This window comes from Helianthus annuus, chromosome 4 (genome assembly GCF_002127325.2).
Source record: "Helianthus annuus cultivar XRQ/B chromosome 4, HanXRQr2.0-SUNRISE, whole genome shotgun sequence".
Taxonomy (NCBI): Eukaryota; Viridiplantae; Streptophyta; class Magnoliopsida; order Asterales; family Asteraceae; genus Helianthus; species Helianthus annuus.
This window is the reverse complement of record NC_035436.2, coordinates 16,058,250-16,130,338: the sequence shown is the minus strand read 5'-3', so window position 1 is coordinate 16,130,338 and position 72,089 is coordinate 16,058,250. Positions and strand designations below refer to the sequence as shown.

At 36.8% G+C, this 72,089-nt stretch overlaps 3 protein-coding genes across 3 annotated transcripts; 2 read left to right on the top strand and 1 right to left on the bottom strand.

Moving 5' to 3' along the window:
- Positions 1-38,598: 38,598 nt before the first annotated feature.
- On the top strand, positions 38,599-43,777 carry LOC110905182 (protein LOW PSII ACCUMULATION 3, chloroplastic; the record flags this gene model as incomplete). Its single annotated transcript, XM_022151077.1, has 12 exons — positions 38,599-38,843; positions 40,692-40,722; positions 40,823-40,915; positions 41,083-41,145; positions 41,316-41,427; positions 41,997-42,082; positions 42,325-42,383; positions 42,485-42,587; positions 42,684-42,744; positions 42,908-42,990; positions 43,126-43,206; positions 43,589-43,777. Coding segments are annotated over 12 exons (1,077 nt in total), but the record flags the coding sequence as incomplete, so codon positions are not given.
- Positions 43,778-44,378: 601 nt separating this feature from the next.
- Positions 44,379-46,892, bottom strand: LOC110905183 (receptor-like protein EIX2). Its single transcript, XM_022151078.1, has one exon. It carries the CDS (start codon positions 46,890-46,892, stop codon positions 44,379-44,381), a length of 2,514 nt encoding a protein of 837 aa, XP_022006770.1.
- An 11,804-nt stretch (positions 46,893-58,696) lies between these two features.
- Positions 58,697-62,318, top strand: LOC110907915 (G-type lectin S-receptor-like serine/threonine-protein kinase SD2-5). The gene has a single exon (XM_022152828.2). The coding sequence runs from the start codon at positions 59,030-59,032 to the stop codon at positions 62,204-62,206; it is 3,177 nt and encodes a 1,058-aa protein (XP_022008520.1). The 5' UTR covers positions 58,697-59,029; the 3' UTR covers positions 62,207-62,318.
- The last annotated feature ends 9,771 nt before the right edge of the window (positions 62,319-72,089 follow it).

Sequence of the window (72,089 nt, the reverse complement as noted above, 5' to 3'; positions counted from 1 at the left end):
GTGTCTTGGCTGTCGCGCCCCGCATAAGATCCTTAAGGGGTCTTCGCGGCCCGCGAGCGCCCCCTGAATTTTGTTTTTATTTAATTTTTAATTATATAAGGGTATTCGGGACCAGTTTTCGTATATGGGGTGTATTTTAAGACGTATAGGGGCATTCTAAATATATTAGGGGTGTCGGGAATATTTTAGGAAGGATGTTATACATAGGCATTCAAGGAATATTTATATATTTTATCTTCAGTTTATATAATTAAACATTTTTTCATGTCTTTTGGGATTTTGGGCATCTAGCTTTATGCGAGCCATCTTAACATACAGTTTAACATCAATGCTATCAGTAGGACTTCAAATTTAAACTAACATCAACTAATAAATTAGACGAAAATATATTCAATTCTGCTACTTATAATATAAAAAAATATATTGTATGTTATGAACTTGTAGTAATTTGAAGTCTTCCAAAAATGGAAACTTTATACTACTTTTCAACAAAACATCTAAATTATGTATTTTGTATAAAAGTCTATACTTTATACAATCTATAAAATCATTTTAAGTGTGAAGACATATTCATGATCTTTCAAAACAAAAATGAAAACATGTTCATACCTTTCCAAAAATAGAAACTTTATTGGTACTTTTTCCACAAAATTCTTAGATAATGGATTTTATTTAAAATTCATACTCTACATATTGTATAAGACTATTTCAAGTGTGAAATGATGTTAATAACATTTTTGTTAATGAATCTTGCTATATCTAAACATACATATGTTTAGATCATACTTTTAAACATGAAGATGCAAGATTCATGATTACTATACTTAAACAACTTCAAGATCATCAAAAACTATCAATGAAATCACATAATCAAACTAGTATTTTTAGTTATATTAGTGTTTTTCAAGTGGGTTTTAAATAGCTTTCACGATGATCTTGCACATTTGTGTTTAAATATAATTATGAAAAATGTAGTTGTAAGACCATGTGTAGTGGGGCGTGATTTTTAAAAAAAATTGAAAAATAACGCCCCAAAACGCCCCCCATCCACTACACTAGGCGTTATAATAAAAAAAAAATTCAAAAAATTGACCCTTGGCGTTATAATGAAAACGCTGCATGCTATAATGCCCATCCAATGGTTGCTTTTTCCATGTTTGACTAGCCAATAGCATTTAGGTTGCTTTTTTTTTTTAATAATTGGAAGGGGCATTATTTGGGCATTATCCCCACTACACCACTTTATGCTATAATGCCCCATGCTGACTGGGTTGCCACGTGTCGGATAATGCCCCATGGTGGGGGCATTATAACAAGTTACCACTACACATGGTCTAAGACATGAAGCTTACTAGCTTGAGATGAACTAGATGAAGGTGATGATAACATAAAGAAAAAAAAAATGAAGATCCAAGTGCTTCAAGTCTTGATAAAGTGCTTCAAGTGTGTCCCCAAGTCTTGCAAATGCTTTAAATCATCCATGGACCTCCATGATTATATGAATTTCTTGAGTTTGAAGTCTGAAAAAAATGAAGGTGGGAGTGTTTGGGTGAGCCGAGTTTAGAGAGAGAGAGAGAGACAGAGACAGAGAGAGATGAGGAAGATGAAAAGTTTTGAGTTTTGTTGGAAATGTGAATGAGGTGCTTGTTTGATTACACTCTTACACCTCTCCATACACTAATCATCTTTACAAATCAACCAACACATCAAACTAAGGTGAGTAATGGGAGACCCACCCCAAAACCGTGAGGGGGGGGGGGTAGTGGTTTTGTATATTATTTTTTATAAAATCTTGATATATATTTTATAAACCTTCTAAACTTTGGTAAATTTATATGATTAGTTTTTATAAAAACTAACTATCCAACATATTAAAGTGAGGTTATATTATGTCCAACTAGCTCACTAGACTTATTATTTTGTTGTTTGGTTGATAGACTCGGTTCAGGTTTTAGTTTCGTACCGGGTCCAATACCAAGATTTTAAATTAATTATGTAATTTGTTCACACAAATATTCTTATGATATGTTTATTGTCCAAATTTATTAACTAGTTTTTCTGGACTAGTAACCTTGTTATTTTGGACAGAGTTCCTGTACCGACTCTGTTGTCGGGTAATTACCGAACTAGTAGTGTAGCCTTAAATCATAAGATTTATATATGGATTTTTGTGTTGTTTTAATAACCCAAATATTATTTATAATAAATAATATTCATTTTTTGGATTTTTCAGACAATTGCTATATTGTTCTGCAAAGTGCCGTACACTTCTGCAGAATCTCGGAGTTAATCTGCGGATCGGACAATTTTAATGTTTATATAAAATCTTTAGAAGTATTAAGCATAAATTACTTCTAACTAATGTTTTCATGTAATTTGTATAAAGATATAATAATAATAATAATAATAATAATAATAATAATAATAATAATAATAATAATAATAATAATAATAATACAAACAACAAAATATTTGTTTGTAAATTTGTACAAACACATCTTATATAGGATAAATTTCGCACAAGGGTATAATATCGGGAAAGCTCTTAACCTTCCAAGAGGTGATATATCTCTAATCTCACTCGGATCCTTTGGATCTAGGAAAACATGGTGACACGAGACGTATCTGTAAATAATAAAAATCTAAAATAACTAATCAATATCATTAGTTGTGATTTTGTTTATGTTATGTTTAGTATTTCGTATTTTATTTTCATCGTACACTTATTTCAATGAATCACAAAATGTAACTTGTGAGTAGATCTTTTCCTAATTCCCCCTTTTTATCATTTAAATGTTTTGGGGTGTATAATGCGCATTGTTTCGTCAGTTCAAGTTTTCATTATCCAACTACATGCAAGTTTCAATTGTGTAATTATGTGGTAGCTGTAGTTGTTTATTGTTTGTGTTACTAACCATTGTCGCTAACCAAAATCGCAAGTAATTTTCACATGGATCTATAGGCTGACTAGGTTCCCCACGGCCATGGGTTGTAGCTTAGTATCGCCACCACAATTAGATTCGCTCGTCGGTGGGCTTGAGTCTCATATTTACACTTACACTGTTATCATCACCGCATTACCAGACTTTTACATTATCACATCATCATGATTGGTTGGTTGGTTGTGTTTGGTTTGAGTATTTGGATTATTTGTTTATCAAATAATTACCATTGAATCACATGTTAACATATGAAGATCGAACACTCATATTTTTTGATATTAGTTTAGAAGATATGATGGGAGCTTAATCTAAACTCGAATATTTGTAAGTTTCACGGTAGCTTTTACTTGGCTGTACAGATGGGCTTAAACATCTAGTAAAAACCAAGTCAAGTAAACTAATGGTGTACACACACGTCAGTCATCTATCATCAAACTATATGGACACAAATAGCATCATTTTGTGGACATAAATGAGACTGATGGATGAATAAATCAATTTAGAATAAGTCAAGGTTAAGTGTCCATCCAAAGTTAGTGGACATAGATAGAGAAGTCTATAATGAGCTTTCATTTCAAGTTACAAAACCAATCAAAATTGGGACCAATTTGTGAACAAACAAGTAGAAATCAGTCATTTATAGTCGACTCTGAACAGGTCCAAGTAAACTATGAAAGGTGTATGAATAAATCAGTCAAATTAAAATCATATATGATTTATGGATACCAAGTGAACTATAATTTTTTCTTTGAGTCTAAATTAATCATTTTTGAATCATATAATTTGATAGTTTTAAGTGATAAAATCATAGAACCACAGCCAATGGAATGGATGGCCTAATCGTAAATCGATCATCATAATGTATACACAGCCATAGGCATTCAAGGAATATTTATATATTTTATTTTTATCGTCAATATATATAAACTCTTTCAATTTTTTTTGGGATTTTGGGCATAAACTATATTTTATTTTTATCGTCAATACATATAAACTCTTTCAATTTTTTTGGAATTTTGGGCATCTAGCTTTCTACAAGCCAGCTCAAGTTTCTCGGTAGGATTTCAAATTTAAATTAACATCAATGAATAACTTAGAAAAAAAATTATATTCAATCCTGGTACTTGTAAGTTTCTTAATCATTAGAGTTATAATTATATTGTAAACAAACATGTCGTAATTCTTACGCTACTAAAATATTATGTATAATAATAAATTTGGTATCGTCGTTCAAAAAATAATAATAAATTTGGTATATGTATTATGTTATCTTATTTGTAAAGCAGCAAATTCCATGCATTTTCTACTAATTTTTAAAGAAACTAGTTAAATTTCCGCTCGCGCGTTGCGGCGGGGACCCAATAACTGCAAAACGCGTGTCAGTAACGGCAAGCAGATACCGAATATCAAAACATAAATAAAAATGTCGTGAAAAGGATAGTCAATCCGTCCTTAAAAAAAGGATTTTAAATAACCTAATATATAATAATAAGACCCACACGTCCTAAACATTGGAAATTCGGTTGTTTTCAGTTCGGTTATTACGGTGATAACACGTTAAAATATGGATGAGCTTGGTACCTGTAACGGCACCAAAAGTATCGATCCGGAAAATCATCGAAATTAGGTACCGGCACCGAAAATGCTCGGTACAATACAATATGGCATTTGAAGGTAAAAATCAATAAATATAGGTATGGTGCTAGACCGGTGTCGAACCGAAAGTAACGATTCTGAAAACGCCAAAAGGTGGGTACCAAATTGGTACCGAAAATGATTTGGTATAGTAAATTTGGTACCGTTACGATACCGGTTTAATTACAGGATTTGATACGATTTTCTCATCAATAATCTAAATATCCAACTTAATTTTACATGCTACAGTTCATTCATTACGTAAAAAGACAAAAAATAAAGCAAAATAAGTTGTTGTGTATATAAAACCATTCAAACGAAATACAGTTTACTTACTGTGTGTATGAAAAGTAATCTAAACTGTGCAATTACTTGCATTGCTACGTTGCTACAGGATTTGATGAGCTCGGTACCAACCGGTACCAAAAATACCGTTACCGAAATCCCAAAAAATGGGTACCGGTACCGAATATACCTGGTACAGTACAACTTTATACGGTCGGTACTGGTACGGCACCGGTATTTGAGGGTAAAACCCGATGAATACCGGTGCTGAACAAATACCGAAAATACACCCAGTTTAGTAAATTTGATACCGGTACCCAATACTATTCATTCATTTCTATTTTTATTACTTTTCATTAAAGACACTTTTTAATATTTATTTATTGTTATTGTTCAATCCCTTCTGTTTTTAATATATAGGTCAATTCGATACCGATTTTTGGTATTTTCTGTACCAGGCTGGTGTCGATTTTCATCTTTATGTACCGATAACCGTACTGGTATTTTCGACACCAGTACCGGTTGTCAAAAGCTTATCTAACTTAAAAAGTAAAGAAGATAATAAAACTATTAAGACCGTGGGGAATGGTGGGGCGGGGGTTTGGGGCATGGGTTGACACGTGGCTTGGGTGGGCTTCGCTAGACTGACCCACATTGAAGACTGTATGGTGGGGCGGGGGTTTGGGGCGTGGCTATTTTAAAAGTTAAACATGGCCCGCTATGCCCTAGCCAACAAGCCAATAGGAGCCGGCCACATAGGATCGCTAGCATGCCCCACGCCCGGCCTTAAACTCCTGCCCAAGTGGCCACGCCCAAACCCAAGCCCACCCGGGTGGTGACTTGGTCGTTTCTCTCCAACCCACGCCCTATACCCGATTATCTAAAAAAACCATATATATATATATATATATATATATATATATATATATATATATATATATTATTTTAACTTTTTCTAGTTTTTTACTGTTAATTTTGTACCGTTCAAAACATTCGATTTTTAATATATAGGACAATATCTAACCGTAAAGCAGCAAATTCCATGCATTTTCTACTAATTTTTAAAGAAATATCTAACCAATTAACTTTTTTCCTTAATTTACTACTTTTATAAATTAATTATTGAAAGTTGTAAGGAGAAAAAAGTATGTTTGATTGTTTATAGATAAAAATAAAATAAAATATGTGGACGTAAGTGAGGCCATTTTGTCAAGTAAAGGAGTGGAAGAGAGTTTTGGTTTAGCATCAGAAACTTAGCTGCAAGTCTCGTTACCTAATGAGCAAGTAAATATACGATCCAATATTCATATGTAAGAAGGCCCGGTGCAATAGATATCAATGTTGTCCTTCTCGGACACTTAGTTTCAAAAGTCATGCTTGAGAAGCGAGGCGATCGGAAAAACACCTCAGGGTCTTGAGGCGGCGCATGTGGGTCAAAATTAGGGTCTGGAGGAGGCTAGAATGTAACAACTGAAAGCCCGAAGAGATTATGAATCGGTTTACTTGATGAAGGTTAATATGTAAATGGGACGAGAGAGGTGAAGCTTTTGGTTGTACATAGAGCAATGTCTCGCGCATGTGAAGCTCTCGCCTTGTGCCTCGGCGTTTAGGACACAAACGCCTCGGAGGGCCTCATGTATCTTTTAAAACAAACTTGGACACACAGTTCTTGACCAGCTGCGTTGACTTCATATCTGTCATCAATACTAGTGGCTCTAGACGAGTCCAAGTCACTTTTCTCACTAAGTAATAAGAATGATGGTTTGTTTGTAACCGGAAATCAAGAAACTAATCAATCTTTATGTATTTACTTGAGTATATACATTGTCGGATTGACACCTACTCAATTGTCATAACCCGTAATTTTGATAAAACTGTTGCTTACATTTGTTATTTTCCGTTTGCTTACATGTTAAATTGAAGACATCAACAGGCCATTACCTACCAGCGTTTCCTCATATAAGGTATCTTCATAGGCTTCATGCTTCTTTTGCTGGTTCTGTAAAATGAAGCTTCTGGAAGCGTTTTTGCTAAGTAAAAAGATTCCCCTATATGACATTGTGAAGGGATCTTCAGATGAGTTTACTGAAGCCAATGTGCAACTTGCATTGGCTGTTGTAAGGAAGCTACAAGAAATTAGGGAAACCCGTGCCCGCATTGTATGACATTTTTATTTTGCATTAAATTTTCTTCATTTAAAATATCTACAAGATGTGGCAATATGGACGTTTTGATGGTGTAGAGACTGCAATATTAATATTGAAATAACACAGCTGGGTTAAGTGTTTCGGTTGTTTGGTTTAAGATCATAATGCGTCGGGTTCTCATACAAGCACAAGAGATAATGCTGGGATGCGGGTGTTTGCTGTTTAACAGGAGCACCCGGTTTCGAGTCCCGTTCCACCTGGTTCTTCGCTTTCTGTTCTTTTCTTTATTTTAGAGCATTCACAATTTCAATAATAGACACATTCAGCCCTTGAACTTATAAATTCACTTTCAACTTTGACAGTTTCAGCCCCTTTGTCTTATAACTTATAAATCTTAATTTAACATGTAAGTTTACTATTGTACCTCAACTAGTAATAAAGCCCGTGAGCGCGCGTTGCGGCGGGGGTTCATCGCAAACATTGAATGAATTAATCAAAGTGTTATGTGATGTGTGAACCATATGAAAACGCGCATTTTGACGTGTTAGACTGAACTCAATGCAACATATATAAGCATTGTGATTGGATCAAACTGTAAAGTAAGTTAAATTTATACCATATAGTCATAATGTATTATATACGACCCGGCTTATACATAGAAAACGTAACGGGTATAAAGGAAAAACTGACACGTATAATCAAAAAGGATAATTACAGGTTTTTTTGAAGAAAAAAACTTTCAATAAAATTACATAGACTGACTCCGCTTTAAATAAAATTTATAACGAAACGTTGTACTTGATAAACAACTTGCAATGGTATATTAAGAGTGTAGAAAACACAATATTGTGATATTAAAAAAAAAATAAAACGACTAAAAAGCTGAGGGTGAAATCATAATTTTTTAAACGGGGCAAAATCATATTCTTTTAACTAAGGGCAAAATCGTAATTTCTAGCATGGGGCAAAATCAAAAAAAAAATTTGAATTCGGGGCAAAGTTATATAGTAATTTTTAGCTGGGGGTAAGTGTAAAAAAAAATTGAAGTTGGGGCAAAGATGTAATTTGGAACTGATGGCAAAATAGTAATTTGTGGCTGGGGGCAAAAGCGTATTTTTATTTTTAGCTGGGGGCAAAAGCGTAACTTCGAGCTGATGGCAAAGTCGTAATTTTAAAGCGGGGATAAAATCGTAATTAAGTGGGCCAATAGGGGAGTGTCAGACAGCTGCCGCCCATGCCGGCCAATAAAGAGCCGGAACTATTCCCGGCTTACGTAAGCATCTTGAAATTGTATGTATAGGGAATGTGTATGCGAAACTTGAGAAAAATTGTCCGTAAATATTGTAGAGGGTGACAGAAAGAAAGAAAACGAATTAGGGATGGTTTAATTTTGGAAAGGCAACGTATGGTTTTATAAGGGGTTTTCTTGGCCTCTAAGTTTTGAGAAAAATATCAAAATTTGAAGATAGGGTGTGTTTCAAATGGTTACAAGTGTTATGTTACTAAAGAAAGTGACCATATTAAGTAAATGATAAGGATGATTTCAATGCTTCTAAAAAGAGTTTATATACTTATTATTATATTTTTATCATGTACGTTTATCAATTTTTTATTATATATTTCTTTTTGTGAAAATATATATTAAAATTAAAACCTATATAAAGAAAACAAGTTTGTGCATCTCTTGGTTGTACATATGGCTTTGGGTGTTTTTCAAAAATAATTGGGTTATATGATTGTGCTTCATACACGTGTGTGGTGATCTGTATTTCCACCCTTTCATCTGCTACAAAACTACATGCCCTCTGCTCCTCCTGAGTTCTTCCTTCTTCACGTTCGTAGAAAGAAAATTAGTGAGAGATATGGGGTCTGGAGAGAAGAGTGGCGGTGACGCTCGATTCGGGAAAGAGAGACGTGTCTCCGGCGACCAGTTCTTCCGGCAACTGGCCGAGCTCCGTTGCGTGGTAGGCCTCAACCCACTAATCTGAGAGTAAGGAATCTCATGATGGTGACGGATCTCCGGCGGTGTAGATTGTCGGAGCTGTCAAACGCCATTCATACTTAGGGCATCGACACCGCTCTTCCCACAGATTTGGATTTTGAGAGTTTGGCTCCCACTGAGTTTTCGTTCAAGCTCCGCAATTGTATACACACTCTATCTCCTTTATCCTACTCTCTTCTCCACCTCCACCTCCATCTCTATCGCCACCACCATTGTCGCTACCACAACCACCCCCTTCTATCTCGGTACTCGTACGTCATCTCTTTCCGTCTACCCGTCGTACCAAACATCAGTACCACACGTCTCTCCCGTCGTGCCAAACATCATTAATTTATTAATTAAAGGTAAAAACGAATGTTAAAAAAATATATTGTATAAAGTTATAAATGTGTATATGGGCTAATGCTAGACAAAAAAACCCTAAAAATTTTAAGAAACCCTAGAAAACCCAACCTTCCGATATTTTTTTTTTCGAAAAAAATAACACATGTAATATACATGTTTTTAAGAGTTTTGGGCCAAAAAAACAAGAAAGCGTCGAAGGATTTATTTTTAAAAAAATAAACAAATTTCGGCAACTTTTGTGACTAACATGTGTTAGACAAAAAATGCTGAAACTTGTTTATTTTTTTTAAAAACATTCCTTCGGCGCTTTTTTGTTTTTGTTTTTTTTTTTTTTGCCCAAAACTCTTAAAAACATGTATATTACATGTGTTATTTTTTTCAAAAAAAATTGTCGGGAGGTTGGGTTTTCTAGGGTTTCTTAAAATTTTTAGGGTTTTGTATATAGCCCAACCCTGTGTATATGTACATATATATTTTATTTATAACTATTTTTTAAAGACAAAAACAATAATTTATAAAATTAGAAAACAAAACAATAAATGGGAAAGTGCCAAATCATCCCTGAGGTTTGAAATTGCCAAAATCATTCATGAGAGTTAACGATATATTTTAACTCAGTTTGCCTTTCGGATAGAAATATCAAAAAAAAAAAAAAAAAAAAAAAACCTCGGGACCCAGATACAAAAAAGTTTCATTTTATTTTTGAACTGAAGATGCAAAAGTGACTTAAACTCAAGGGCTATTTTGACATTTTACTCTTTGACACGAGAACCACACTACAACTATGCACAACTTGATCATAAATTGACCATTCAAGTCGGATTTTGTTTTTCAATGCCAGCATAATCATTATTGTTGTCATTTGAGGTGCACAAAATAACCGGTTAATTAACCGTAACAGGTTATTAACTGAAACCGTAACTGGTGGTTTTTTAACCGTAGGTTAGTAACTGGTTATAAGTATTTAGTATAAAATCATTTTAAGTGTGAAGACATATTCATGATCTTTCAAAACAAAAATGAAAACAGTTTCATACCTTTCCAAAAATGAAAACTTTATTGGTACTTTTTCCACAAAATTCTTAGATCATGGATTTTATTTAAAATTCATACTCTACATATTGTATAAGACCATTTCAAGTGTGAAATGATGTTCATAACATTTTTGTTAATGAATCTTGCTATATTCAAACATGCATGTGTTTAGATCATACTTTTAAACATGAAGATGCAAGATTCATGTTTACTAAACAACTTCAAGATCATCAAGAATTATCAATTAAATCACATAATCAAACTAGTATTTTTAGTTATATTAGTGTTTTTCAAGTGGGTTTTAAATAGCTTTCAAGATGATCTTGCACATTTGTTGTTGGTGCACTTGTGTCTGTACTTTGTCTGTATTCGGTTTGTATGTAAACGATGTCCTAAGTTAGTCTGTAAGTTGACCAAGTCAACTATCCTCCTAGTTTGACTTGGCCAATAAGTTGTAATATGTTTGTCTGCATCGAAGGATAGCCTCGAAGGATACTGTTGATCCTTCGAGGTGATCGAAAGATAGGCTTCGAACGATAGACCTCGAAAGGTGATCTTTCGAGGTCCTTGCTGATCCTTCGAAAGCACTATATCCGAAAGATGATCCTTCGGACCATCTATCGGATCCTTCGACCAGACATCATGGGCTGGGTATATATATACCCATGCAGTGTAGTGTGAAAGAGAGATGCACACTGAGAGATGCACACAGACAGAAAGTTAGAGAGTTGAGAGCATTCTGTCCGAAACTCACACACACACGCTTTGAGAGTTTGCAAACTGTTTGTAAACATTGTGCTTGTAACCGGAACCTTCATACGTATTAATACAGTGGTGTTAATCGGTGAACTCTTGTGTGTTTGTTTCTCTACTTGCTTCATCCCGGTTTGCTCGCTAGCTTGGATTCCGCACTCGCTAGTGGGTTTGTATAACAAGGTTTAGGTTTGTTCTCGATCCTCCGCGAAAAGGGACCTACAAGTGGTATCAGAGCTTTGGCTCTTTACCTTGTTTAAAACCGGGTTTTGTTCAAGTTCTTGGTGTGTTTGGACACTAGGTTTAGCACCCGTTTTGGTGGTTTTTCTCACATCTTAAAACTGAAAAACGAGCTCTAAACCATCGAGAGTGTTCAAGGTTGGGTTGGGTAACTTGAAAACTTGTTTTTAAGTGACTTTGATTTTTCCGGTCATATTCCGATTATCATTCCGGTGAACTGGTTGAGGATAAGGTTGCCTATTTTTAGTAAACTTTTTGAAAGTCAAAAAGTTTGGTGAAAAGTTGTTGGCAGACCATATCCTTTCTGCCGAAAGTTGGTACACCAACCTGTCACTTTTCTCACCAACCCATCAGTACTTTTGTCAGTGTGTCAGACCGTCGAAAGATAACTTTCGAGCTCGAAGGATCATCCTTCGATCAAGGAGATTCGAAAGATAACCATCTTTCGAACATCTTTCGAAGTCAGTGTGTTATTCTTCGAGTCAAGGAATCTTTTCGATAGATACATCCTTCGAGTTACTGTTCATTACGAAAGATAAGGATCCTTCGTGTTGGGTGAATCTTTCAAGGTTATCTTTCGAAGTTATTGTTCGAGCCATCAACAGTGATCCTTCGAACACTGTTGATTCTTCGAACAAGTGTCATCTTTCGAGACCTGTGTTCGAAACATAAGGAGAATCTTTCGAAATCATCTTTCGAAAGATAAGGATCCTTCGTATAGTCAATCTTTCGAAGTCTTTGTTCGAAACTCAACAAGGATCTTTCGAACCTTGTTGATCATTCGAACAAATATTGATCTTTCGAACAGTTTGCATCTTTCGATTCATATCTGTTTTTGCACTTAACAGTTTGTGGTGTGTAGGTTTGGTATTTATATTTGATCAAAATGAGTTGTACTAGTCCGTGGGATTGGAGTTTGGACTCACGATCCAATCAAGAGCTAGTCACTGCTGCAGATTGGGCAAAGAGTATGTTACCGCCTACAACAATCAGTCCAAGTCAATGGGCTTTGGTATCCAATCAAAGTCAAAGTCTTCAGAACCTTCTGATTAGTGAAAGTGAAACTGGCAGCAACAATCGTCCACCTAAGTTGAACCATATGAACGATTTTCCATCATGGAAAAACCGTTTTCACACATATGTTCAAGGGCAAAGCACTGATCTTTGGACGTGTTTCATCAATGCGTTCAATACTAATCTTGAAACTGCTGCGTCAACTTCAGAGGGTTATGCCAATATGCTTGAAAATGACAAGAAGGCTTATGAATTGGAGAAAAAGGCCTTTGCCACACTTACTCAAGCACTCAACAAAGACATCTACCATCAGTTCTCATATTGCAAGACCACGAAAGCATTGTGGGATGCCTTAGTTGCTAGAGGAGAAGGCAATGCAGCTGCTCGAAAATCTCGGCATGATTTGTTGAAGAAAGAGTTTGAATCCTTTCAGTTTTTGGAAAACGAGACTCTGAATGATATGATCACACGTTTCTATCATTTGATTGGTGAGATGTGTGCGTATGGAGTTGTCTCTACTCAACAAGACATGGTGAGTAGATTTGCTGACGCCTTACCTCCAAAGTGGAGTTCTTTCATTGAACTGTTGAAGCATACTGGAACTCTAGATCAAGTCAACATCTATGAGTTCATTCAAAAGCTGGAACATAAAAATGATGAAGAAATTAGGAAAGCAAGGCGTGCTCCAGCTCCTCAGAATACAGAAATGTATCTTCCAGGATTCGATGCTTTGGCAAGATCCGCTGCAGCTCAGCAACAGCAACCTAAGCTGCAGACTGCATTTGTGTCCAATACAAGTTCAAGTTCCTTTCCATTTCCTCAATCAACAGCTGCTCCACCACAACCTCAATTCGATCCGAGGTCTTACATTCCTGTTCCAACACAGCCACAACCACAACCTCAACAACAACAACAGCAAGCTCACTATACAAGCAATCCTCAACCTCAACCCCAAAGTCATCACACAATCCGAGTCGACAACTCAAATCTTTCACACCTTAGCATTGAAGTTGCTAAGGAACATATGGAGATTATCAACACCATGGTCAGTGCATACTGTGGTTTGGTAGCAGGTCAGCTTGGAAACATCAACATGACCAATGAAGATTATGATCATATCGACAAGGAAGAAATGGAGTTGATGGATATTAAATGGGCTTTTGCTAGTGCGGTTAGAAGGGCAAAAGATTTCATGGCACGAACTGGAAGAACTTCGTTGGAAGGAAAGAAAAACACGAAGTATGGGTTTGATATTAATGCCGTCACGTGCTTTAACTGTGGCGAGAAAGGGCACTTTAAACGTGAGTGCACTCGACCAACAAAACACGGCAATCACAACCCTTTCAGAAACCAGACGAATGTGAATGCCCAACAAGAAAACCGTGAACGGAGAATGGTGGCAGTGAACAACAATCAGGGACAGCCTGGAACTGCAAATCACAATCGGGCTTTGGCTGTTCAAGCTGATGAAGGATGTGACTGGTCAGTTCAGTTTGGTGAAGGTGATCAAGGAAGTGGAACTGCTCTGTATGCTAAGGTCATCGAGCATGTTCATAAAGAAGAATCTTCTGGAAGCGATGACAGTTCTGGTTATTCTGGAAGTTCGGATGAAGAAGGCTCTGTTTCTGGGGATAATCACTCAGAGCCTGATGAGAAGGAGGAAGAAGGTGAAGATATTCAGGATCTTCTGAATGAAGCTGATGAGCTTAAATGTCAGAAATCAATTCTGATTAGAAAGGCGGATACTGCATCAAAGGAAATGGAAAAGCAATTCTCTGAAGATGGAGCTTTTTCTTTTCAAACTGCCTTTATGGCAAACGGCTCAGCCTCTACTAGTCAGGTAACTTCTGAACCTCCTGCTCCTAGTATTTGTAAATCATGTGCAGAGATGAAGCTTGAATCAGAAAAGCTTCATAGTCATAACCAGAATTTGGTTATTGAACTGTCGAAATGCAAAGAGGCAAACATGGCTTTAACCCGGAATGAAAAAGAATTTAAATCTGTAATAGAAACTTTAAAGAAAAATGTGTCCGAGGTTAACAAAGTAGTTTACCACAAGCAAGTGAGTATAAATGAATATATTAACATTGTGGAAGAAACTAAAAAGCAATTAGCCATTGCCCAATGCGAACATGATGCGATCAAACAGAAATTGGATAGTTATTCTAACTCCCAATTTGTGCTTGATCACATCATCGATGTTCAACAACTAAAGGGAAATCAGAAAGGCATAGGGTATAATAAATGTCCGCCCCCCTTGATGAACAACTATACCAAGATGCCTGATGAGGAAGAAATGCCTCGGTATGAACCCAGTGTGCCTCTTGATGTTGAGGAGTTTGCTACTGGCCTTGGGTTCAAACCGGACAATTCTTCAAACACAGCCTCTAAGGAACAAGAAACTTCACCATCCATGAAGCAAAGTCCTCCAATTATCGAGGACTATGAGACATCGGATGATGAATCAGAAGTGGCTGTAAGTGATCAGGATAAATCACTTAGCAAGATGAAAGGAGTAGATATTCCACGAGAGAATCACATCCTTTGTGATCCTGATACTCCTGAGGTTCCATCTATTAAGAAGCAAGTGATTGATCCTGTCAAAGTTGATAAGACTGGTGTGTCTACTATTCAAAGCAGTAATGTGTTGTACACTTTGGTTGGAGATAATAAAATCTACTCAGATCATGTTTTTCCAATTAAAAATGTAAATAAATCTTTGATTGACAAAGTCTTTGAAGACAATACAAACAAATTTTTGGGAAAAACACTTCCGGGAATTGTTGTAACACAATGTGATCCAATTCCTAAGGCTGAGATTAGAAAACAGTTTGGTAATCAAAAATCTCCAACTACTCAACAACCGACTGCTTCTAAGGGTAAACAACAACAACGAGCTCCAAAGCCAAAGGCTAAGGTTGAATCAAAAGGAGCTCGTTACATGAAGAAAGGAAAAGATGTTAAATTTGTAGCATCAAAAGGTACAGATAAAATTGAGACTTTTGAAAACAAATCAAACACTGATTTTGTACAACAAGTCAAGATTTTGAAACGTAACAGTGATAACAATTACACCCAACACACAAACGGGTGTGATGAAAGAGCAAGTACCTCAGGTTCTACAGGTTCAACATCTGGAAGTCGATCAAGTTCTCCTAAGTCTGTTGAAAGGAGAACTTGTTTCAAATGTGGAGAAATTGGGCACATTATCAGAAACTGCCCAAATGTTCCAAAGAAGAAATTGGTTGAAAAAGCTCCACCTGAAACAGTTCACCCTCAACGTCGGTCAGTTTCACCTAAACATGATAAAAGAACAATGAAAGAACAAGAAACTAAACAACGACGTAAGAACATAAAAACTGTTGAAAAGGCTTTAAAACCTGAAGTTCAAACAGTTAAAAGGAAACCAAGTGTATCACAACCTGTAAAACCAGAAACTTCAAAAATTGTTTATAAAAATAAATCTGGCAGGCCGAATCAAACTTGGTTACCTAAGTCGGGTGACAATTCAGGGGGAGCAGTTGTTCTTGAAAATCATCAAGAGATCGAGCTCACGTTTCGTGATGCTAAGGGACGACCCAAGACCACTAAGGCTTGGGTCCCCATTCTCAACTGATGTTTTTATGACATGTGCAGGATGTTCTAGGAGGAACTATTAATAGTCATTGGATTGTTGATAGTGGGGCATCCAGGCACATGACTGGCGACTTACGGCTCCTGTATGACGTGAGAAATATTAGAGGAGGGTATGTTGCTTTTGCGGGTGATAAAGGTGGGTACATCACTGGAGAAGGAAGTATCTTCAATGGTATCGTGTGCTTTGATAAGATCAATTATGTGAAGCAAATTGATCACAATCTTCTGAGTGTGTCGCAAATCTGCGATAAAAAGTTCTCAGTGATTTTTGATGACGCTGGCTGCTATGTGCTGAAACCTGGATTCAAAATTCCACAAGAATGGATTCTCTTATCGGCTCCGAGAGTTAATGATCTTTATATTCTCGACATGAGCCAAGCGATTACTACATCTGCACAAGTCACTTGCTTTGTCTCAAAAGCCACAGAAAAGGAGTCTATATCTTGGCACAGAAGAATGGGACACATTCACTTGAGAAAAATGAACCATTTGGTGAAAAATAATCTTGTAAATGGTGTGCCTGTGAGAAGTTTTCATCTACAAGATATCTGTGTCTCGTGCCAAAAGGGGAAGCAAACAAAGAAGTCTCATCCTTTGAAGAAAATCAACACTGTCAGCATGCCTCTCGAACGTCTTCATATGGACCTTTTTGGACCTATGAAGCACAAGACAACGTTTGGTGATGCTTATTGTTTAGTAGTTACTGATGACTACTCTAGATTTTCTTGGGTATCTTTTATGGCACACAAGAGTGAAACTCCTGGCATCCTCAAGGATCTTCTTACAATGTTGGAGAATCTCTATACGTTGAAAGTAAAAAGGATCCGAAGCGACAATGGAACCAAATTCAAGAATCAAGTTATGGATGAGTTTTGTACTTCTAAAGGCATTCTTCATGAGTACAGTTCTCGTTATACTCCACAACAAAATGGTGTCGCTGAGAGGAAGAATCGTACGATCATAGAAACTGCAAGAACAATGTTAGTAGAGTCGGAACTCCCTATTCAATTCTGGGGAGAGGCTGTATCGGCTGCTTGCTACACGTTGAACAGAGTTCTTACAGTTAAGAGACATGGCAAGACTTGCTTCGAACTCCTTCAGAAAAGGAAACCGGATCTTTCTTACCTTGAACCGTTTGGTGCTCCTTGTACTATGATTGAGCCGGATGGAAAGTTTGGTGCAAGAGCTATCGAGGGTTTCTTCCTTGGATATGCTACTCCGAATTTTCGTGTTTGGAATCTAGCTACCAAGAAGATTGAGCTATGGAGCGAAGTTAGGGTTCAAAGGTACACGAGTCCTGTTAGGGCTCCGGGTGATCCGTGGATGTTCGATTATGATGGGCTATTTGACTCCTTCAATCTGCCAACCTTTGACGAAGAATCAGCAGCGGCTCGGATGTTGTTGGAAAGTGACAACGCTGCTGTCTCGCCTTTGGTTAGACCTATTGTTGTTGACCCTCAAGCTTCTTCGTCAGTCAACAATATGGTTCAAAATGAGGTTTATGAAGATGCTGCTGATTATAATGACTCTTCTGAAGATGATGAATATCATGATGCAGCCGAAGGATCTTCAGCTCCAGCTGCTCCTGTTCAAGGTGCTTCTGTAGATACACCTCATACGCAGAATATTGATACTGCTGAAGGGAATGCATCCACCTCTACCCACATTCCAGGTGTGGAGCTGGTTGTTGATCTTAATCTGAATAATTTGGGTATCAATGCTCGTGTACCGGATAATCCTGAAATGAGGATTCATGATACCCATCCCCAGCAGAATATCATAGGAGATGTCCATCGCGGTGTGCAGACGCGTAATCAGCTGAGAAACAACCGGAATGCTGGTTTGTATTCAGCTATAAGAGAATCTGGTCAACAAAATGACTGGTCCTTCGCGTGTTACGTGTCACAAGAAGAACCAAAGTCGTGGAAAGAAGCATTGAAAGATAGTGCTTGGGTTGAAGCCATGCAGGAAGAATTACAGCAATTTCACAAGCTGGGTGTTTGGAAGCTTGTTGAAAAACCTGAGAACTACAAGAAGATTGGCACTCGATGGGTCTTCAAATGCAAGAAAGACGACCGTGGAGTGGTTATTCGAAACAAAGCTCGTTTAGTCGTTCAAGGTTTTCGTCAGATAGAGGGGATTGACTACAACGAAGTCTATGCACCAGTTGCACGTCTGGAAGCTATTCGGATCTTTCTGGCTTATGCCTCATTCAAAGGATTCAAGGTTTACCAGATGGACGTCAAAAGTGCATTTCTACATGGTGTGGTTGAAGAAGAGGTATATGTCGAACAGCCTCCAGGTTTTGAAGATCCTGTTCATCCCGATCGGGTTTGGTTGCTCAACAAAGCTCTCTATGGTCTTCATCAAGCGCCACGAGCTTGGTATGCAACCTTATCTACATATCTGCTGGAGAACGGTTTTCGAAGAGGTCTTATCGATTGTACTCTCTTCATCAAAGAACAAGATGGAGATCTTCTTCTGGTACAGGTATATGTTGATGATATTATTTTTGGTTCTACTAATGATGTTTTGTGTAGGAATTTCGAGCGCATCATGCAGGATAAGTTCGAGATGAGTGCTATGGGGGAAATGAATTTCTTCTTGGGCCTACAAGTGCAACAAACGGAGTCTGGGATATTCATCCATCAGACTAAATATGTTGGAGACATCTTGAGCCGGTTCCAGATGTCCGATGCAACGCCCATTGGTACCCCATTGCCAACTAATCACGGAATTACTCCTGACTTGAAGGGTGAACCTGTTAGCCCTTCATACTATCGCGCGATGATCGGATCCCTTATGTACCTCACAGCATCAAGGCCAGATATAATGTACCCAACGTGCCTACTTGCCAGATATCAAGTTAATCCGAAGGCCTCACATCTTGCAGCTGTCAAAAGGATTTTTCGTTATTTGAAGGCTTACCCCGACACCGGTCTGTGGTATCCTAGGGATAATAACTTTGACTTGGTCGCATTCAGTGATTCTGATTTTGGCGGATGTAAAATCGACGGCAAATCCACAACGGCTGGATGTCAGTTTTTAGGAAATCGCCTAGTCACATGGCAGTGCAAGAAGCAGACGTGTGTCGCTACATCAACATGCGAAGCTGAATACATTGCTGCCTCAAGTTGTTGCTCACAAGTTCTTTGGATCCAACAACAATTGCGGGACTATGGTTTTGAATTCCTAACTACTCCTATTTACGTTGATAATTCTGCTGCTTTAGATATCACTAAAAATCCTGTGCAGCATTCAAAGACCAAACACATCGAAATCAAATATCACTTCATACGTGATTGCTTTGAGAAAAGGCTAATCGATGTTGTTAAGGTCCACACCGATGACCAACGTGCCGACTTAATTACCAAAGCTTTTGACAAATCTAGATTTGACTTCTTATTATTGGTAAACGGCATTAAGGTCAAGCAAGAGTAAACCAACATCGGAAAATCATTTTTGTAAATATCTTTGTGTGTTTTTAAATTTATCTTAGTTTATTGAATTTAGGGGGAGTAAATCCAAAAATCTGAAAATCCAAAAACATCGAAAAATTTCAAAAACACAAAAACAATAGAAAAACAAAAATGAGTTTCCTGGAGAGCAAAAGAGAAAATGATAGTACATCAGTGGTCTATCCAAACCTCTTTAAACCTTAAATGAAAAACGATAAGCAGCTCTATATAAGATGTATCGGTAGGCTCACAATCATTTTAAAGTGTGCAGGGTGATATAAATCTTAATCGACTGAAGACCAGGTGGGAACCATTCATTGGCATATGGTCTTAGTACCGAAATTTCGTTTGATAGATTGCCGAGGTTCTGAGATATTCGGTCTTTATGCTGCTTATCATCTGGGTATCATGGTTGTATCTTTTACCGAAAAATAACGGGGACGCAAGTCTAGATCTTCCATGATACTATACATACGTGTACATAATACATACTGCATTCGACCTCAATAAGTGATAAACAATCACATGTCCAAAACAAATAAGTGATAAAAATATCACATCTATCCGGGTGTCAAGTTCGTCTCTCTGCTGTACGGAAGTACTGACCTGTTCACGGACTTGCACCTGTGCCCTCATGCATATGAAAATCAAGTTCCTCATCAATAAGTGATTATATTACATAGGGCTTGTTTTCAAATCAAAATAAGTGAGTATCTCACAATTTATACGGTCAAACAGATGATAATCGGTATACTCACCGGTAAGATGAACTCTCGTGCATACCTTGATACGGGAATGTGTCGTGATGTGGATGAACACCGGTCGGTAAGTATAAATCATACCTTAACGTATCCCCTCGCCATGATTACATCTGATAAGTTGAGCTTAAGTGGACAACAATACCGATAATTGTTATAGGATGCTTATCTTAATGTTAACTAACTGAACAACAAGAGTGTTTTGGCATGACCGTACACTGATATGATTCTCTTACCCTCGAAACTCGCAAAAAGAATGTTTGTATATATTTATTTACTGATTAACTTTTATTGTTTTCTTTTAAACAGTTTCGTCGTTTGGTGCATATCAGCACGACATTAGCGGTGATGTCGTTTGATAACACTCAAAGGATTTTAAATTGTTGTCTTTCTTAATATTAAAACACACCTAAAATCTGTTTTAATATAAACTTTATAAAAGCCAAAAAGATTTTCTTTCTACTTTATTTTCGATCGTACGATGTTGGAACTCGAGTCTTCGTTGCCTGAAACCTGAACGAAAACCGAATTGACTAAATCTTCATAAACGGTCGAAATTTGCAAGTTTTGAAAGTTAAGTCTAAAGTTGAGAAATTTATTAAACTTTCAAACTGTCGGACGGTGTTTGATTATGACATGGTCATTCGTGTGTCATTTGTTTATACTATATTCCAAGCAGTTGTTCTCATTATGCGTTTAGATTTCTTGCATGTGCAGATTCTAAAGGCAAGGAGAACATGGTCGATGACAAGATTTGGAATGAAGACACGACGAGAAGGCGCTCAAAAGATGAAGATGATCGAGTAGCCGCTGACCATCATCAACACCACCAGGATCTCACTTCATAAAGATCAAGTATTCACGAGCATAACTCAAGGGGGAGCTTATGCCAAGGGGGAGTTTGTCAACACACTTCCTACATGATACGGGTAGTTTGTTGATACACTCTCTGCTTTCAAGACGTGAAGACTTTGAAGATCCTCCGACAATGAAGACTTGAAAGGACATCAGAGTTTTGAAAACACGAAGACCAAAGACCATCGAAGTTCGAGACGAGTCTACAACTATAGAAGATAAAGACAAAGCTACAGCCAAGGGGGAGTTTGTTGGTGCACTTGTGTCTGTACTTTGTCTGTATTCGGTCTGTATGTAAACGATGTCCTAAGTTAGTCTGTAAGTTGACCAAGTCAACTATCCTCCTAGTTTGACTTGGCCAATAAGTTGTAATATGTTTGTCTGCATCGAAGGATAGCCTCGAAGGATACTGTTGATCCTTCGAGGTGATCGAAAGATAGGCTTCGAACGATAGACCTCGAAAGGTGATCTTTCGAGGTCCTTGCTGATCCTTCGAAAGCACTATATCCGAAAGATGATCCTTCGGACCATCTATCGGATCCTTCGACCAGACATCATGGGCTGGGTATATATATACCCATGCAGTGTAGTGTGAAAGAGAGATGCACACTGAGAGATGCACACAGACAGAAAGTTAGAGAGTTGAGAGCATTCTGTCCGAAACTCACACACACACGCTTTGAGAGTTTGCAAACTGTTTGTAAACATTGTGCTTGTAACCGGAACCTTCATACGTATTAATACAGTGGTGTTAATCGGTGAACTCTTGTGTGTTTGTTTCTCTACTTGCTTCATCCCGGTTTGCTCGCTAGCTTGGATTCCGCACTCGCTAGTGGGTTTGTATAACAAGGTTTAGGTTTGTTCTCGATCCTCCGCGAAAAGGGACCTACATTTGTGTTTAAACATAATGTAGTTATAAGACATGAAGCTTACTAGCTTGAGATGAACAAGATGAAGGTGATGATAATGTAAAGAAAAAAAAAGAAGATCCAAGTGCTTCAAGTCTTGATAAAGCGCTTCAAGTGTGTCCCCAAGTCTTGCAAATACTTTAAATCATCCATGGACCTCCATAATTATATGAATTTCTTGAGTTTGAAGCCTGAAAAAAATGAAGGTGAGAGTGTTTGGGTGAGCCGATTTTAGAGAGAGAGAGAGATAAGGGAGATGAAAAACTGTGAGTTTTGTTGGAAATGTGAATGAGGTGCTTGTTTGACTACACTCTTACACCTCTCCATACACTAATCATCTTTACAAATCAACCAACACATCAAACTAAGGTGAGTAATGGGAGACCCACCCCAAAACCGTGAGAGGGGGTTGGGGGGGGGGGGGGTAGTGATTTTGTATGTTTTTTTTTTATAAAATCTTGATATATTTTATAAACCTTCTAACTTTGGTAAATTTATATGATTAGTTTTTATAAAACTAACTATCCAACATATTAAAGTGAGGTTATATTATGTCCAACTAGCTCAGTAGACTTATTATTTTGTTGTTCGGTTGATAGACTCGATTCTGGTTTCGGTTTCGTACCGGGTCCAATAACAAAATTTTAAATTAATTATGTAATTTGCTCACACAAATATTCTTATGATATTTTTATTTTCCAAATTTATTAGCTAGTTTTTCTGGACTAGTAAACTTGTTATTTTGGACACAGTTCCTATACCGACTCTGTTGCCGTGTAAATACCTAACTAGTTGTGTAGCCTTAAATCATAAGATTTATATATGGATTTTTGTGTTTTTTTTAATATCCCAAATATTATTTATAATAAATAATACTCATTTTTTGGATTTTTCAGGCAATTGCTATATTGTTCTGCAAAGTGCCGTACACTTCTGCAAAATCACGGAGTTAATCTGCGGATCGGACAATTTTAATGTTTATATAATATTTTTAGAAGTATTAATCATAAATTACTTCTAACTAATGTTTTCATGTAATTTTTATAAAGATGTATTAGATATAAAAAAGAATAATAATAATAATAATAATAATAATAATAATAATAATAATAATAATAATAATAATAATAATGCAAACAACACAATATTTGTTTGTAAATTTGTACAAACACATCTTATATAGGATAAATTTTGCATAAGGGTATAATGTCAGGAAAGCTCCTAATCTTTCAAGTGATATATCTCTGATCTCACCCGGATCCTTTGGATCTAGGAAAACATGGTAACACGAGGCGTATCTGTAAATAATAAAAATCTAAAATAACTAATCAATACCATTAGTTGTGATTTTGTTTATGTTATGTTTAGTATTTCGTATTTTATTTTCATCGTACACTCATTTTAATGAATCAGAAAATGTAACTTGTGAGTAGATCTTTTCCTAATTCCCTTTTTTTATCATTTAAATGTTTTGGGGTGTATCATGCGCATTGTTTCGTCAGTTCAAGTTTTCATTATCCAACTACATGCAAGTTTCAATTGTGTAATTATGTGGTAGCTGTAGTTGTTTATTGTTTGTGTTACTAACCATTGTCGCTAACCAAAATCGCAAGTAATTTTCACATGGATCTATAGGCTGACTAGGTTCCCCACGGCCATGGGTTGTAGCTTAGTATCGCCACCACAATTAGATTCGCTCGTCGGTGGGCTTGAGTCTCATATTTACACTTACACTGTTATCATCACCGCATTACCAGACTTTTACATTATCACATCATCATGATTGGTTGGTTGGTTGTGTTTGGTTTGAGTATTTGGATTATTTGTTTATCAAATAATTACCATTGAATCACATGTTAACATATGAAGATCGAACACTCATATTTTTTGATATTAGTTTAGAAGATATGATGGGAGCTTAATCTAAACTCGAATATTTGTAAGTTTCACGGTAGCTTTTACTTGGCTGTACAGATGGGCTTAAACATCTAGTAAAAACCAAGTCAAGTAAACTAATGGTGTACACACACGTCAGTCATCTATCATCAAACTATATGGACACAAATAGCATCATTTTGTGGACATAAATGAGACTGATGGATGAATAAATCAATTTAGAATAAGTCAAGGTTAAGTGTCCATCCAAAGTTAGTGGACATAGATAGAGAAGTCTATAATGAGCTTTCATTTCAAGTTACAAAACCAATCAAAATTGGGACCAATTTGTGAACAAACAAGTAGAAATCAGTCACTTATAGTCGACTCTGAACGGGTCCAAGTAAACTATGAAAGGTGTATGATTAAATTAGTCAAATTAAAATCATATATGATTTATGGATACCAAGTGAACTATAATTTTTTCTTTAAGTCCAAATTAATCATCTTTGAATCATATAATTTGATAGTTTTAAGTGATAAAATCACTAAACCACAGCCAATGGATGGCCTGATCGTAAATCGACCATCATAATGTATACACAGCCATAGGCATTCAAGGAATATTTATATATTTTGTTTTTATCGTCAATATATATAAACTATATTTTATTTTAGTAGTCAATATATATAAACTCTTTCAATTTTTTTTTTTTTTTTTGGATTTTGGGCATAAACTATATTTTATTTTTATCGTCAATATATATAAACTCTTTCAATTTTTTTTTTTTTTTGGGATTTTGGGCATCTAACTTTCTGCAAGCCAACTCAAGTTTATCGGTAGGATTTCAAATTTAAATTAACATCAATGAATAACTTAGAAATAAAATTATATCCAATCCTGGTACTTGTAAGTTTCTTAATCATTAGAGTTATAATTATATTGTAAACAAACATGTTGTAATTTTTTTTACTGGAATTTGGTGATTTGAATAGATGTTTTTTCTTTAATTTACTACTTTTATAAATTAATTATTGAAAGTTGTTAGGAGAAAAAAAGTATGTTAGATAAAAATAACATAAAATATATGGACGTAAGTGAGGCCATTTTGTCAAGTAAAGAAGTGGAAGAGAGTTTTGGTTTAGGATAATAAGACCAAGTTGCAGAACAATTTATAAAAAGTCGAGATAATAAAATGAGACCGTTTTAGAATAAATAAATCAAGTTATCATCCCCACACCCTTCTACATGATGATGTGTAGTTCAATTAGTTTGAAATTAATTTTTTTCTTGGAATACATTATAAATAATTTCTCGCATTCTATTGTGAGTCTGAAACGTGATACAACTTTAACATCGAAAGGTAGATAACTAGCAGGTGTTAAAATCTGTAACGCCCGATTTCAACCACTTTTACATCATTATCAAACTAGCGAAAAAATCTATGTCCAAACATTAACAAAAATAAGCACGTAATGTTAGGTCGATTTTGAATAGAGTTTACATGTATAGATAGATAAAAATAAGATCAAAAGTATTTACTATAAAAAGTAAAAATAATTTTTAAAACTATTTATTTATTATAAGGCCGAAGGGTGTGGGGGTCGTGTTTATCAATTAAGATGATGTTTATACGTGTTTATCAATTAACATGGTATTAGAGCTCTACTCGATCCATGTTTTTTGTTTTCAATTATGTATGAGTATGTAGTAATCACTAATTGGTGTAAACTTTTAATTATTAAGCACTAATTGAGGATGAGTAATTTTGTGAAAATGCGATTGTAAATAATTGAATAATGTATATAAAAATAGGTAAAGAGGTAAATATTGGATTGGTATAGAAGTATGAGATGTTTGATATTAGTATGTCTGCCTGTTGATGAAGTTGAGGGAGAATTTGAAGTCACCAAACACTATCAACATTTAGGATATATGGACCAATTAGCATAAATGGAATAACCAACTCTATTAACAGGCTAAGAAAAACCAGCTCTATGGAGTTGGGTGTTATGAACACTATGGGTCTGGGCCCAACAAACATTTACAACCAAGCAGCCCATTTCAAGGACCATCTGAGATTATCATCTTGTTGATTAGTGAATATCATTTCGCTTCATTAGGATATAACGCACTCCAGTAAGTTCCTAGCATCAGAAACTTAGCTGCAAGTCTCGTTACCTAATGAGCAAGTAAATATTTGATCCAATATTCATATGTAAGAAGGCCCGATGCAATAGATATCAATGCTGTCCTTCTAGGACACTTAGTTTCAAAAGTCATGCTTGAGAAGCGGGGCAATCGGGAAAACGCCTCAGGGTCTAGAGGCGGCGCATGTGGGTCAAAATTAGGGTCTGGAGGAGGCTAGAATGTAACAACTGAAAGCCCGAAGAGATTATGAATCGGTTTACTTGATGAAGGTTAATATGTAAATGGGACGAGAGAGGTGAAGCTTTTGGTTGTACATAGAGCAATGTCTCGCGCATGCGAAGCTCTCGCCTTGTGCTGACTTTAAAACAAACTTGGACACACAGTTCTTGACCAGCTGTGCTGACTTCATATCTGTCATCAATACTAGTGGCTCTAGACGAGTCCAAGTCACTTTTCTCACTAAGTAATAAGAATGATGGTTTGTTTGTAACCGGAAATCAAGAAACTAATCAATCTTTATGTATTTACTTGAGTATATACATTGTCGGATTTGTTAGAATTGGATACTAAAGAACGTATTGAATCAAAACTCCTTTATTGATAATTGGTTACAACTGGTTACATAAATTCCATTATATATAACCTAAACAAGAAACCTATTTTGACTCAAATTAGGATTAAAAAACTAACTCAAAAAAAACCCCTAAGTTTATGACTCGGTCACTTTTTACCCGAGCTTTGTAAGTCGGTCACTTTTTACCCGAACTTACACAAGATTAGACTAACAATCACCCCCCTAATCTTGTGACACCAATGAGTCCTCTCATCTCGATGAACTTCAACCGTGCCAAGACTTTAGTAAGGATGTCGGCCCGTTGTAAATCTCCGCTCACGTGTTCCACTTTAATTTTGTCCCGCAATAAGTTCTCGACTTTCAAACTTGTCTCTTCATTTGATAAACCGAGCATCCATTTACCTATTGAATTGCTGAAAAACTGATCTGTCGCAGACCCGTCGCTAAAAGCTGTCACTGGCTGATCAGATTCTGTCGCTGACTGGTCAGATTCTGTCGCTAACTGGTCAGTCTGGTCGCTATATGTTTGCTGTGTCGCTGACTGCCCAGATTGGTCGCTGATTCCTGTTGCTGATTGATCTGTTTGGTCGCTAACTTCTGTCACAATAGAGACTGGTTGGTCGCTATTTTCAGCATTGTCATCTTTAGTCTGTATGCAAACTGGAGATACAACCTCAAGATTAATCTTGTAAATGCGATTAGGTGAACGAGGTACCTTCATTAGCAAAGTGCCGTCTTGCTCAAACATCCAAAGTATACCGTCTTGGATTGCGATCTTGTACCCTCTCTCGTCCAACTGACCAATGCTTATTATATTACTTTCAAGTGCTGGAATATAGTAAACATCTCGCAACACCCTTTGTTCCCCAGATTTTCCTTCTAAGACGACGATCCCTTGTCCTTTAATCTCTACGCATGACCCGTCTCCAAACTTCACTTTTCCCTTGATGTTGTGATCGAGATTCGTGAACCACTCTTTTTTACCCGTCATGTGGTTACTCGCCCCGTTGTCAAGAAACCATGTATTGAGTTCACTTGGGCTCGAAGCATACATCCTTGGAATAATCCTTTCCTCGTCTAGAAACACATCATTAGTCTCTTGAAAGTGTGTTTGCAAGTAAAGAACCGGTTCAACCCTTTGAATAAGATTGTTTTCCTCTTCCTCGTCCTCGTCCTTTTTACGTGTAGAACAATCCGAAGAAAAATGCCCTAATTCATCACATCGAAAACACCTTATCTTAGAACGGTCCTTCTTTGGTTTTTGATTCGGTTCCTTGTCTTTGTCTTGACCCCCGATTTTTCCTCGACCGCGACCCCGACCTCTTTGACTAGACTCGGTCGTTCCTTTGCCTCGATCGCACCCTTCCTTTTTTCTAGCTTCCCACTCCTCATAAGTCAACAGTAACTGATCACTTCTAACCTGTTGCTCATTATCTTCAAGGTTGACGCGTTCCTCATAGGCTATAAGACGACCTACGACATCATCAAATCCAACTGTCTTAAGGTTAAGAGATTGCTCGAGAGAAGCAACCATATGAATAAACCTTTTCGGCAAACCATGTAGAAACCTTTTAACCAGTTTCTCTTCTTTAATCACTGTTCCAAGAGAAGCAGATCTAGAAGCAATCCCTGAAATCTTTCCTGCGAACTCAGCGATCGTACTTGGTTCCTTCATCTTCAAACCCTCAAATTCTGACATTAAGGTTTGAAGTCTTGCTTCTTTCACACGTTCAGCACCTTGATTGCGAGATTTCACCGCTTCCCACATCTCTTTTGCTGAATCATTGTTCCCAATCTGCAACACTAGCTCTTCGGGTAACCCTTGGAATAGCAAAGCGATTGCGATAGAATCTTTGTGAATATCGATGGTCGTTCCTGGGTCAATCACATCCCATACCTTGTAAACCTTGAAGATTACCTTCATCTTCATAGCCCAAACGGTGTAGTTTGTATCCGTAAGCATTGGGCATGGAAGACTAGGCATCGGTTCCTTCGCTGGAGGTACCCGGTTCGCGTTATCACCCATCCTTCGGTTTCTTCTACTGTACGTTAACGGAGTGCTAGGACTTGAATCAATTTTCTAACCTCAAATTGATTCCTTCGAACAAAACAACCTCTTGCTCTATCCTTTTTTTAATCACAAGTTAAAAGAAAACAGATGCTTTTGTATTTTTCTTTTAATTTTGCAACTAAAAAACAAATTTGTTATTTTGCCTTTATCCTTTTTCTTTCACAAAATAACCCTTTGTTGAATTTTGTGTTTCTTGTTATCTGTACCTCTCAAAGAAGAGAAATAAAATTATTTAGTCAATCCTTTTGACCAAAGAAAGAAAATACTCCACCTCTTCGAAGCCTTCTTTTAATTAACAACCTGCTCCAATTAATTCCACTCCTTTGAATTAATTCCACAGTTTTGTTTCAATCGTGAAACCTGCCGCAACTGTTTTCTTGATAAAAACACAAACACACCTGCTCCTCCTTTGAAAGCAACCCGGAAAACGTACCAATCTAAAGAAACCGATTCTGACCTTTTCGATTTCTTCACAGACTTGCGCGCCAAGTCTCGTCTGCCGCCGCCTTCTATGATCGTCGGAACCGTCGCAAGATACTTCAATCGCTCACCTTCGCTGATTGATCTCTTCTTGCCGGACTGGTCTCCCTCTCGATCGTTCTTCCAAGAAGCTCTGATACCAATTTGTTAGAATTGGATACTAAAGAACGTATTGAATCAAAACTCCTTTATTGATAATTGGTTACAACTGGTTACATAAATTCCATTATATATAACCTAAACAAGAAACCTATTTTGACTCAAATTAGGATTAAAAAACTAACTCAAAAAAAACCCCTAAGTTTATGACTCGGTCACTTTTTACCCGAGCTTTGTAAGTCGGTCACTTTTTACCCGAACTTACACAAGATTAGACTAACAGGATTGACACCTACTCAATTGTCATAACTCGTAATTTTGATAAAACTGTTGCTTACATTTGTTATTTTCCGTTTGCTTACATGTTAAATTGAAGACATCAACAGGCCATTACCTACCAGCATTTCCTCATATAAGGTATCTTCATAGGCTTCATGCTTCTTTTGCTGGTTCTGTAAAAGGAAGCTTCTGGAAGCGTTTTTGCTAAGTAAAAAGCTTCCCCTATATGACATTGTGAAGGGATCTTCAGATGAGTTTACTGAAGCCAATGTTGCATTGGCTGTTGTAAGGAAGCTACAAGAAATTAGGGAAACCCGTGCCCGCATTGTATGACATTTTTATTTTTCATTAAATTTACTTCATTTAAAATATCTACAAGATGTGGCAATATGGACGTTTTGATGGTGTAGAGACTGCAATATTAATATTGAAATAACACAGCTGGGTTAAGTGCTTCGGTTGTTTGGTTTAAGATCATAATGCGTCGGGTTCTCATACAAGCACAAGAGATAATGCTGGGATGCGGGTGTTTGCTGTTTAACCGGAGCACCCGGGTTGAAGTCCCGTTCCACCTGGTTCTTCGCCTTTCTGTTCTTTTCTTTATTTTAGAGCATTCACAATTTCAATAAAAGACACATTCAGCCCTTGAACTTATAAATTCACTTTCAACTTTGACAATTTCAGCCCCACTTATAACTTATAAATCTTAATTTAACATGTAAGTTTAATATTGTACCTTAATGTGTATGCGAAACTTGAGAAAAATTGTCCGTAAATATTGTAGAGGGTGACAGAAAGAAAGAAAACGAATTAAGGATGGTTTGATTTTGGAAAGGCAACTTATGGTTTTATTAGGGGTTTTCTTGGCCTCTAAGTTTTAAGAAAAATATCAAAATTTGAAGATAGGGTGTGTGTCAAATGGTTACAAGTGTTATGTTACTAAAGAAAGTGACCATATTATATATATATGGAACCCATTAAGTCTAACCACCTCCCAAATCCATCTCCACCGTTAGATCTTGCTGAAATTAAATCTCAGCCGTGTAAACTCAAAAAAATAACCGAAAATACAGCAGTTAGCAGCAGTTCCACAATATCTCTCCCACTTAGATGCAGTTACCGAAATAATTTGTGCAGTAAGCGCAAGAATCGCAGATTAACTGCCCCGTCAGTGCTGATAAATTGCAGTTTACAAAAACATGTAGCTAAAAACATGTCAGTTACTTGCAGTTTACAAAAAACGTGTAGCTAAAAACATGTTGTCAGTTATTTGCAGTTTATTTGTTTCTCTATATAACGAGGATCATGGGTGAAGTTCATTTTAGATTTCCTTTATGATCGTATGGAGCAAGAGCATCCGATCCACTGACAAGGTGCATACAAATTATCACATCAATTATGTGTTGTTTTACAGCCTACATCTCTAATTAGTATCTTCTTTCTGTAGTTACCAGTTATGATTGAACAAAAAACTGATGGAAAAAATACTTGCAAGTGAAGGTTGAACTTTATATCAGAGTTTCCTTAGTATTGGCATTTAGTTACAATGAATTATGAATTGTATGTACAGATACCTGCTGACAGTGTTAAGATCGTCGACCACAGTCAATTCGAATCCGACAAGGTGCATTCTAACAATATGAATCTGCAATGAACATTCTCTAATCAATTTTTTATCTTCATGTACTCAACAATTGTGATGAAATAGCAACAAACCTGATGAAACAAATGGACTACAAGTGAAGATTTAACTGTTTATTGTACTTTTCTTTAGTAGTGGTAGTGTTTTGTTACCATTAACTACGATTTGGAATTTGTAGGTACAAATACCTGATGATTAAGAGCATTGATCACAGTCCACACAAATCCACCAAGGTACACACTAATCAATAAAATATGTATCTTACAAATATCAGTAATGTGTTGTTTTGATTTGTTATTTTTTGAAACAATGGAATGCTGCTGATAGTGTCAAAATCATTGGATGGAGTGGAGTTCCAAGGTAAGTTTTGTAATACAACTTTCTCATGGGCTTAATAATTGTTTCATTTTAAACTCTAAATCGGTGTTAGATTTTTTTTTTCTATTTAAAATAGAACCAACTTACTTATTTGCAAATTTGTCTAACATATTTTTTTTGTTGTAATAATTTGCTATTTAAATTATCAAGTATTTAATGGAAAGTACAATTGTTAAACCTATAACTTGAACTGTATTATGTGTTGTTTTAGTAATGATAAAAAACAATAAAAGTAACATCAAATAACATATAATAATGAGTATATAATGTAAAGACAAGTATAAGTTTGTATACTACCTTGAAAAAAACATCATCATGTAATAAAAACAAATGTCTAAAGCATAACAGATTGTTTATAATGTTTAAGTTGTAATACCAACAATTTTATTGGAAAGCTTTAATATAAAAAAGATATGGGTCAGCTACAAAATTTGTTTGAAGTTAACAGCTAGATTATAAACATGTTTTACTTTCTTGCATCAATATTACTTAAGCTCTACATGTTAAAAGCAGTGTCCTATTGTTAATCAAAGTAAGTCCTATTTGCAAGTATTTAAGTTTCCATGTTTTGTTTATAAAGTTTATAAGCTTAGATTTCATTAATCATAGATTTAGTTTAGACACCCAAGACATGTCATTTAAATGCTATAATCTATCAAATATTATTTAAAGTAGAACAACCATAATAAAAATACACAAAACATGCAATGCATTATAATATAATGCTATTTAAAGTAGAACAAACATAAAAAAATATCCAACATGCAATGCATTATGCAAGAACAGTAAATTATAAACAACTCAAGGATAAATCTTGGCCCATAAATGCCTATCAAAGATATAACTGTGGAGTATGGAAAGCAAAGCATAGAGATAAAAAAAGGGTATTGTTAAATGCACCCCCTTTTTACTAAACGCACCTCCTCCCTAAACTTTAACATCAATACTATTCAACCCTTTTTGTTTTTATAATATCTTTTTCGGGCTTTTTATTATCTTATTTTTGTTATTACTATTAATTGTATTCTGAAACGTTTTTTAACTTAAAACGAAAAGTGGTTTCTTATTAAAAAAACAAATGTTTTAAATTGAAGTAAGTTAATATAATTTTATTTGTTTTGCTTGATGTGTCCGTTTTAGTTTCAATTCTAAGACACTAACTGAACTCTTAGTTTAAAAAATTATTATACTATCTATTTATTCATTTATTCATTAACACACATGGTTTAATAAATAGATATAAGCTAGTGATGTAAATGTTTTGAATTGAAGAAAGAAAAAATATTTTCTATTTTTAATATATAGAACTGTTATTTATTTTCTAAGAATATTTTAAATATAATAATAGTATTATTAAAATAAAAGAGGTAAGACAACTAAACTATGAAATAAAAGAATAAAAGTGAGGTTTTGAGGTTAAACACATAAAATTAACGGGTTTTTTTTTTTCAAAAAAATATGTTTATCTTTGTTTTCATAAAAGACGTTAATTTTCAATTCGTAAAGCCTGTTTATGAATGAAAATATAATAAAATACTAGTCAGAAAGTGTCTTTAAAACCAAGATTCGTTTTATTTAGAGAAAAAAGTTATAATTTTAATATTTAAAAATAATTGTTATGAAAAAAAAAGTTTAATAAAAAAACCTTATTATTTTTTTAGTACAAAAAATGTTTTTTTTAACCTTTTGGGAAAAAAAAAACTTTCTAAATATAATGGTTTGTATAAGGGTGAAACATGACAAGTTTTTAAAATGATATTTTTAGAAAGGGGGTATGAAAAGTAAAAATGGGGGTGCATTTAGTCAACCCCATAAAAAAACCTTAAATAGTACTCCAGCGGCCATTCAGGTGTAAAAGGACTTACAGTGCTACTAGAGTTTATAAATCAAGGCTGCATTAACAATGTTACAACACTATTCTTTAGAGCAGAAAATGCATTAACTTCCCAAGGCTCCAACTTCCAATTTAACTAGCTAGGGATTTCAAATACAAAAAAAGAATAAATTAAACTAAATTTACACGTAGAAGGTGTGTTTTCAAAATATTTTTTGGAAAGTAAAAAGATAATTTAGTTAAAGTTTTGAAATTGTTAGTGTTAAACTATAACTCTTTATTTTTCATTCCATTCCATTATGGAATGATCGTATGCCTATAGAAAGCCAGTCATGTGAAGAAGAGATTAATTTATACCTTATTTACTTGCAATAAGATTTTCAGTTGAATTAACTTTGTTATCCCAAATTAGACTGAAGAAGATCTAAGCCTGCTTCTCTACAAGGCATGCTTAGAATGGCTCCCTTCACTTGGACACAAAGAGAACTGTTGCAGCTGCAAATCATTAAAATAAGTCACATTAACCACAACATTAATATATTAAAAAAAGCAAAAACAAAAAAAAAGAAACTCACATATACTCACCTGCAAATCTCAAGCTTTCCTCCAACAAAAGCAACAGGAAAAGCAGAAATAAATGTATCCCCTGCACCAGTTGTATCAACCACTTTTTCAGCCTCCATGATACTTTGTTTAAATATCATTGCTAAAAAACCGAGCTATTACTGATTATGCAGTAAAATAACTTTAATTTACAAATTGAGCCTTAATTCTACAAAACTAATATAATACGTCAGCCGAATCGCATATAATCAATCAAACAGCAGAATATCAATCAAACTGTAAACTACGACAACAATAACACATAAAAAAAGTAACAATACTCGTAAGAGAGAAACTTACAGCGTTAACGGAGAAATGCGCAGGGTGAGAGGATAAGAGAACGGAGGCATTAGCGATGAAAAGAAGAGTAAAATTAACTGAAACGAAGATCCGGTAGGAAAAGAAGATGCGTAAGGCGAAGGAACCACAATCGAAAGCATCGCTGGGATCTGTGTACTTTTGTTCACTATTCTTAAAACATCCTTTCAATTAGAGCAAAGATAGCAAATGACATCAAGTTTTTGTTCGTTATTACCAGTAATGCTTACTTGAAAATAATCATTTAAGAGTTTTAATACCTCCTATACCTATTTATTATTAAATTTTGGTGATTTAAAAAAAAAAACATAGAATCCATTTACTTCATAACTTACTAAATGACACTTGGTTTAGTGGTATTCAGATACGTAAAATAGTGTTTTTTTTATAGGCTAAGAATTCAAATCTCATAACAAACACCAATGGCATTCAATTAGGTTAACAAACTTGTACAATATACACATACAAAATCAAATTAATCACAAACAAATTCAAAACAAAAACAATTTCAATACCTTATCATCTGAATCACTCATCTTCATGCGTTTTTTCCTCTTTCCTTTTCATTGTACAACTTCGTTCTTCATTCTTCATTCTCTGTAATCTAGCATAATTTAGAGGATCATCGGTGCGTAAGTTAGTGGACTTTAAGAAAAAAGAAAGAAAGAATAGAACAACTAAAAGAGAGAAAACAAATAACCTCCTCGAGTACAGATCCAAATCAACCTTCAACTCATATCCTTAAAAACCCTAAATAGAATACATCAGTCGCACAATCCCCTTTTTTGTCTAACCCCGATCACCGGAGAATGCACTCCGGCCGACGACGAATCTCGGTCACACCACAGCCTCAACGACACCCCCTTCCTCACTCATACTCATAAAACCCTCTGTTCTTGTATCATCCTCGTACACACACATAATCTGCACATTCTCTATAGAGAGAGAGACAGAGAGCATAATTTAGAAGATCATTTAAGAAAAAAGAAAAAAAGAAATAATAGAACAACTAAAACAGAGAGAAAACGAAGAACCTCCTCGAGTACAAATCCAAATCGAATATATCCACCGTTACCTTATGTCGCTTCATTCTCTCGCGGAAACCCTAGAATATGAAGTGAGTATGTTGATGGGGGATAAAGAAGGTAAATATTGAAATTGCAGAGTTGATGGCCGGAGGATTGAGAGGAAAGGTGTTTAGGTGATTTGGGAAGATTGGTGGTAGAGGTGGAGAAATTAGGGTTTGAATGAGATGTGTGTGATGGATCACCTACCGTAGTAAGGGGAACATGTCCCAAAGTTGGTTTGTTTGATTGTAGGAGATAGATTATTAATTTTAGTTAAGAAATTGTTTGATGTCCACCATGAGAAAATCAAAGGACCTGGAACTTTAAAAGTGTACATATTAATAATTACATAAAAAAACCAAAAGGAAAAATATATATATAATGCTTCAATCTTGTCCGTTCATTTCTTTTAACCTCCTCTTAACTTACTTTTACTACCATTCATTTCTTTAAACCTCCAGTAACTTACTTTTTCATTTCTTTAAACCTCCTCTTACTTTTACTAAGGTTATAAAAAATTTAAGTTGATATAATATTACTAAAATAAGTGGGATTGGAATTAATTTATTAAAACTAATTAAGTTTAGACTGTGGGGTATGGTGGGGCGGGGATTTGGGGCATGGATTGACACGTGGACTTCGAGGGGCACCGCTGGTCAGTTGCATGTTGGGTCGATATGGCGGGGCGGGGCTAGTCCGCGTGGGTTGGCCACGTGTTATAATTTTTTTTTCAATTATTATAAAAATACACACAAAATTTAAAAAAAAAAACCTAGCCACCTATAGCCTAGCCAACCCAGCCAATGAGAGTCTGCCACAGAAGACCGTTACGCCCGCCCAAGGGGCCACGCCGAAATCCAAGCCCACCCGTGGTGGTGACTTGGGCGTTTGTACTCAACCCACGCCCCAACCCCCGCCCCACACCCCATAGTCTTACGAGGATCTTTACGTTACAGTTAATACAATGAGTTTTAGTGGTTTGAAAAGAAGAAAATGAAAAGTTAGATGGTTGCAACATATTCAAAAAAGGATATGGAAAAGAAGAAAAGGAGAAGGGTTTCCGAACACCCCCAATATACATTATCTTTGTTTGTTACGTTGTTAGCGTAAACCGTCCAACGGACAGATATTAAACTAGTTAAGTAAATGATAAGGATGATTTCAATGCTTCTAAAAAGAGTTTATATACTTATTATTATATTTTTATCATGTACGTTTATCAATTTTTTATTATATATTTCTTTTTGTGAAAATATATATTATACTTATTTAGATATATTAAATGTGCAAAATGAAACTTAGTATTTAACTGTTAACAAGTTTCTCATTTATATAATAATTAGTAATTAGTAATATTTTATTATTTAAAAATTTGGGTATTACATAGGCGACCCACTACCCAAAGCCTCATGAATTAGAAGTAAACTTATATATTATAGAGTGTAAAGTTGAATTTGTATCTTAATCTTTTAAGAGTTAATAGCCAAAATGGTCCCTGAGGTTTGCTCACTTTTGCCACTTTAGTCCAAAATTCAAATTTGTTACATCTGGGTCCCCGAGGTTTGCATTTTGTTACCATTTTAGTCCAAATACCAAAAAAGTCAAATTTTATCAGGATTTGTTACTGATTTTTGTCCTTTTCCTCATTTCTCCTAGGGGCAAAATTGTCATTTTGAATTATTATAAAGTAATTTATATTAAAAAAATTAATTATATATATAATATATATATATATATATATATATATATATACCCACACAAATACACAGACATGTCTCTCTCTCTCAACATGTCACTGCTCTTTCTCTCTCTCTCTCTAAACTACCACCACCGCCACCGTCGCCGCCACCGTCAAGACCATCATCATAATCAACATCGCCAACACCACCGTCTCTCTCTTCTCTCAATCTCACCACCGTCAAGATCATCATAATCATCAACATCGCCGCCGTCGGCACCACCGTCAAACACCACCACCACCGTGATGAGACAGAGTAGAGGAGACAGCGGAGACACCCACCGGCGGCGATACTGATCCCGATTTATTTTCACCAGTAAACACACACCTATTTCCCCCTTTTTCCTTTATCTCTTAGAAGAATTGATTATGATGAAGACGATGACGACACAGTAGTGGTCGATGGTAGCGACTCCCGGCGACCGTCGGGTGGTGATTGGTGAGGATGACTGATGTTTTGATGATGATGATGTTGACAGGGAAGGCGGTATTACTGCTGACTTTTGATTTCAGATTAGATGGATCTCCGGTCGGGTCAAACAACGGTGGTTCTAGGTGGCTTTGAGTTCAGATTAGATGGATCTGGTATTACTGCTGACTTTTGATTGTTGAGTGGAGTGATTTTGCTCAGAGGGTTGATCTTCTAGTCCTTTTTTTAAGGTCTCGGGTCAGATTCCTAAAATTTAGCCGCCGTATGCCACCACCGGTGGGTGGTGGCCGGCTGTTTCAAGAAGAAGAAGAGGAGGGGTGCTATTGTGATGTGGTGGTTCTGTGTTTTTGGAGAAGATGAACTGGGGTTTTTTTGGAGGAACTGGGAGAGCGAGATAGAGAGACTGAGAGAGAGAGAGAGAGATAGATAGAGAGATGGGTTATGAGTATATATATTTATTTTTAATTAATAATTAGTTATAATAAAAGTATAATGACCAAAATGCCCCTGAAGAAAAGGACAAAAACCAGTTTTTTTTTTAGAAATCTGACCTGATTTGAAATTTGGATTAAAATGGCAACAAAATGCAAACCTCGGGGACCCAGATGTAACAAATTTGGGTTTTGGACTAAAGTGGCAAAAGTGAGCAAACCTCAGGGACCATTTTGGCTATTAACTCATCTTTTAATTATACTACCAACTAAACTTTTTTTTTTTGAACGGTAAATTTGAATCACTGACGGACCACTGGAGTATCATCGTGCCACCAGAGGAACCACCCGATCATATCCATCTCCAATAGGCATAATGTCACACCAATTCAAGAGGAAACCCAATAAACATGGGAAAACCCCCCTTGTGGGAATCGAACCCAGGACCTATTGGTCCCAAAGCTTCCCACCACCAAGATGCCACTAGGCTATAAAGTATGGGCCCCAACTAAACTAAAAGTTAAAATATAAGTAATTGTGATTATTAATATTTAAGTGTTTCTTTATTACTCAATAAATAAAAAAATAAAAGTTTAATCATTTAATCATTAATTAATCTGACTCTCTCTCCTACTTCCTCTCTCTTCCCCGTTCGAATACTCTTCAATTCCTCATCTTCCCTCAATAAAACTGCAGCGAATACAATCAGGTGCAGCAGCAGCAGCAGCAGCAACGAAGGTTCTTCTATTCCTGCAAGCCTAAGTTCCTCTTCTTCCTACCAAGTTCTTGTTGCAGATGCCGCTAATTCTCTCGCCTCTGCTCTCGATGACGGCAAAACGCGCCTCGAAATTGATTTCCCGTAATTCTCTAATCTATTCATTTTAAGCATTTTTATTAGACACTCATGCCTCTGTTAGTTTTAAAAAAATTGCATTTGATTTGATAATGTGGTGATTGTTCCTCATTGCATGATTTGTTTGTTGAGTGTTTCCCCCAAAAGAACAATAGCCATCACCACCCGACATGTTGTAATTCCGTGTATGTGACATCCGGCCCCTCGTACCAACCAATTTGTTCATTAGGGGACCCGGGGTGCTCAATCCCCTGCCTTCGGGTACCCCCTACTCGCAGGCCGCACACCGCCACCGGTTCTGCGGGTAGTAGTACCTTGAGGGTAGGGTCTACATTATGCACTACCGGATGGTCTTAAGTGTGATAAGAGGAGAGAGAGAGAGAGTGGGGTCAAATTGTGGGTCCATGTTTTATGATAGTGGTTTAGGCCGAGTGACGTGAGGCAAGAGGATTGGCAGGACTTAAGGTATGTGGGTTGGGCACCCTTTCCCCCCTTAGGAGCACATAGACATGCCACCCATCACTAGGTTACTCCCACTTAAGAACGTTTAACTGTGGAATTTTGCTCTCACCCATATCCAGTGCGACCAAAACGCGTTGGTGATATTTGAGACGGGCCATTAGTTACGGCCCGGTTATTGAAGTATATTATTATTAGGTTTTATTAGTGTCAGCCTACGGGCTCATTCTTATGATCTCTATATATAGTATGACAACCTTCATTCATAATCAATTGAAGTATTTTACCATCTTACACCAGTATGTTGTCCGTACTCCGTAGGCAGAACAAAACGATGTGGGATTGCGTAAGGTATCACAGTGTAGATTGTGGAAATGCGATTGTATATAATTCATACTGTAATATAAAATTAGGTAAAGAGGTAAATATTGGATTAGTATAGAAGTAGGAGATATATGCCTGCCTATTCATGAAGTTAAAAGAGAAATGGAAGTCAATAAACAACTATCAACATTTAGATTTGAGTAAAAATGGAACACAAGAGGTTATATACAATCAGATGGGTATAAATGGAACACCAGAGGTTATATACAATCAGAGGGGTATAAATGGAACACAAGAGGTTATATACAATCAGAGGGGTATAAATGGAACACCAGGCTAAAATTTGCTCAATTATTCATCTGCAAGAAAACCAGCTCAATGGAGTTAGGATATAACTCCAGCAAGTTCTTAGCATCAGAAACTCAGCTGCAAGTCCCGTTGCCCAATGAGAAGCCGCTAAAACTTGCTCAATTATTCATCTGCAAGAAGGCCCCGTGCCCTAAAAATTTAATGTTTTTGTATTGGACACGTAGTTTAAAAAGCGTGCTTGAGGTGTGGGGCTATCGGAAAAACGCCTCAGGGTCTAAAGGTGCCGCATGTGTGTCAAAATTAGGGTCTGGAGGAGGCTAAATTTATGAATGGGTTTGATGAAGGATGTAAAAGAGGTGAGAGAGACGCCAGCTTTCAGTTGTACATATAGCAACGTCTCGCGTACGGGAGGATCTCGCTTCGCACCTTGGCTTTCGGGTCATAAACACCTTGGAGGGCCTCATGCTTTTTAAAAAAACAAGCTTGGACCCACAGTTCATGACCAGCTGCACTGGCTTCATATCCGCCATCAATACTAGTGGCTCTAGACGAGTCTAAGTCACTTTTCTCACTAAGTAATAAGAATGATCGTTTGTTTGTAACGGGAAATCAAAAAGCTAGTCAGTCTTTATTTATCTACTGGAGTATATACATTGTCTGATTGACACCTATTCAATTGTCATAACTCATAACTTTGATAAAACTTCTGCTTACATTTGTTATTTTCAGTTTGCTTACATTTTAAATTGTTGACGTCAACAGGCCATTACCTACCAGCATTTCTTCATATAAGGTATCTTCGTAGACTTCATCCTTTCTTGCTGGTTTCGTAAAATGAAGCTTCTCGAAGCTTTTTTCTAAGTATAAAGCTTCCCCTATATGACATTGTGAAGGGGTCTTCAGATGAGTTTACCGATGCCAATGTGCAACTTGCATTGGCTGTTGTAAGGAAGCTACAAGAAATTCGGGAAACACGAGCTCGCATTGTAAGTCATTTTTATTTTCATTTCATTTGAAGTATCTACAGTTTTTGTCCCAAATTTTAGATAACACATGACCCAAATCAACCCATTTACAAGTAAACGGGTGAAAATTGCCACCTCATCGTCAACCGTTGATGGTATACGCGTTTCGAACTTATTGTTTGATGTAGGTGTTCCCTGACAAGCCAGAAAGACGTAGAGCCTCAGAGCTATTCAAATCAGCTATTGATTTGGTAAGTGAAATAATCGTTTTAGCAATATGTTCTTGTTAGCTGTTGTATTCTGCTGGTGATCAGCTTAAAGCAGTATGATGATCATAGATTACAATCCCTAATTTCTAAATGTTAATGTCATTATAAACCCTAATCTTAGATTCATAAATCCCTATATGTCCTTAATCCAGGTTGACGGAGTCACTATCGGTTCATTGGATGATATTCCAGCTGGCCCTGTTTCTTCCTTCTTCAAATCTATAAGGAACACACTCGATTTTGATTTTGACGATGAAAATGAAGGTTACTTTTATAGAAAAACAAACTTCTCTAAACTTCCATACTGCAGCGTTTATTTTAATGTGAATGAGGAATATAGTATATAATAATTAGAATGTAATCTAGACTTAGATTATTTGATCATGTATTTGGATTAGATATTGGTCATAAGGCAGGAAACGAAAGTCAAAGGCCGTTAATTGGCGGTTAATGAGAGTTTTCTGGTACCCCAAACGAATGGGTATAACTACCTTGTTCGTACCGTTTCATAGACTATAAATGGGCGCAAAATTGTATGGATACGTAGATCAATTTTATAATCAAAACAGTTTGCGTTGACTTTCGTTGACAGACGAAATTTATCCAAATTGACCCCATGTTATTGTTCTTGATGCATTATTAATTCACATTTAAGTGTTCTTGATATCCAACAGTAATTACAATTTTTGTTGCATAAGTGACCCGTTTATGACATATTTTTTGTAACTGACCCGTTTATAACATTTTTTATAACTGACCCGTTTATGACATTTTTTTTTTGTAATTGACCCGTTGATAACATGTTTTTTGTAACTGACCCGCTTATGACACAGATAGGTGGCAGTCTGACAAACCACCAACGCTTTACGTATTCATTTGTTGCAGCACCCGTGAACTTGCTACCATCGAGACATATCTGGTACGGGTGTATTTTCTCTTATATGGATTGGTTTAGTAACAGGTAAAATCGGTTCAGGTTGAAAAAGGTGGTTTTGCTACATGCAAAAAAGAACAAAATCAGTTTGGTTGACCAACAAACACTTCTTGTCCACTATAAAAATTCTGAACAGTTAATGTTTGAATTATGGTTTAGAAACAATATTGTTAGGACAATAATTAAAATATCTGAATAAAACAATATTGGTCCATGGTGACGTGCAGGAAAAATTTGGGGCATCAACACCCGCGCTTCTATTTAATCTGGAACTTGAGACGTTGCGGTAATATTTATGTGGATTTAATTTCAGATAAAATTCACATATGATGCCATTAATTTTAGTTTTTTTTCCTCTGTGACAAATGGAATGGTTGGATTTGGCAGAGCCGACCTTGGTCTTCTTGGTTTTCCACCGAAAGATTTACACTACCGATTTCTTTCTCAATTTACTCCGGTTTTTTATATTCGGATAAGAGAGTATTCCAAGGTAGTTCTTTCAATCTTATGATTTTATTTATTTAAATTATTATTTTTATAGTGTTTGGCATTTCTTTGATAGACATTTTTACTTTGAAATGTAAAGACAGTAGCAGTAGCACCATATATTGTGAATTACACTGGGGCCCTCTTCCGCCAATACCCTGGTAAGAATATTAATTTTGACATTACGTTGATGACATGTCAGCGGCCCCATCTGATGCCATATATATGCATATGAAATAAATATATTTACAAGTTCCTCTAAAGTTATCTTTTTTAGAACAATTAGCTTTAAAATAAATATTAATGTTGACACTACTGTTGCAGGACCCTGGCAGGTGATGCTTAAGCAAACGGATAATTCATATGCTTGTGTTGCTGAAAGTGAAACCCGCTTCACCCTTAATGAAGTAAGTACTTCACACTTAGTTTTTGATCCGTTTCTTTTCAAGCCCATTTTGTTTATTTTAGTGTTCGACCCGTTAGGGATAAAAGGGTAACCCGAATTCACACATTTTTCATAGACATTTGTTTGGTATGAACAGACGAAAGAAGAACTGCTAAGGGTTCTTGGACTGAAGGAGGAACAAGGAAGCCAACTTGAGTTCCTTCGCAGGGGCTATAAGGTAAATTTCTCATTTCTATTCGTTCCTCCAGAAATTCACCCTCCACCCTTAGGATGTATTTTTCTAGAAAGTTCCAGGCTAAATCACTCATCAGCCCATCCATCATCATTACCGTTATCATCATCGTTAGATAATAAACTGATGGTAATTCAAAGATGTTTCTTGGCTAAATTGCTCATTTATTTATATTGAATACGCTTTGAGCGGCTTTCAACCAATTTGACCCGTTTGCCTGTTTTCAATTTAGTCATTTTTTTTTCTTACAAAGTTGACCCCTTAAAGGCTTTGTAGAGTTCAAACTTTTGACCTTCTTCCATAACCCAAATTGACCCGTTTACCATTTTTTTTGTACATTTGGTATAATTCGGTGTGTTGTTTGCAGACTGCAACATGGTGGGAGGAAGACGTTGATTTGGAGTTATCATCAGCATGGCGTAACTAAGTTGAACCCGATAAAAAAAAACGGGGCCTAGTTATGATCATTTCATATTGTTTTTACTTGTATATCAATCAGTGCACATATTTCCTCTTGATTTTTTATTTCAAGTTTTATATACTTCCATTTTTGTCACTAGGTCTCCTATTGGTCATAGTGAAGAATATACAAGTATCAGAATATAATTTTCTATCGATTGATGTTGAAGACAAAGGGCAAGCATTGGAGCAACCTTTTAACCTATCTATGTGAAATCAAAATCGGTTAATTTCGGTTATATTTTATTATTAACACGTTATATGGGTAAAAGTAATAAATCGGTTAAGAAGAAAACGGGTTAAAAGTTTTCTATTAATGTATCGGATGACAAATAAGAGTTATAGTAACTATATATATTATTATTTTATAGATTAAACATAAAAAGACAATTAATATAAGGATTCATAAAACCCCCAACATAGCTATGCAAAACCTATGGTTGAGTAATATTTTATCCTACAAATTTATTTACCTCAATTTCCCCTAAGTTGCCGCATCCCATTTCACACCTTTTTTACTGCTTCAAAGAAAATGATCATACAAAGAACAAACTTACTAACACAAACAACACGACATAACATTATCCAGTTTTGATACAAAGTTTTCAAATTTTGAGGTAAAGCATGAAACATATTACAACATCAACAAGAATACATGTGACAACAATTTGAGGTAAAGCATGAAACATATTACAACATCAACAAGAAAACATGTGACAACAATACTTATGTATAACATCATAAACCATATACCTTAAATTACTCACAAAACTGAAATATGCAATCCTCCATGATCTTCTCACTATCAATGGACCCATAATCATCCAAAATCCACAAACAAATCCAACCACTATGCTTATAATCAACCCCCAATCTGCTCCATCCTCTTCTTTTTTCTCTCCTATTGTATGAGTTGCTGCTTTAACCCGTTCACAACCATTAGTTTCAGTTAGTGGAGCTCCACAAAGTTTGTTGCCAAAGAAGCTAGACTCACCGAAGCTTTGAAGTTGTGTACCTGTTGGAATTCTTCCTGTTAAATTGTTGAAGGACACGTTGAAGCTACTCAAGAAATGTAAACTTGACAAACTCATGGGAAGTTCCCCGGAAAGCCTGTTTATGGATAAATCTAAATATATCAGTTCTTTCATGTTTCCGATCTTCTCTGGGATACTTCCACTTAATTGATTTCTTGATAAATTCAACGATTTTAACTTCAAGAGGGACATTAGCTCACTAGGAATGTGTCCGGTGAGATTGTTACTCGAAAGGTCTATCAACATCACTAATGGAAGAATACTACTATACGTGTCCTCCCGTCCGTTCGTCACCAATGAATCACCAGCAATAGATAGTTCCGGTCCAGCGAAGTAAGTAAAGTCATCTTTTGAGTTGGTTTCGATGCCGGAAAGGATACTAAATTTGTTGAAACATATTGGAATATTGCCAGATAGGTTGTTATGAGCAAGATCTAATATATGAATATGTATAATATGACAAAGCTCATGAGGAATATTTCCATCGAAACGGTTGGATCCAAGGTTAAGAATTCTTAAACGAGTAAGTTTTGTTCCAATCCATGTTGGAATGCTTCCAGTAAGTTCATTCCTTCCAAGTTGAAGAACATCTAGATCTGTTAAGTTCATTAGAGAAGAATGTAATCTTCCGGAGATCTTGTTCCCATGCATGTTCAGATACGTTAAATGTAAAGAACCCAATGTTCTTGGAATCTCACCAGACAAACTGTTATTCCCCAAATTTAAGATATCCAACCTTGGCCATTTCTCCCAACACTCTGGAAGGTCACCCGACAAATGATTATTTTCCAAATTAAGAAAAGATGTGCTTGTCACACCACTGGAACACAACAAAGGATGTAACGATCCCCAAAACGCATTTGAGCTAATGTCAATAAATTCAAGTGTGGCAGCGATACCAGAGAACGTTAAGGGTCCTCGAATATGATTATTTGACATATTCAAATCCCATAGCTCGGAGAATGATCTTACAAATGATTCAGGCATGGGCGATGAAATGCCTGTGTTGCTTATGTCTAATTCCTGTAAATCCTTCTGTGATTGCAACCACGACGGAAATTGAGGCCCTAAAACCCAATTTCTCAGAAGCAAGGATCTCAACTGGAAAAGGGGAATCCAGTTTGCAACTTGCAGCTTTAAGATGAATTTGTTAGCTGATCCTTTTAGATCCTTCAAGCTCACTAGTTTGATAAAGTGAGCTTCTGTCACAACACCTGTAAGCAAATTATGAGAAAAATCTAAATGAGTCAACTTTGAAAGTTGTCCAAGGCTATCAGGAAGGCTGCCATCCAGTCGGTTAAAACGAACATCCAACCATTCCAATGATGATAATTGTCCAATCCAGTCGGGAAAGCTTCCATTTATTTGGTTAAAACTAACATCCAACTCCGCCAATGATGATAATCGTCCAATTGAGTATGGAATGGGACCAGAAATTTGATTTACACTAAGATATAATGTTCTGAGAAATGACAAGTTTCCTATGGAATGAGGAATTATCCCAGTTATATGAGTATAAGATAAGGATAATGACTCTAAGGCAGGTGATTTGCACGCGAAAAAACTTTCAAGAAAATATGTCAGACTAATATTACCAATATTGTTACCAGACAAATCAATCTCTCTGAAATTACAAAAGTTACCCAATGATTTAGGTATTCTCTTAGTGAGTTGATTGTCAGACAAGCGCAGGCTAATAAGATTTGTTAGATTTTGAAGGGAATCTAGAACTGAACTTGAAATACCACAACTTCTAATATCTAATGTGATGAGATTACTACTAGACAACTCTTGAAATATTGAGGAAGAATTCATGAAATCATTCCTGGCAACAAGAAGCAACTCAAGAGAAGTCAGATTGCGGAAGCTAGGAATAGGACCACGAAAATAACACCGAGTTAAATCCAATGAAACTAGACTAGTTACACTGAATATCCATTGTGATACTGAATTGTTAAAATTATTGTAAGAAAGATCGAGAACAGAAAGGGATGTGAGATTGACACTAGGAACATACATGTGTAGATTTGAGAGTTTGCAATCAGACAAATGTAGCTGGACCAAAGAAGGAAGGGTGTTAATCACCTGAAGCCAATCAGTTGCTTTGCTAAGGTCCAAGCCACTCATATCGAGGTGATGCAACATACCAAGACTTGACAACCACTTCATATTCTCCATGCTCGTTCTTTCAAGATTATAATAATGAAATCTTCCAAGACACAGTACATGTAATTCTGAGAGATTCCCTAGTTGTGGAGGGATACTGTTGGTGCACTTGTGTCTGTACTTTGTCTGTATTCGGTCATGATGTAAAACGATGTCTCTGTTAGTCTTGTAAGTTTGACCAAGTCAACCATCCTCCTGGTTTGACTTGGCCAAACAGTTATTAAATGGTTGTCATGTCTGTGTCGAAGGATGACTCATCGAAGGATAGTTTAGATCCTTCGATGAGCTCGAAAGATGAACCTTCGAGGGATGTTGATGGACATCGATAGATCATCCTCCGAGAGTTATGTGGATCCTTCGGTGGTTTTATGGTCGATAGATGATCTTTCGATCATTTATCTGATCCTTCGACCAGACGATCTGTGTTGGGTATATATACCCATGTAATGTGTTCATTTCAAAATAGATAGACAGATAGAAGGCTGTGAACACACACACACACTTAGAGAGTTTACAAAACAGATTTGTAGACATTGGGCTTGTAACCGAACCTTTCATACGTATTAATACAAGTGGTGTTAATCGGTGAATATTGTGTGTCTTGTGTTTGTTCTTGTCTCAACTCGGTTTGCACTCTAGCTTGGATTCCGCACTTGCTAGTGTGTTTAGCATAACAAGGTTAAGGTTTGACCTCATCCTCCGAGGGACCTACAAGTGGTATCAGAGCTTTGGCTCTTTTCCTTGTTAAAACCGAGTTTTTACAAGACTTTGGAGTGTTTGGACACTTGGTTTAGCACCCGTTTTTAGTGTTTTTCTTGGATATTTTGACATAAAAATGTGTCCTAAACTATCCGGGTGTGTTAAAAGACGGGTTGGGTAACTTAAAACTTGTTTTTAAGAAATTTGGTGATTTCCGGCCAAATTCCGGCTTGTTCCGGTGACCGGATTTTCTGGATAAGATTTTCCTTTTAAGGAATATTTTATTAGTCAAAATCAGAGTTGGTAGAAAGAAAGGTGTGAACATACCCTTCTGCCGAAAGTTGACTACCAACTCATCACCTTTTCACCAACCTGTCAACTTTGTGTCAGCTGTGTCAGTTCCATTCGAAAGATATCCTTCGAAGTCGAAAGATTATCTTTCGATCAAAGGAGGTTCGACAGATAACCATCCTTCGAACATCATTCGAAGTCTGTGATCTATCTTTCGAGCCAAGGAATTTTTTCGAACGATATTTATTCGAAAGATAAGGATCTTTCAATTGTGAATCTTTCGAAATCATTGTTCGAAATTCAACAGTGATCTTTCGAACACTGTTGATCCTTCGAACAAATATTGATCCTTCGAACATATCTTCTGTTTAAATTTAACAAGTTTCTGTTTGTCTTGTCTTTCGAGCTTGGATCTTTCGGCTGGTCACTTATAACTTTTTAGTTGATTTGAGTGTGATTTCCAGGAATTAAATTTATCAAAGATGAATCCGAGTTGGTGGGGAACTCCGGCTCCAGATAGTGGAAAATACACAAGTACAGGTTCCACTCCCTCATGGTGGGGTACACCGGCTCCAGACAGTGGAAAGTACACAAATACAAGTCTGTCTCCTTCATGGGCCGAATCTCCAGTGTCGACATCTTCGCAAGAAAATGCCATATCGACGGGTCAATGGGCATTAGTATCAAATCAAACTCCGAGCATTCAAAGTATCTTATTGAGCGAAAGCGAAACAGGAAGTTTGAATCGACCTCCAAAGTTGATGCACTTAAATGAATATCCGGGTTGGGTTGAGAGATTTCGAACATATGTTCTTGGTCAAAATACCGAACTGTGGATACGTTTCACTACAGATTTCGATCAAGCTATAGAGGTTGCTGCTTCAGATACTGCTACGTTTGCCGATCTTCCTGAAGATCAAAAGAAAACGTATGATCTGGAAAAGAAAGCATACGCCATTCTCACTCAGGCGTTAAGCAAAGATATCTACCACCAGTTTGTCCGTTTCAAGACAACGAAGAAGTTGTGGGACGGGTTGAAAACCAGAGGAGTAGGGAATGAAGCAACACGCCAATTGCGTCACGATCTTCTCAAGAAAGAATTTGACGGTTTCACGTGCATGGATAAGGAGTCGTTGGGAGATATGACAAGCAGGTTTTATCACTTGCTTACAGAGTTGGGCAATTTTGGAGTAGTGACAACTACAGCAGAGGTAGTAAAGAAGTTTGCTGATGCGTTGCCTCCCCAATGGAATAGTTTCTTGGAAATCTTGAAGTATAACAGAGTGTTGAGAACTACAAACATCAACGACTTCGTGCAGCTTTTGGAAAACAAGGATCAGGAGGAAACATTAAAGGCAAAAAGAGTTCCAGTGCCACAAAATCCAGAGATGTATTATGGAACTTCCAGTTCTTCGTCTGCAAGAACCGGTTCACATGCTCCACTTCAGACGGCATTTGTCACAAGCACGGATATGTATGGCAATCCAGTGCAAGTTCCTGTTAAGCCAGCTCCCACTACAGACATGTATGGAAATCCAATACAACCACCTCCTCCACCTCCTGTTCAACAACAAGCGTGTTATGGAGGGACATCATCTGCTGGTCAGCAATCAAAACCAAATACAGTACAGCTAGACACTTCAAGCTTCTCTAAGGTTAGTGTAGAAGTAGCAAGGGAACACATGGAGCTGCTTAACACTATAGTAAGTGTGTACTGTGGGTTAGTGGAAGGTCAGATTGGCAACATTAATCTGACACAAGAAGACTATCGGCAGATTGACAAGGAAGAGATGGACTTGATGGATATCAAGTGGGCCTTTGCTAGTGCTATAAGAAGGGCAAAGGATTTCATGGAAAGTACTGGCAGAACCAGCTTGGAAAGCAAGAAAGACACCAAGTATGGGTTCGATAAATAGGCAGTAAAGTGCTTCAACTGTGGTGAACGGGGTCACTTTAAAAGGGAATGTACAAAGCCAGCACAGCACGGGAACCAGAACCCCTTCAGAAACCAATGCAACCAGCATAACCAGAACAGGAACAATGAGCGTACATTAATACCTGTCAACAACCAGAGTCAAGCTGGACCATCAAATGCCAACAGGGCACTTGTGGTTCAAGTGGATGAAGGTTGTGACTAGTCAATCCAGTTGAGTGGTGACACTCAGGATGGTACAGCTTGTTTTGCTAGAATTGTGGAGGAGGCAGTTCACACCAGTGGTGGAGAATCTTCCGCCAGTGGTGGTGAATCTTCTGAAGATGAAGACTCTTCTAGGTACAGCAGGAGTGTTGACGAAGAATCATCCAGTTCAGGTGATGATCATGTGGGTGAGACAGCAAATGTTTCGGTTGATGCTGACATTGATGAGCTATTGGAGGAAGCTGCAGCACTAAGTGATAGAAGATCTATTCTGGTGGATCAAGCTGCTTATTCTTCGTCTTCTCTCCATTCAGCCTTTATGGCTAATGTCGACGGTTCATCAAGTCAGGTATGTGTCGATGAACCAACTGTTGTAAATTGTGATGAATGTGATAGGTTGCGTGCTAGATGTGCTGATGTAGAGAAAAGTATGTCTGAGTTGCAAGGCAAACATGATGCTTTACAAGCTAGTTTGTTTGACTTGCAAGACAAACATACTACAGTGAATGAGAATTTGTGTGACTTGCAAAGTAAGCAATAAGCTTTGCAAGAAAAGTATGATGTGACTTTTATTCACAATCAGAAATTGACTGTGGACCTTTCCAAATGTACAGAAGCCAATATGTTTTATGAAAATCATGAAAAGGAGTTTAAATCGGTAATCGAAAAGTTAAAGAAAGATAAAACCGAGTTAACTAAAATGGTTTCCAGAAAACAAACTGACATTAATTTGTATATATCTCGTCTTGAGACAATGCAAAAAGAGATGGCTTGTGTAAAAACGGAAAGTGAGGCAATCCAACTCAAGTTAGATAGTTATTTGAGTTCTAGCTATGTGTTGGATCACATCATTGATGTCCAAAAGGAGAAAAGGGACGTCACATGCATAGGCTATAAGAATTGTCCACCACCAGTGAGACATAATTATGATGCCATGCCGGATGAGGAGGACAGAGTGTTCTTTGAACCATCTGTGCCTCTAGATGTGAAAGAATTTGCAGCAGGGCTCGGATATACAAAGGAAGTATCATCAGATTCGGATGAATCAGCAGATACATGTGTGTCTTCTGCTGAACTGAATCAGGATCCTCCAGTCATTACTGAGGATGCTGATTCTTCTGATGATGAATCTGATGATGCTGTCCCAGCAAAGTCTGATGCGGTAGTCAAAGATGAGGACATACCTCTCGAGAATCACATTCTATGTGATCCTCCTGCAAAACCCGCTAAGACTGTTGCAATTGAGTCCTTGTCTGCAAAAGAGTCGGAGAGTGTGAACTTGCTATACACTCTTATTGGTGATGATAAAATCTATTCAGACAAAGACTTTCCCATTAAGAATGTGAATCAGTCCTTAATCAGCAAAGTTTTTGAAAACTCGACAAGTAAGTTCTTGGGAAAGACAGGACCACGTGTTACAGTTACACAGTGTCCTCCTATTCCAAAGGCCGAAATTCGAAAACAATTTGGCAACAAGAAATTACCAACAGTGCAGAAACAGCAAAATCATACCAAGCCAAAAGCAAAATCACCAGCTCAAACTCAAAAGAAGCCGAATCGGAAGAAAAACAAGAATGTAAACTTTGTGAAATCGACGGGAACGGACAAAATTGAGACGTTTGAAAATAAATCTAACTTAGATTTTGTCAAGAAAGCTACTGTTCTGAAGAGAAATGAACAAACCAGTTCAAAGCCTAGTACCTCGGGTTCACAAAGTTCATCATCATCGGCAAGAAGATCACATGATACTTCGGGGTTTATTGAACGAAGATCATGTTTTGAGTGTGGAACAATTGGACATATAATTCTAAATTGTCCATATTTTCATAAACAAAAAGGAAAAGTTGATGTTCCCCATGACCAAACTGACCGTAAGCGATCTGTTTCTGCAAAACAAGATCCCCGACTTGTAAAAGAAAGGGAAAAGAAACAGAAATGCCAACAGGTCAAGAAAATTGAAAAGGCAATTAAAACCGATGTGGTTAATAAACCATCTGTTTCTGTAAAACCAGACATTTCAAAAACTTCTGACAACCATGAAGTTAAAATTTTAAAGAATGACACTGGTAAAACAAAACAGACCTGGAAACCAAAAACGGTTAATGAATCAGCGGGACCATCACAATTTACCAATCATCAAAGACAAGAAGTTATTGTTATTGATGAAAATGGAAGACCCAAGACCACAATGGCTTGGGTCCCCCTCTCCAACTAATCTCTGAATGAGTGTGCAGGATGTTCCAGGAGGAACTATTGATAGTCTTAGGATTGTTGATAGTGGAGCGTCCATGCACAAGATTGGCGACTTAAGGCTCCGAAATATTGGTATATCTAGGAGAATGTTGTTGCCATTGATGGAGAGAGAGGAAAGAAAAAGAAAAGAAGAAGAATATGTTGGTGAAAGAATGTGGTTGAATGAAGTTGCAAAATTCGACCAAATGAAGAACGTACCAAAATTTGGTTGTTATGGTTTTTGATTGGGTCCTGCAGAACGGCTGAAGTTCAAAATCAACAAAATGGACGTGTAGTGTACATTTCTTCGCAGTGTGATTGAAGAAAATGTGTTTGTTGAACAAACTACACCGGATGTGCGAATGTCTTGGCGTGGATTGAACAATCACACACTACTTCTCAAGAGGAAGACAAAGACCTTCGCTGGTGCAATGTGGAAGACCAGCCGGAACCAAAGGTTTTTGATCTTGTTGCTGTCAAGAGATTTCTCAGTAGCTGCAAATTCGACTTTGAAGTCCACACCGGGTGGATATCCAATTTGGGAGAGCACTCAGATTCCTTGCAATGCACGAGGCAGTTGCAGGATATGGTTTTAAATTTCTAATCTCTCCTATACTTGTCGATATTTAAGCTGCTTTTTGAATTATTATTATCTCGTACAACACTCTTTGGCCTGACACATTGATCTCGAATATCACCTTACACGTGATTGTTTCTCTATGAAACTCATCAATGTCGTCATGGTCCGCACCGGTTACCGACATGCCAACTGATTTTTCCAAAATTCGATAAATCTTTTCTGATTAAAACTTAATTTTGGTAAACGGCATTAAGGTCAAGCAAGAGTAAAACCAACATCGGAAAATCATTTTTGTAAATACCTTTGTGTTTTAAATTTGTCTTAGTTTATTGATTTTAGGGGGAGTAAATCCAAAATCTGAAAATCCAAAAACATCAAAAAATTTCAAAAACACAAAAACAATAGAAAAACAAAAATGAGTTTCCTGGCGAGCAAAAGAGAAAATGATAGTACATCAGTGGTCTATCCAAACCTCTTTAAACCTTAAATGAAAAACGATAAGCAGCTCTATATAAGATGTATCGGTAGGCTCACAATCATTTTAAAGTGTGCAGGGTGATATAAACTTAAATCGACTGAAGACCAGGTGGGAACCATTCACTGGCATATGGTCTTAGTACCGAAATTTCGTTTGATAGATTGCCGAGGTTCTGAGATATTCGGTCTTTATGTTGCTTATCATCTGTGTATCATGGTTGTATCTTTTACCGAAAAATAACGGGGACGCAAGTCTAGATCTTCCATGATACTATACATACGTGTACATATCTCATACTGCATTCGACCTCAATAAGTGATAAACAATCACATGTCCAAACAAATAAGTGATAAAATATCACATTTATCCGGGAGTCAAGTTCGTCTCTCTGCTGTACGGAAGTACTGACCTGTTCACGGACTTGCTCCTGTGCCCTCATGCATATGAAAATCAAGTTCCTCATAAATAAGTGATTATATCACATAGGGCTTGTTTTCAAAACAAAATAAGTGAGAATCTCACATCATATACGGTCAAACAGATGATAATCGGTATACTCACCGGTAAGATGAATCCTCGTGCATACCTTGATACGGGAATGTGTCGTGATGTGGATGAACACCGGTCGGTAAGTATAAATCATACCTTAACGTATCCCCTCGCCATGATTACATCTGATAAGTTGAGCTTAAGTGGACAACAATACCGATAATTGTTATAGGATGCTTATCTTAATGTTAACTAATTGAACAACAAGAGCGTTTTGGCATGACCGTACACTGATATGATTCTCTTACCCTCGAAACTCGCAAAAAGAATGTCTGTATATATTTATTTACTGCTTTCAGTCTTTACACTTGAAATATTAAAAGACACCTAAAATCTGTTTTAATATAAACTTTATAAAAGCCAAAAAGATTTTATTTCTATTTTATTTTCGATCGTACGATGTTGGATCTCGAGTCTTCGTTACCTGAAACCTGAACGAAAACCAAAGTGACTAAATCTTCATAAACGGTCGAAATTTGCAAATTTTGAGAGTTGGAAACTAAAATTGACAAATTTTTTTTAACTTTCAAACTGTCGGATGGTGTTTGATTGTGCAATGGTCATTCGTGTGTCATTTGTTTATACTAACTATATTCCAAGCAGTTGTTCTCATTACGCGTTTAGATTTCTTGCATGTGCAGATTCTAAAGGCAAGGAGAACATGGTCGATGACAAAGCTTCGGAATGAAGACACGACGTGAAGGCGCTCAAATGATGAAGTTGATCGAGTTGCCGCTGACCATCATCAACACCTCAAGGATCTCAAATTGAAAATCAAGTCATTCACGAGCATAACTCAAGGGGGAGCTTATGTTAAGGGGGAGTTTGTCAACACACTTCCTACATGAAACAGGGAGTTTGTTGATACACTTTCTGCTTCCAAGACGTGAAGACTTTGAAGATCCTCCAACATTGAAGACTTGAAAGGACATCAGAGTCTTGAAGACACGAAGATCAAAGATGATCAAGATCGAGACAAAGCTACAGCCAAGGGGGAGTTTGTTGGTGCACTTGTGTCTGTACTTTGTCTGTATTTGGTCATGATGTAAAACGATGTCTCTGTTAGTCTTGTAAGTTTGACCAAGTCAACCATCCTCCTGGTTTGACTTGGCCAAACAGTTATTAAATGGTTGTCATGTCTGTGTCGAAGGATGACTCATCGAAGGATAGTTTAGATCCTTCGATGAGCTCGAAAGATGAACCTTCGAGGGATGTTGATGGACATCGATAGATCATCCTTCGAGAGTTATGTGGATCCTTCGGTGGTTTTATGGTCGATAGATGATCTTTCGATCATCTATCTGATCCTTCGATCAGCATTTCTGATCCTTCGACCAGACGATCTGTGTTGGGTATATATACCCATGTAATGTGTTCATTTCAAAATAGATAGACAGATAGAAGGCTGTGAACACACACACACTTAGAGAGTTCACAAAACAGATTTGTAGACATTGGGCTTGTAACCGAACCTTTCATACGTATTAATACAAGTGGTGTGAATCGATGAATATTGTGTGTCTTGTGTTTGTTCTTGTCTCAACTCGGTTTGCACTCTAGCTTGGATTCCGCACTTGCTAGTGTGTTTAGCATAACAAGGTTAAGGTTTGACCTCATCCTCCGAGGGACCTACAGATACTTCCGCCAAAATTGGAATATGAAAGGTTAAGGTACCTTAGGTTTTGAAAAGAACCAATGAATTTAGGAACTTGGATGCCTCCAAAATCATTGCAACTCAAATCCAAATGCTTGAGATGCTTTAGATCCAACAAAGATTGACTTATTTCCCCTTTCAATGTCACGCCATCATATAGGATATCACAATGACCGTCAGATCCAGGAAGATGAATACGATGAACATGACCTGTGGAATTATCACATGCTATCCCAGCCCATGTACAACAGTCCTTGTTCTCAGCAACCCACGAAGCGAGTCGTTGTGATTCATCAGTGAGGCCATGCTTGAACCGGAGAAGTGCTTGTCTCTCAACGTCATTGCATAACACATGATGAGAGTTTTGATCAGATGAGCATAAACGAAACAAGGCCAAAACAACAAGAAAGAACAAGTGAAAACAAGAGAAACAAGAATATGAAGATCGAGCATTCATATTGTTTGATATTTGTTTAGAATATGAGATGGGGGCTTAATCTAAACTTGAATATTTATAAATACCAATAGTACGTAGCTTTTACTTTGAATGGACTTAAACATCTAGTAAACGTCAAGTCAAGTAAACGAATGGTACACACACCAGTCTATACGGACACAAATAGCATCAGTTCAGTGTGTGTGGACATGATAAATGAGTGTGTGTGGACATGATAAATGAGAGTGATGGATGAATAAATCAATTTAGAATAAGTCAAGGATAGCTGTCGTCCAATGTTAGTGGACATAAATGGAGAGGTCTATAATCAGCTTTCATTTCAAGTTAGAAAACCAATCAAAATTGGGACCAATTTGTGAAAAGTAGAAATCAGACTTTGAATGAGTCCAAATAAACCATGAAAGGTGCATGACTAAATCTGTCAAATGAAGCTCATATATGGATAGCAGGTGAACTATATTTTGTTCTTTTAGGCTACATGGTATGGGGGCGTCGCCCCACCCGTCTTGCTCTGGCGACGGCATCTACACCAACCCCCTGCGTCTCCGTCCTCATCGTCCGAATATGGACGTTTCGACGGACCAAAACATGTGGGCCCCCCTTCTTTCATCTCGACGCCGCTCCGTCACCCCATCCCGCCACCCCGTCTTCTTTCTTCCCTTCGTCACCATACCGTTCAGCCTTATTCTAAATTAATCATCTTTGAATCATATATAATCATTTTAAAGTTTTAATAGAGAAAACAACACGAGAACCACAACCAATTCATGGCATGATTGTAAATTGACCATGATATATTTATCAAGCCGAATTTTGTTTTTCCATGCCAGCATAATGTATAAACACCCATAGACAATCAAGGAATTTTTATATATATTTTATCTTTAGTATATATAAATAAACATTCTTTCAATTTTTTTGGCTTTTGGGCATCTACCTTTATGCGAGCCTACTTAACATGCAGTTTAACATCAACTCTATCGGTAGAATTTCAAATTTAAACTAACATCAACGAATAAATTAGAAAAAAATATATTCGATCATCGTACTTATAAGTTTCTTAGTCCTTAGAGTTAGGTGACCCGGGGCGCCCCGTGATGACAAATCCTTCACGCGTTGAAGGTATTGAAACACCGCCGCCACCACATTTATTCACGCGTGGAGATTGAAATTTTGAAATTTTGGAACGTTGAGATGACCGTTGGTGAAAAAATTTGACCGTTTATTTATGATTTGGCTATATATATACACACACAATGCAATTATTTAAAATACCAAACAATACAATTCTTCCAACACAAAAAATAGAATCTTTCAAACTTCAAAAAAATACAATTCAACCCAAAATGGAAGGTTCAAGCAAACGAGGTTCGGGTTCGAAGAAAAAACCCGTACGACCGAAGGTTCAAGTTAAATTTGGCGAGCCGGCGAGATTTCGGTTGCAAGACGAACCCAACACAATCCCACCATTTTAAACCCAACCGTTTCCCAACCAACCCTTTCAAACCCAACAATTTCCACCATTTCAAACCCAACGGTATCAAAACCAACCTTTCATTCCACCATATCAACCTCAACAATTTCAAACACAGTTGTTTCAAACCCACCATTTCAACGTCGACCCACGAGAAGATAACAATCTCATCCACCAATTTGTCCGTGCATACCGCGAACCACAACAACTTGATGACGATAGTGAACCGGCTGAAGAAGAAGAAGACTATTATGAAGTTGAAATCGTCCCAGCATACGCCGGGAGAGCTTGGAGGAGCGAAGAATTAATATAAGGATTCATAAAACCCCCAACATAGCTATGCAAAACCTATGGTTGAGTAATATTTTATCCTACAAATTTATTTACCTCAATTTCCCCTAAGTTGCCGCATCCCATTTCACACCTTTTTTACTGCTTCAAAGAAAATGATCATACAAAGAACAAACTTACTAACACAAACAAGACGACATAACATTATCCAGTTTTGATACAAAGTTTTCAAATTTTGAAGTAAAGCATGAAACATATTACAACATCAACAAGAATACATGTGACAACAATTTGAGGTAAAGCATGAAACATATTACAACATCAACAAGAAAACATGTGACAACAATACTTATGTATAACATCATAAACCATATACCTCAAATTACTCACAAAACTGAAATATGCAATCCTCCATGATCTTCTCACTATCAATGGACCCATAATCATCCAAAATCCACAAACAAATCCAACCACTATGCTTATAATCAACCCCCAATCTGCTCCATCCTCTTCTTTTTTCTCTCCTATTGTATGAGTTGCTGCTTTAACACGTTTACAACCATTAGTTTCAGTTAGTGGAGCTCCACAAAGTTTGTTGCCAAAGAAGCTAGACTCACTGAAGCTTTGAAGCTGTGTTCTTGTTGGAATTCTTCCTGTCAAACTGTTGAAGGACACGTTGAAGCTACTCAAGAAGTTTAACTTTGACAAGCTGTGTTTTGGAACTTTTTTGTGTCTAACACTCTAACCGTTTTTATTATCTTGCAGTTTGTGCTACCGACACTATGCTTATAGAGACGACAATATTACAAATAAAAATAGTCAATGTTGTATGTAAGGAGATATTTAGAGATTCATGAATTTTTTATATGTTTTGTGAATTCTAATATATTGTATAGATTTCTCACTTATTTACATTAATATGTTATCTTATTTAGTTATAGCTTTAAACTTTATATAAATATTATTTGTTATACCCGTGTGTCACACGGGAAACTAAACTAGTTGGCATATATATAAATACATAATGGCCTAATCTGTATTTGGCTAATATTGACACTTAAACTACCAAATATATTTAACAAAATACAATATATATACTAACAAATATATTTAACAAAATACAATACATACTATATCGCTAACACTATCAAGTATGATAACAAAATTGTGGCTCCAAGTCTCCAACAGTGGTTGGTCCAAAACGGTAGCTCTAATGAGTCAACCATAACATTGACTTGGCTTGTTGAAGACTTATAGCAGATTGATTCATTGCATTCTTCATCGAGGTGTTCATCTGTTCATTGATCATGAGGATTAATATTTCTAGTTTCTTCTTTGCCTTTTTTCTAATTCTCATGTTATCACTCATTGCCACTGCTGAATCATATTCAGCTACAGCAGATCTTTCCACCACATGGACCACCAATTACTCGGCTGTCAATCCCATCCTCCGTAGAGAAACCAATGTAGCTGTATTCTCCTGCGGCTTCTTCTGTGAAGATAATTGTACCTTTTACTACTTTGCCATATTCATTTCTCCGTCAACTGAATCCCCTGGGCAATCTAAATTCGTATGGTCAGCCAAACAACCCGTCCGGGAAAATGCAATACTGAATTTTACTGCAGCTGGAGACTTGGTGCTAGAGGATGGATTTATAGTTTGGAAGACCGACACAGCTGGAAAATCGGTTGCTGGCATGAACCTAACTGATACTGGAAATCTGGTGTTGTTTGATCACCAGAACTTTGTAGTTTGGCAATCTTTTCATGACCCAACTGACTCTTTGTTACCTGGCCAAATGCTATTTCAAGGTCAAGGATTGCAATCGTGGGAAGGGATGTATTCTCTTAAACTCACGGATAAAGGTGTGGTTGTTTATTACAGATGGTTGGTCTATGGAAAAGTTACAAACAAAGGAGGAAGATACATGAAGTTCTTGAATGGGAGTTTATCATTCTTCATAGATACTTTCGAGCCAAGTGATCCTGTTGGTGTGATTGGCATACCTGAAGCATCATCAGCTCAGTTTATGAAACTCATGCCAGACGGGCATTTGAAAGTGTTTGAATGGAAGTTTAGAGAGTGGAAAGTGATAAAAGATCTTACTACAGTTTTTCCATCATATTCTTATACAGCAGACCTTTCGACAACATGGGATACCAATTACTCAGATGTCCAACCCATGCTCCTTAGAAGAACCAATGGGGTTCAATTCGCCTGTGGCTTTCTCTGTGAAGGAAATTGTACAGACGACAACAAAACCTTCCACTACATCTTTGCCATATTCATTTCTCCGGACACTTCTAATTTCACTAACCCAAATGAAGTTGTTTGGTCAGCCAACAGAAACCATCCGGTCGGGATTGATGCAATACTGAATTTCACTGCAGCTGGAGAATTGGTCCTTAGGGATGGAGATGGAAGCATAGTTTGGACCACCAACACTGCAGGAAAATCAGTTGCTGGCATGTACCTAACTGACACTGGAAATCTGGTCTTATTCGATGACCGGGACTCGTTAGTTTGGCAATCTTTTGATCACCCAGCAGACTGCTTGTTACTTGGCCAAAAGCTGTATAAGGGTCAAAAACTGAAATCTAGTGCTTCATCAAGTAACTTTTCAGAAGGTATGTTTTCTCTTCAAGTCACGAATGAAGGTTTGTTTGGTTATATTGAATCAAACCCACCTCAAGTCTATTACAGAATGGATATCACATATGATGATACAATTAAAGAAAGAAAATACATTCGGTTCTTGAATGGGAGTTTGTCATTCTTCGTTCATTCTTCCAAGCCAAGTAATCCTGATAAAGTGATTGGCATACAAGGAGTATCACCAGCTCAGTATATGAAACTGATGCCAGATGGGCATTTGCAAGTGTTTGAGTTTCAATCTGATGAGTGGAGAATGGTATCAGATGTTACAAGTGATGCTGTTGAAGAGTGTGAGTATCCTTTGCGTTGCGGAAGATATTCCATTTGCTCAACTGATGAACAATGTAGTTGTCCTGGAATAGAATATTTTAGACCAGTGGACGATCGTCAACCCAACCTGGGTTGCTATGAAATTACTCCTCTCACATGTAATTCTACACAAACTCAAGGTTTTATCACACTCGAAAATGTCACGTACTTCACCTATATTCCCGACATGAAGGAGGTGAGTATTGAGACTTGCAAACAAGCGTGTCTACACAATTGCTCATGCAAAGCAGCTTTATACCACTACGGTTGGAATTCTTCGAGTGGAAAATGTTTTCTGCGTTCAGAGCTATTTACAATGAAGACTGTTGATCAAGGTTATTATACTGCTACAGCTTTTATAAAAGTCCAGAATGCTACAACACATCATGTGTCTCATCAAGTGGCAAAAATTGTAGGCTCTACGATTGGAAGTTTTATGCTTCTACTTGTTGTGGCCATAGGGTTTGTTACGTATGTAGTCCACAAGCGAAAAAAGGATGCTGAAATGGAGGAAGAGTATTTAGATCAAGTTCCAGGAATGCCGACTCGGTTTTCTTATGAGGAACTGAAAACCGCCACAGAGAAGTTTAGTAAAAAGCTTGGTGAAGGAGGATTTGGATCAGTTTTCGAAGGGACTCTCGGAGATGGATCGAAGATTGCAGTAAAATGCCTTGAAGGTCTTTCACACATTAAGAAATCATTCCTAGCTGAGGTTCAATCCATTGGTAGCATTCACCATGTGAATCTGGTTAGACTTAGAGGATTCTGTACATGGAAATCACAACGGTTTCTTGTGTACGATTTCATGAGTAACGGGTCATTAGATAAGTGGATCTATCATGGAGTTCGGGAGCACATACTTGAATGGGAGTGCATAAAGAAAATCATTCTTGATATAGCCAAAGGTTTGGCATATCTCCATGAAGAATGCAGGCAAAAAATTGTGCACCTTGATATTAAACCTCAAAATATACTTCTTGACAACAATTTCAATGCAAAAGTATCCGACTTTGGGTTATCTAAGCTCATTGATAAAACTCAAGCTGAAGTGATGACTACCATAAAAGGAACACCTGGATATATCGCTCCAGAATGGTGGAGCTCAATTATCACAGAAAAGGTGGATGTTTACAGCTTTGGGATCGTTCTTTTGGAGATCTTATGTGGAAGAAGAGTTTTCGACAGATCTCAGCCGGAAGAAAGCTGGCACTTGCTCTTTGTCTTTCAAAAATGCTGGGAGCAAGGAACATTGTTGGATATGGTTGACGAACACAGTGAAGATATGCAGGTACACAAAACTGAAGTCCTGGAGATGATGAAACTGGCTGCATGGTGTTTACAAACAAACTATAAGAAAAGGCCTTCAATGTCAACGGTGGTTAAGGTGTTGGAAGGAGGAATGAATGTCGAACCGAACTTGAATTACAACTTCACCGATCTAAGAATTCAGGAACCAACAGTTGGAGGCAAATCAGATTTCACGTTATTGTCGTCATCTCTTCTCTCGGGGCCAAGATAAGCGGCCACATTTTTATGCAATTTCCTCAGTGTAGTTTCCTATTCCAATACCAACAGAAATGTTGGTTATAAATAACTTTATGTATTTTCCTGTTCCAATATCAACAGAAATGTTGGTTATAAATAACTTTTATACTATAATCCTGTTTTTTTCCTGCTCCAATATCATCTGAAGTGGAAGAAAAAAGTGACAAGGAACAAAAATTCAGATTCACACCCACTACTGCTTTTTCAATAATTTTCTTTTCCATTTTCACAAAAACAGTAGGCCAAACTCCCAAATTGTCAAGAAGGAACAAAAATTCGTATGTGTAATGTGAATTGAGATGGGTGTTTGTATAGATATATAAACTATAAAGAATAAAGAAGAAAAGATAAATTGTAGGTAAACCTTAAACCACCCATCGAATCCTACTTGAATCATGAAACTTCATTCCAAAATCCGCATTTACTTTGCATGATTTCCGGAAGCTGCCGTGGGGAACTGTTCATCTCTTCGTAATGTCGCTGGAGAGTTGGCCGGAAGGACGCGGGAGGGGAGATAGTTTTGAGGGGCTGCCGGTTACCAAGGAGTGGATGAAAATGTGGGTGCGGGATTTTATTTATTTTTGAGGATAAAGCACTTGTTATTTCTTTTATTATTATTAAATTAAATAGTTTCTTGTATTGTGATTTTTTTTTTAAATCATTTAGAGTAGTAAATTACTGTTTTGATGCCTATGGTTTAGGTAGTTTAACCATTTCAACATAAAAAAAATCTTTTGACATATCAAACCAACCCTGTGGTTGCATTTTACAATTAATTGTAAGGGTAATTAGATCATTATATACCTTATGGACTGTTTTTTATAATTACAAAGTTATTTTAATATGACTATTAATGTAGTTACTCGAGTTTTTTTTAATTATTTTCTTATCTAAACGATTATTATTTAATAGAATACATTTTAAATATACATATAAATTGTATTTTCTTTAAGTTTTTTATAAACACCGTTTTAAAATCATTTGTTTTTAACCCATTTTCTAAAACTGTCTATCGTTTTAACAGTGAGTAAATTGACATTTAAGTTCCTATAGTAAAGTTCCCGTACAAATAATTTTAACGTACTAAACGTACGAATAGCATGAAAAAAGGAAAAAATGCGGTGACATTTTTGTAGTTATTTGCTCGTAGAGTAATTTTGATCTTGTAGAATAATTTTGTAAAATGTTCTTTTATAGTAATTTTGATCTTGTAGAGTAATTTTGTAAAATATTCTTTTATAGTAATTTTGATCTTGTAGAGTAATTTTGTAAAATGTACCAGTAGAATAATTTTGATAAAAAACTATACCTCACAAAAAAAAAAAAAAAAAACTCCAAAAAACCTAAACCCCCACCCCCAAAAACCAAAAAAGAACCTAATCCCACCCCACCTTCCAAAACCCTAACCCCCTCACCCCACCCCCAAAACCCTAAAAAAACCTAACCCCCCACCCCCACCCAAAATTAATCTACATGATCATTTGTAGAGTAATTTGGAATTGCATGTTATTTGATAAACTTGTAGAGTAATTTTGATACACCTGTAGAGTAATTTTTATAATTACCCTACAAGATCAAAATTACCCTACAAGAACATTTTATAAAATTACTTTACAAAGATCAAATTACTCTACAGGATCATTTGTAGAGTAATTTTGATAATTACTAATAATTACCAAAATGTCACCGTGTTTTTTCAGCAAAACCGTCAGTTCTTACGTTTTGTACGTTAAAATTATTTGTATTTGATCTTTTGTCTTAGTTCCTAAGTTTTGTCTCAGATTGTCATTTTAGTACAAATAGTTTTTTTTCTCCTTTTGGTCCCTAATTTTTTCATTTTTTGTCATTGTGATCCAACCCACTAATCATGTTCAAAAACCTCAGTTAAGTCAAGGGTATTTTCGTCACTTCACATATAACTTTTTGTTTTTGCCATTTTCATCCAAACCCTATATTTATCTATTTCTTTTGTTTGATATTTTGTATATTCATATTGAAACAATACAAATTATTATTATTATTATTACTAGGACACACCCTTCTTCATCAATGAAGAAACGAGGTGCCCCCTACCAGTGGCGAAGCTTGAAAATTTCTACCGGGGGTTCGGAAGTTACCGAATCTAAAAAAATTTTCTATCGCATTGTTTCGAGGTGTATGTTCGGGTCGGACGTTTGTGATTCGATTCAGGTCAGGTCGGGTCAAACACTAATATAAAAAAAAACGTTCTCAAACATTAAAATGTAAACATTGTTTAATAAACAAATGAACAAAGACACCAAAACATTAAAAAAAAGAGAGGAAGGTGGGTACCTGGTTCTCCTGGATGAAGAATTATAGTTCTGCCTCTCTTCCTTTAAGATTTTTCAATTCTTCCCCATAACATAATCTAATAACAAAACAATTTAACAAATCACCCTAAATTTCAAACTCTAATTTCTATCTAAATCAAATTACAATAAGATTAAACATATAAAATTATACGTAGTTATAGAAAGATTCAACAAGTTTAGGGCAAAAAAATCAGACCAATTTCACCCCTAATTTCAACCTAAATCACATAAATTGTAGCCATAAATTAAACCTAACGATAAAAAACACATATCTTTAACCTTATGAAGATTGAAGATGTCGAATAACAGTACAAGACCACAACAATAAGTAGCGCAATAGCAGCAATTTTAGCAATTCTGGCTTTTGTTTCCGGCTGCATTTTCCCCCCTTCTGAGACCTGAGTTCGGACTTCTATTCTGGTCGAAATTCCCAAATTAAACGAATTTGGGTTTTGTTTTGATAGAGTGGGCTTTTAATTTTGGCTATATAATGGTTTGGGCTATATAATATTTGAGCTAATTAAATATTTTATTTGGGCTATATAAATAAAAAAATTAAAACCGGGGGGTCAAAAACGTATATACCTAAAAGTTTTCTTTTTATAAAAACCTGTGGGTTGAAAACGTATATATCTACAAAACTTTATACGAAACATACATACATAACACTACTAACCGAAAAGTTTGGAGGGTCGGGCGCCCCTCCACGCCCCTTGAATCATGCGCCCCTGCACCCTACCACCAGCTAAAAGCTCCGACGACCCATTAGCACCGCCACCACCACCGACTCCACCTGCACCTGTGAGAACCAACACCACCCAACTGTCTACTATCAAACCTAGTAACCCCAAACTAGTTTTTATATGACTTTTAATAATAAAAGATACAAAGGATACAAAAACCATAAAATTATTAAAAAATTCAAGATCCAATCAAAACCAACAAATCTAATAATATATCAACCTGCAACAACTAGTTTTTATAAGACTTCATAAAAAAATAGAGGGTCACGAAAACCCCAAACCACATCGGTCATAATCATCATGTTGTATACGAATCCAAGATATGAAGAGGGGTTTTAGTGTGCAGTGGTGATGGCGATGTGCGATCATGGGGACGGTTATAGCTGTCGGAAAGCAAAAGGAAGGAGATGTGGTTTTTGTCAATCGGAGGGGATAGGGAAGAGGCGGAGCTGGTCGTCGGTCCGATATACGTTGGTCACGGTGTCGTGTTGCGGAGATGGTGAGTGATGATTAATGACCACCGTTGAAAACTAGCCGCCGCCACCGCACCCTTCATATTTCCGACTACCGTAAACACCGGCGAACACCTCTACTTTACATAATCACCACCATATTCACCAATAGGTTGTAGTTGCAGGTTTAGGTGGGAGAAGTTATGGTCTGTTTGGTATGGGGTAATGGAATGGACGGGGTAATGAAATGGACGGGGGAATGGAATAGATGAGGTAATGGAATAAATGAGGTAATGGAATTGATCAATACCATTCAATGTTTTGTTTGGTTACTATGTGAAAGTGGAATGAACCATTAGTTTTTGTTGTTTGGTATGCGAGAAAAAATGAAGGAATAAAATCGGATGGCGGTGGTCAATGATGGGCGGCGATGGTGGGCGGTGATAGGTGGCAGTTGTGGCGGTGGAGACAGTGGCGAGTGGAGACGGCATCAAGTGGAGACGGCGACGGGTGGTGATAGCGGTGGTGGTGGTGGTGGTGGGTGACGGCGAAGGTGGGTAGCGACGGTGGTCAGAGGTGGTAGCGGTGGTGACGGTGGTGGTAGGTGGTAGCGGTGGTGGCAGTGGGTGGTGGTGGTTGATAGAGATGGCTGAGGTGGGTGGCGACGGTGGCGGTGATCGGAGGTGGCAGCGACGATGATCGAAGGTGGGTGGTGGCAGTGATCGGAGGTGGCAACGGCGATGGTGGATGGCGGCGACGGCGGTGGTGGGGATGGAGGTGGGTGGCGGCAACGTCGGTGGCGAGTGACGGCGGTGGCGAGTGACGGCGGTGGCGTGTAATATCCAGAAATTTTAACAATAGTTTAATTTGATCAAACATTTGTATTTTTTTTCTTTTAACGAATTATGTTACTGTAACACCTTGAAAATTCATGTCCAATAATGTATGAACACGTGTCATAAGCTCTGAACGTGTGAAAGAATACTTTAGAGGGACTAATGTTGACAAATGGGGAAACTATGTGAATATAAGGATCCAAAGTGTCAACGATGGATAAATATATTTAAAAATAGCCCTACAAGATGTTTGTACCTTCAAATGAATAAATCATGGATGATACGAAGCCAAATATGAAAGAAAGTGAGAAATTACAAACTACATGGGCTAAATGTGTCAACATGTGCAAAGTATACCTCTGAGTGACCTTTTAGCAGACCCGAAGCATTGCAACGATAAATTATGCTCACTATAATATGTGGTAAAAATTTCATAAAGTTTCGTTATCGTATGAGAAAGTTATGATCAAATTCGTGTACGAGGGGTTGAAAGCGTCAACATTGAATTCTAAGGCCTTATGAGTGTTCACAAAGTTAGCCAAGGACTTAACTAAGTTAGTAAAAGTCCTAGAGCCCTTAAAAATCAAGTTAGAGGGTTGAAATAGCAAAATTGGGACTTAAAACCACGTAACAAAGGACCAGGGACCAAAAGTGCAAAGTTGGAACTTGTTTGGCTGGTTCTGACAGGCCAGGCGGCCCGCGTAAGAGCCCCTTATGGGCTTACGCGGCCCACGTCAGAGTGCCAGTAACAGAAAATGTGGACAGGTGCCAGTTCAGGTCTGTAACCGACTTAAATCAGTTGTTTTCTTATACCAGAAGCCTCTCCAATGGTTTTTCATGCATAGGAGGCACCTGTAAACATCTCATGACAAGTATAGACTATTGTGGCATCATCTTGTGAGATTAAAATCCTTATATAAGGAACTTGAAGTTGTAACCATTTGAACACTCACTTGCAAAAGTTCACAACTTATTTCTGGAGCTCTCTGGACAGCAAGCAAGCCTCTCAGTGGTCCCTAATCATAATTAGGACTCTTGTAAGTGTCCTTAACCTTTCTTAATTCATTTTAGCTTAGTTAATTAGCTAAAAGTCAAACTGTCGTAATTAAGGTTTGACTTCGAGATTAGTCAATAATTACTCAGTAATATCTCGAATTAAAAATACCTTTGAGTAGGTAATTATGTGGGAAACAAACCCTTAAAAGGGTATTTTCAAATTCCCACTCTAACTATGTTAATTGTCGAGTCAAAGCTTATCTTAAAAAGTTAACAGAATGCTTATTTTCAAATTAATGCATAATTAGCAATGTAGGATACATGCAACCTGTTTGATCATTAAAATAACTTGGTAATTAATGTAAGAACATGTCCCAACATGTTCAACTTGACAATTTTCAGTTTAGGCTCGGTTTGGAACCGAAAGTCGCATAGTTTGACTTCTGCTTTGACTTTCAGTTCTGACCCGTTTAAGCCAAGTTTAGGATTGCCTTAGAGCTTCTTTTGGACCTATATACATGTTAGTATAACCCCCTGTGGTTATACAACTTGGTTCATTAGAGATCCTATTCACATGCATGTTTCCGTTAAATGCTTATATGTTAACCATTATGCCCAAATGACCTTAAAATATGATTTTTGATAATGTAAAAGGGTAGACACCTTATCTACTGATTTATAAGCTTGCACCTGAAATTTGAGATCAGTTTGAGGTATAGATTAAGAGTTATGCTCATTAGCGTAATTAGAAGCTTCTTTATTAATTAAATGGCGTAAATTGCATATAGCCTATCTAAACCCAAATTTTTATACAAAACTTTATACCTACTGTTATAAAATAAAATTTTGGGATTTTTAAAGATTTTTATTCAATTTTAGGCTGAGCATAACTTAGTGTTCTAAGCTTAATTCGGCTAATGCCGGTTTTGCCCTTTTGGGCTATAAAATGAGTTTTATAAACTCTATTGACCCCAAACCTTTTTCTACTGATTCAATATGTTAAATAAATTATTTTGAGTCTTCTGGAATATTAGAAATATCAGCTTTTTATACAAAACCCGGAAACGGCTCCAAATCGCCTTTTTAAGCATTTTTAACGCATAAGTATGTGCTGGAACCTTTTAAAGCATATGGGGTTGAAACCTACTGATGTATTCAGTAAATTTTCATATCTTAACTGTAGGCTAATGTTTTAAACTCAGAATGTCAGTTTTGACCCTTTAAGCATATGTGAAATTACTAAAATGCCCCTACGGAGCATAGTATGGTTATAAGTAATAAGTTTCACATATATTTGATACCCTACTGTTATAACTTAGTAAATTAAGTATATTTACTGATTTAGTCAGACCAGTAACTGATGTAGGGTGTGAAACATGGGTGTTTAACGGGTGATTTTGTGTAGTTTAGCTTATTTTATATGATTATATGCTTGGAATTGTTTCATTGCGAGTGTTTGTATGTTCGCAGATAAGAATGCATAATTTGGTGAAGATGCGGGGTTTAGAGATAAAATGGATCGTGTGAGATTGATGAATGCAACTGTTGGAAGTATTCGGATATGTTTCGGGTTGAATAATAGCTCGGAATTGAAAGAAATATGAAACATTAAAGTTGAAGGGCTTTGGTGTCATTATTTGAAAGATTAATATAGTGAGAATACAAAGGAAATAAAGACTACTAAAGTGAGGGGCTTAATTGTCATTAGTTGAAAGTTGTAAAAGTGAAAGGAAAGGAGGTTGTGATTTGCCGCGGGGGTTACGATTTTAAAACCGTAACTTACGGATTGATGTTGATGCTTCATAAAATTCACAGCAGCTCCTACTTGTGGCTTACGGTTGAGAAGGGTGCAAAGTTAATTTTAATGTGAACACATTTAATGCATCATCAAATTGTGAGAATTTTTGCAGCCATACACGTGATTTAGGAAGAGAAGAATCAAGTCAAACATTGAGGAATTAAAGGAGGCACATGGGATCAATTAATGAGTTCTTATTATGATGAATTCTTCTCATGATTGGCAGACATCATTGGGGAAAGGATTTTGGTGGCTACAAAAATATTTATTTTGTAGTCAACATCATATATCACCATCACGTGCACAAGGCAGCCAACATTTATCTTTGAGGAGAATATTGTTTATTCACAAAAAGATTGCAAACATATACACACATATTGGGCCGCACATGTGGGCAGCCTACTCACATGAAAGACAATTGTTTTGGAGGGAGGTGGACTTTTGTAGGTGGGCTGTACGCAGACTTCTAGGGAGATAAGGAAGTTTCAGTCAACAAACATAAGCATCATAAAAAAAGGACATCCCGATCAATTACATCATCATCGTGGGCTTGGGCTCTCTTGTCAACAAATCATTATCATCACAAGTGGGCTTGTGGACAGGGGTCATCATCGATTATTGGGCAGCCGTATAGAATTAATTGGGAGTTTTCAAAACGGATGACCAACATCAAGATACATCATCATCGAAAGGAGGAGTTACAATTGGAGGGGAGACTAACACTCTGTTCCCGAGACTCATTTAACAGGGGGAGGGGAGGGAAAAGAGATGGAGATATTAAAAACCATGTTCCCGAGTTTCATTTAACAAGGGGAGGGGAGGGAAAAGGGAGGAAAATATGACCAAATATAACCATATATTCATCCTCCCAAATTGGAGAGAAAATTTTCCTTCCCCTCCTCTCCCCTCCCTTCCCCTCACCTCCCCCTGTTAAATGACTCGGGAACATAGTGTAACGGTTACGAGAGGGCAGCCGGCTCTCAATTGCATCACTCAACACCATCGACCATATGAAGCATTTGTCACGCATCATGAGCGGCTAATCTCTTAGGGTTTCACCCCGGTGTAGACTTTGTAAGAATTCTAGGGTTTCAATATTTGTTTATGATTTAATTTGTGACTAGTTGTATTTAACCATTTGAAACTTATATCAATTGTCTTGCATTTGTATTGGATTCATGAATTGTCGAATGAGTTATTAAATTTGACTTTGTGAAATGAATATGTGCAATTATGCCTTGCTATAGGTTAGGATTTACATGTTCTTGGTAACGAAGTGTAGTGCGGTCCGTTGTCTATGACGTTGATAGCTCTTGACACCTAAGCCCCGTAATACTAAATCCGTTAATAATCAAATGCAACTAAATTAAGTCTAACGTATAGAAACTCTAGGTCTTGTAGTTGTCGAACCGGGTGTGACCCTTGTTTCTAACTTGTTATTTTTACTCATTCTAATTAGTGGTTTCTAATAATTTTTCTAAACAAACTAAAAATAAAAATTAGCAAGCTTCATAATTATTTTGCATATTTGTTTGTAAATAAATTTGGCTAATCGAACAACTAGTGTGATACTGACCACATGCTCTTCGTGGATACGATACCCGACTTACCCTAGCTACCTAGGTTTAATTGGGTTTTTGACTGATCGGGACGACACGGTCACGTCAGTAACCCAGGTTATTATTTAAACTCTTTTACACCCTTTAAAATGACCAAAGTGCCCTTATGAGGCATAGTCTTGGTTTAAAACCATTTAAGGCATAATGGAAGGTATCCTACTGATATCACAACATGTTTAAGGCATATTAACTTAGGAAACTTGTATATGACTCTTATGGTTACTCGTTACACACTTTACGCGTTCGGATCGGCTTATGTAACTAGTTTACCCATTTTAGTCGGAACGGGTCAAACCATATCATTTCTGTCTCAAAATCCAGAATGTGATTAAGTTACCCATATTAAACAAGCATGCAAGCTTGTCGGGTCAAAACCACATTCTAAAAAGGTCTTCGCCTTATCGTGCGTTGAAACCGTAATTTTCATTTAAAACTAACCGGTTTAAGTTTAAGACCCGTTAGGATTCTAATAGGTTATTAAAACCTTAATTCCAGATATAGGAGCCCAGTAAAAGCTATCTGTACTTGCTGATTTGATACGGCTGGGATTAAATTTATATTTAGCTCAGGTAAATACTTTTAACTTATTTTCCCTTATACGGGCTTGGGATACGGTATATAAAATACCGCTTGGTCGGGTAATTGACCTTAACCGGTCGATGGTTAAGAGCAGTCAAAAGACCCGTTTGAAAATGTTGTTTTGTTTGTTTAACGCCTTTGGGGGTTTAATGACCATGTCCCGGATATCCTTGGCATCATTCAAAGAATGGCCACGACCTTCGCACACGGGTGTAGGCGTACACCCGTAGTGCATTAAATCAATAAAGTATAACAGTCGGTACGAGAAGAAATCTCGCGGCGGAACTATACTATGTGGTGTGTCTATTAATCTTTAACCCGGTACGACCCGGACAACTGAACGCATAACACACATGTAATTCTTTTACAAGATTATAAGCAAATAATGATCCCAAGTTATAAAATGTTTTGTGCCACGGGCATTCAAATCAATTTTTAAAACCTTTTCAAAATGAGTCAGTTAAATTGTATTTACCAGTAAACTGACGTACTTTCCAAAAA

What these genes read in the sequence shown, in the direction of transcription:
- LOC110905183 (XM_022151078.1), bottom strand. Translation starts at nt 46,892, where the DNA reads ATGGAGAATATGAAGTGGTTGTCAAGTCTTGGTATGTTGCATCACCTC.
- LOC110907915 (XM_022152828.2), top strand. Translation starts at nt 59,030, where the DNA reads ATGAGGATTAATATTTCTAGTTTCTTCTTTGCCTTTTTTCTAATTCTC.